At 41.8% G+C, this 72,089-nt stretch overlaps 4 protein-coding genes across 6 annotated transcripts in view; 1 reads left to right on the plus strand and 3 right to left on the minus strand.

The window, feature by feature from the left end:
• Positions 1–6,799: 6,799 nt before the first annotated feature.
• pde8b (phosphodiesterase 8B) lies at positions 6,800–41,343 on the plus strand (the record flags this gene model as incomplete). 2 transcript variants are annotated; one of them, XM_079235663.1, is made up of 22 exons in its annotated part: positions 6,800–7,087; positions 16,289–16,345; positions 22,711–22,901; positions 25,397–25,456; positions 26,597–26,654; positions 26,870–26,958; positions 27,057–27,135; positions 27,798–27,938; positions 28,026–28,114; positions 28,203–28,257; positions 31,270–31,321; positions 32,368–32,445; positions 33,215–33,291; positions 34,594–34,758; positions 35,295–35,340; positions 36,182–36,311; positions 36,642–36,840; positions 37,636–37,853; positions 38,125–38,263; positions 39,054–39,221; positions 39,459–39,588; positions 41,234–41,343. In XM_079235663.1, the coding sequence occupies 22 exons, from the start codon at positions 6,800–6,802 to the stop codon at positions 41,341–41,343; spliced, it is 2,619 nt and encodes an 872-aa protein (XP_079091789.1). The 2 variants fall into 2 exon arrangements, with proteins under 2 accessions (XP_079091789.1, XP_079091790.1); XM_079235664.1 differs by lacking the exon at positions 31,270–31,321 and having other exon boundaries at positions 28,203–28,281; positions 32,370–32,445.
• A 3,637-nt stretch (positions 41,344–44,980) lies between these two features.
• Positions 44,981–52,135, minus strand: wdr41 (WD repeat domain 41). The gene is made up of 13 exons (XM_079235704.1): positions 51,845–52,135; positions 50,766–50,881; positions 49,893–49,941; positions 49,663–49,791; positions 49,433–49,495; positions 48,896–49,007; positions 48,702–48,764; positions 47,924–48,028; positions 47,641–47,825; positions 47,415–47,536; positions 46,556–46,641; positions 45,320–45,453; positions 44,981–45,234 (listed from the first exon to the last, which is right to left on the minus strand). Exons 1-13 carry the CDS (start codon positions 51,890–51,892, stop codon positions 45,094–45,096), a joined length of 1,353 nt encoding a protein of 450 aa, XP_079091830.1. The 5' UTR covers positions 51,893–52,135; the 3' UTR covers positions 44,981–45,093.
• A 10,138-nt stretch (positions 52,136–62,273) lies between these two features.
• otpa (orthopedia homeobox a) lies at positions 62,274–66,204 on the minus strand (the record flags this gene model as incomplete). 2 transcript variants are annotated; one of them, XM_079235707.1, is made up of 3 exons in its annotated part: positions 62,274–62,792; positions 65,202–65,647; positions 66,168–66,204. In XM_079235707.1, the coding sequence occupies 3 exons, from the start codon at positions 66,202–66,204 to the stop codon at positions 62,274–62,276; spliced, it is 1,002 nt and encodes a 333-aa protein (XP_079091833.1). The 2 variants fall into 2 exon arrangements, with proteins under 2 accessions (XP_079091833.1, XP_079091832.1); XM_079235706.1 differs by having other exon boundaries at positions 66,129–66,204.
• A 4,604-nt stretch (positions 66,205–70,808) lies between these two features.
• The window catches only part of tbca (tubulin cofactor a), a 10,505-nt gene continuing 9,224 nt past the window's right edge, over positions 70,809–72,089 (minus strand). Inside the window, exon 4 of the mRNA XM_079234784.1 lies at positions 70,809–71,690. Coding sequence (XP_079090910.1) covers positions 71,610–71,690 — 81 coding nt within the window. The 3' untranslated portion in view covers positions 70,809–71,609. The remainder of the gene's footprint in view (positions 71,691–72,089) is intronic.

Here is a 72,089-nt window from a genome sequence, read left to right on the forward strand (position 1 = left end):
GTGTGTGTGTGTGTGTGTGTGTGTGTGTGTGTGTGTGTGTGTGTGTGTGTGTGTGTGTGTGTGTGTGTGTGTGTGTAGATGAATATATACGGACAAACACTTCAAGTGTGAAAGCCTCCTCTGTGCATCAAAATGGAACATAAGGAGTCTGTACTGTGTGTGTGTGTGTGTGTGTGTGTGTGTGTGTGTGTGTGTGTGTGTGTGTGTGTGTGTGTGTGTGTGTGTGTGTGTAAGAAGGATTCAGTTGAGCCATGCGTAATTCAGATTTGGGGAAACAAAGGCCTGCTTATGTCATAACAGGGTAATACACATTCTTGCAAGTTGAGCAGAAGAGACTGAAATCCGGCTTCCTGGTAAACCGGATGAGAGCTCATTCATCTTTAGCTTTCATGTGTCTTCCAAGAAATACCTATTTTACACATTTATACATCTGATCCGAACACACACAAAAGAATAAGAAGCATTCAATTTATCCGTTTTTAGGATGTCATATTGGCTATAACTCAGAAAATAATGTTTTCTTTCTTTTTATCAGTTTGTTTACTTTGCATCCAACTGTCTCCTTTTAAAGTTAACAGTGTTGTTATAGACCGATTCTTTTGTATATTTTATTTAGATTATCATGTTTCTCTTTACTTTTTCATCAAGCCGATCTTCATTTTCGTCCCTTTGATGTGTTTTTTCACTTCGCTATCCTCCTCTTCAACCTTTTCAGGGAAGATAATAATAATAAAGAACTGAATGGAGCTTATCAGCTCGTATTCACCACACCTCTACTGCCCTCTGCTGGTCAGCTGAGGAGTCTGAGAAATAATAATAATAATTTCTATTTTTTTCAAATGGAGCTCTGCATTTACATATCGTGTTGATCTATTTACTCACCGAAGACTTAAACCTTCAGATTTAACAAATCTGACAAATCAAATACAAACACAGAAACTATCTGACATTGACAAAATCACAATGCCTTGTTTTTTATTATGAATAAATACATAAATAATAAGACCTTTTTTTGCACCTTTCATGACATGTCACATTCAATTCAAGAATTGTTCATCGCATCAGAATCAGAATTGTTTATTTGCCCAGTACGCTGCACATAAAAGGAATTTTACGAGGTGAAAGGTGCATAAGAATAAACATATAAATATAGATAAACATATCTTGACGAGCACTGTCACCTCACAGCAAGAGGGGCCCGGGTTCGACATCAACAATCTACAACATGATTGTATACGTATTTGTTGGTGACGAAAACAGAATATTTTAATATTGTATAATAATATAACACTTTAAAGTGCATAAAGTAATCTTGTTGATATGACCGGCTCAGCCAGCATCCACATTTCTATGACTCCTCCTTCCAGGAAAAAGTGTACGAACCGGGTGATGCTGCACATCTCAGGACATGAAACATCTCAGTCATGCTGCAGAATCAAACGCTCCGAAAAGCTCTTTGTCGATAATGACAATGTTGAGAAAGTTTAGAGAGCTGCTGCTGAGGAGCAGATATATATATATATATATATATATATATATATATATATATATATATATATATATATATTCTCAGCAGCGGCTCTCTAAACATATATATAGAGAGCCGCTGCTGAGGATATATATATATATATATATATATATATATATATATATATATATATATATATATATATATATATATATATATCTGCTCCTCAGCAGCGGCTCTCTAAACATATATATAGCAACCCTCATTGTCATTCCCACCACCATGATAATGTGCACATTCCTCGAACAGGCTTCACTCTTGGTTAACCTCAAGTGGCCCTGCGACTGAACCCTGCACTCAGGTCATCACGTTCTCTGCTGGCACAGAGCAGGAATATATATCTGTAGTGTTTTATATATTTCCATTTCATTTACACACACGTCTGCACCCTGGACAGTAATGATGTCCGATAAAACAGTGGGAGCAAATTTAAGCTTAGTGGGTTTGTACATAAGGCCTCTGCTGTGAAGTGTAGCCTTTATGTGGACATGTTAAAGCACTTTTATCTAAGTGTTTTTGTGTCAAAGTGTCCTTATTGTACTTATAGCTGAATATATATATATATATATATATATATATATATATATATATATATATATATATATATATATATATATATATATATATATATATATATATGACCTTTTAAAGTAACAGTATGCTGTTGTAGTACTCTCTCCAACCATGGTGAAGTAATACCTTTGCTGATAAAGTTGGTCCACTTGGACTCAGGACTTATTTAAAGAAATAAAAAGCATATAAAAACGTTAAAGTCACCGTAGGCTTTTTCAATAATCTTCCCAACCCTGATTAAAATGTAAATATTAATAATTAGATAATAGCTAAGAAGGTTAGAAAAGTGCAGTTTGCTGATAAAGTAGGTCTACTTGGTCTGTAGTACTTTTTACTTTAATAAATACCACCCTGAATACTACTTCCCCCGCCGCCGTCCTCGTGTTGTGGCTGGGCCTGCGGACACTAGGACCGCACGGACACCGGCCGCGCGGGGCAGCCCGACACAGAGAGCTCGTGAAGTTGGAGGCCGACGTCCAACTCAAGTGTCCGCCGCTCGGTACCTGAGGGACAGCGCGTGTCTCCGCAGCGCAACCAGCACGCCATCCGACCCCGTTCACAGCAAACGCGTCACACTCCTCATCATTTAGATTTCACTTTGTTTTAGTTTTTCTTTATTGGAGGACAAAACTTTGTGGCTTTAAGACATGAGTGGACTGTCATCAGAGGAAAGTGCTTTATTCCCCAATGGACCACGGAAGGTAGGAGCTCTATAGTCAACACACACACACACACACACACACATACACACACACACACACACACACACACACACACACACACACACACACACACACACACACACACTGCTCCAGAAAAAAAAAACACATTTGGAGTTGTTTATTTAAGCAGGTCTGTGTGTTAGTGGTGGAGGTATTATGTGCAAATCTCTCATTATTAAGGTTGATTTAATATAGTTTGTTGCGTGGTTTTGGCTGTTTATTGTGTGTATAGTTGCTTGCTGTAAGTGTGTATCCTCTGTATGTTGGAGCTGGTGACTTGTATGAGGATATGCATCAAAACCAGTACAATATACTGGTTTTGATGAGGTGGTGGTCATGTGTGAGGCCCGCCACCAGGGGGCTGTCTGCAGTCTGAACAGGAGATCATTTAACAGTATAAGTACACTAAAGGAGATCTATTGTACACAGTGCTCACAAATACTAATTACCACACAGATGGTAGTTTATACTGATACTTTACTTTCGTAGAAGTAGCAGTACACTCCAGTATAAGTTTTAAAAAGCTGCATTGATCATGTTCCTCAAGTAGAAGTACAGAAGTATTAGCTGAATGTACTTGAAGTATCACAAATAAAAGTGCTCATAGAAAAATGGTCCATGTTAGTGTTGCACTATATATACCGTATTGTTGGAGTTTCCCTTATTGTAGAAGAGGTGGATCTATGTTTATTATTTAACACGCTTTTGCTGTTAATCAGTCATTTTATAGGCAAACCATATGTTCTGTATGTAAAATCCTTACTTGTAAGGTAACTGGTTGGTATAGCTGTTACTTTGTAGTGACGTAGAAGTATAAAGTAGCAGGAAATGGAAATACTAGTGAAGTACAGGTATCCCGGCGTTGTATTTAAGTACTTGGTTTCTGCTGCATGTGTCATTGTGTTGGGACAACTTTTCCGGCTCTAACTTCTAACATGTCTAAACTTTGGATTCTGAATCCCATGTTTCTCTTCAGGGCAGAACACATCGTATAATAAAACTGTGTATTTAAATACATAATGCCCTGACAGATGAACTGAAAAGAACCGCTTTATAATAAGGGATACTTTCTCAAGGGACTATACATTGTAACTATGTATTAATGGTTAATTTATCATTTATTAATGCTTTATTCCTCAGTAATAGCAAAATGCAGTCAACTTGGTTTGACGATGTGAAAAAGAAACGGATTCATATTTACAACTGCCGATGCGATGGCTTATTATAAGTGGAATAAGTATTCAGGTGTTTTACTTATAGTATAGTATAGCACATGTATCCTGCTATAGGCCTGCATTGAAAATATTATAAAAGTATAAGCATTGAAATATACTTAAAGCACCAAAAGTAAAAGTAGTCATTATGCATAATGGCACATTTCACAAAAAATATTTATGCTTTTGGATGATTATTATTGATGCATTCATGTTTTCATCACTTTAATGTTGCTGCTGGTAAATCTGAAGCAAATTTGAATCACTTCATATACTACTGGGTACTTTAACCTTTACTAATACAACATCATTTGTTTGTTGATTATATTTTGTATTAATAATCTGAGTCTGAAAAGTAACTAAATGTTGTGACGTAAAACGTACAATATTCCCCTCTAAAATTTAGCAAAATAGAAAGTATAGCGTAAAATGGAAATACTGAAGTAACATTCAAGTACCTAAACATTCTAATAATAGCATTCCACTAATGGAAACACACACAATATACTAACATGCATGCATATTTAATGGGGAATTAGAAAACTTAATTAAACCTGCAATATTATATTTTTCAGCCACAGCAAAATGAAGCTACTTTTATTGACACATTCAGTAACATGGCCTTCATTTGAAGTTGTGTTCTTGTAACTTGATGAATGTTAGTCCAATAGCATCTCTCCTTTAGCTCTGTTTTGGTCTCCTTGTTGGTCTCCTTTAGCTCTGTTTTGGTCTCCTTGTTGGTCTCCTTTAGCTCTGTTTTGGTCTCCTTGTTGGTCTCCTTGTTGGTCTCCTCTCTGTGTGTCTGCTGGTTGCTGCTGAGCAGGAAGTGAACTGAGTCTTCATGAGAGCGGTGCGAGCATATGAAGCTGTGAGAACCAAAACAACGAGCTGAAAGATGCTAAAACGCTCCGTAAAGCTGCACAGAACTGTAGAGTCATGATTAACTCTGGGTTCACATGTCATCATGTGACGCGTTGTTTGCAGTGACGAACCTTGATTTTTTTTAATGATGATGAATATCATTTTCACTTCCTCCTCATTCAACAGCAAGAGTTCGATGTCGGCATTGAATACTTCGTTTTTTACTGATTGTGTAACAAGCCGGTTTATCGGTTTGGAGGTTTTATTTATTTTTTAAAGATTATTGTAATAATTAATAACTTGTTACTTTTATGTTTGTCCACATTGACAATGAGAGAAACAAATCAGTTATTAGTTGCATTATCTGATGATCTGGGTGGAAGTTCCAAGAGACCAAAGTCACAGTTCATTAATTCAATGAAGTTACGTTTTGTTTGTATTATCTGTAACTATATGTCCATTTAGCTCAGTGAGGGCTCATCACTGAATACATAAACCTTTAAGTTACAACAAGGAACTTTCCTTCTATGTTGATGTATCAGTCCATGTGGACTAAAGTGGTAAAGTCTCTGAGCACCAGGGTCCCTTTAGAAAAAAGAGCTTCAAGAATAACTTTATTGAACCAGACCCTCTTCTCTCTGATGGTCTGTTTACAGATGGAGGTCTATAGAGGACCAGGACTACACTCAGACTGGTCCATGACCAGTTAGAAGCTCCTCACAGTAACTTTAAATGAATAAACCATTGTTAGTCAAAAAATGAAACATGTGTTCCACAATTTATAGTAAAAGTCATAGAACTGAAGCTATATATTAATCACCAACCTGATTATCAATGAATTGTTGAAGTATAGTTGTGTCATAAATGATGCTGTTTCCTGAATACATTTGGGGTTTTTGGACTGTTGGTCGGACAAAACAAGCAATTTGAAGAAGTCAACTTTGGGTTTGGGAAATGGTGAACTAACAATATTTACGAGGTGAAACAATTCTCTGACCTGATTATCTTTTTCTTTTCTTTTGTTTCGCTGAAATTGTGCAGCGGATGACAATCTGCCCGATATCCCTTGACATATATATTGTTTTTATAATTGATATTTGCTGATACTTTATAAATGAATGAACCGAGAAAAGAATCGACCTTCCTGTGTGGTCAAAGGTCAGATGTCGAAGGCATTTAGTCATCCTATGCACAATTTCGTCGAAACAAAAAAAAGAAAAGATAATCTCCAGAATCTTTGTCAAGGAATCTAAAATAAGCGAGAATAGAAGACGGGAAGTGGTTTTCCAGCAAGCCTCCACTACTTCTTTCATGGCATCATAATTCAGCATAGCGAGGATTTAAACGACCCCTCTGGTGAGGGAGAGAGAGAGAGAGAGAGAGAGAGAGAGAGAGAGAGAGAGAGAGAGAGAGAGAGAGAGAGAGAGAGAGAGGGATGGACCGTGGCCATTGATCTGCAGGCAGAATAACTAAAGTAAGAGACACAAGAGGAGATTTCATAAAGCCACTTGGAGTCTCCACAGGCCGAGGATGAGTGGAGATACAAAGCCGGATATGAAGCAAGAGGTGATGAAGAGGAGCCAGGTGGTTCAGTCCGTTTAGATTTATTTATTTATTTAGTGTTCATTTCATAGACGCGCTATAGCGCGCGCGGTCCAGGCCAAGGTTTTAGATTATAGACACCTTTTTTTTTGTGTTAGTCCTGAATATGATATCGACATCCGAGATCCTGCAATAGCCCCCCCGACCCCCGACCCCCCTTCCTTGATGCAATCACACGTGTGCGGAGGAGAGAACGACTCGAGCCCGCAGCCGATGCCCGGAGTGAAGCGGCGGCGGTACCCGAGCGTCGGGGCTTCATTGTCGGGGGGGATCTGACTCCGGAGGCGCGCCGCTGAGGCATGGGCTGCGCTCCAAGCATCCACGTCTCTCAGAGCGGCGTGATCTACTGCCGGGACTCGGACGAATCCAATTCCCCCCACCAGACCACCACCATCTCCCAGGGCACCGCGGCCACGCTGCACGGGCTCTTCATCAAGACCGACGCGGCCGAGACCATCCCCGCCTCCGTCATCACCTACCAGAGCCGCCACTCGCGCAACAACTCGTGCCGCGACCACCGGGAGAACAGCGGCGGAGGGCACGTCCGCATCGAGGCCGAGACGCAGACCAGCCACACCGGCGTCAAGGTATACCGGTTATGTCACAGCAGCATCACCTGGAGTCGTGAGTGGGGGGATCACACGTGAAGAGGCCCGGCGGTGTGTTTGTGTGTTTGTCACCGGAGGAGGAGGAGGAGGAGGAGGAGGAGGAGGAAAAGGAGAAGGAGGAGGCCTCCGCCTTTATTTACAATGCTGTGATGACTTTAGTGCATTCGGTCTCCTCTCCTCTGCCTGCAGCCAGACATCCGTGCATACGTAACAGCACGTAACGTGTGAGCTGATGCATGAGCTGTTTCTGTCAAAGATGCATGTAATACATGAAAGATGCAGCTTGCGGAATTCATATTTTATTGTTAAAAGATGCTCCGCCATTGGATCCTGACTTTACATTAGATGCATGTTCAGTTGGACTCTTTGCTATTTTTCCTCATTAGAGAGATGAACACCTCAACTTTAGTCCCTCATGTAGCTCCACAGCTGTTGCTCATGATGCACAACCTTAAACTAAGTACTGTCCTGGAGGTGTATACTGCAGCCACAACCTGGCAACCTGCAGGGAGATGAAGGTGGTCGTTACATTTGAGCTTGTCCTTGTTCACAATGAGAGAAACAGATCGGTTATTATTTTTCCTCCATATTATAATGGATTTATTAACATTTCATAAATGGTTTAAAACACACTTTTAATGTAGTTGTTATATTTGGCATTATTACAGCGACTATATTGTAATTGGTTGTCTGTTTATACACCAGCCTCTATGGGTGATGGTGGACATAAAACACTTGTATCTGCTCACCACTACTTTATAGGGTGTAATAAACCATTTATTACCTGTTTATATCCGGTTAATGAATACAAGGCATTACAGTAAAGTGTTAACGTGTTGCATTAAAAGCAACTTTACCACAAGTGTTGCCGGTGTGATGTTGGTGAAATGGCCCTGAAATCTATTTTTATTATTATGTATATTGATATTTGATGGCAAAAGGTTCCCTGAAAGCTCAGCTCCTTGTCGGACGAGCCAGGACGTGCATCCACAGCCACAGCGCGTGTGCCTCAAAAGGGCAACGGGTCAAAGGGCCATCTGTGGTCTGACCGCTTGTGTTCTTCCGTTAGCTTCAGTTCCTCCCACCGCTGACCGCTTCAACGCCGCCGGTTCACCAAACTGGGAGACGTTGGGAGAAATTATTAAGCCACAAAAGTGAAAAAATAAGTTGATGGTCAGAGGGAGAGGCTGCATTTATAGCTTTTCTCCCCAAAAACATTCATCTCTTCAAGGGACGAAGACAAGAAAATAGCTAATAAGTGAACCTTGAGTTTCCACACACAGAAATCCAGTTAACACACAAGACGCTCTTCACTTAATGAAGCCGCCAGTGTTAACAGTGAGAGTGACACATTAATGTGGGGAATTTTCCTCCAGTCAGAAGCTCAGGATGAAGATCACGAGCGGCTGGAGTTGTGTACTCGTCTTGTCATTTTGTTTGTGTGCCTCTTCACTCGTTGATGGATCCCTCTCATGAGGGAGCATGTGAACAGATACTTCTTCATATTCATAATCGAGCCCCAGAGGATGAAGCTGTGATGTGTTAAGAAGTAGTGAAGCAGATGATCATGTCACCAGACCCCTCAGAAGACATTAACCCACTCGGGCCGGGACCCACAAGGACATGTGACTATAACCTTTCCTGTCTTTAACCATTTAGATTTGGTAAACTATGCTGGTACAAGTAGTACCGTTTGACATTTGTGGATAGTATTAATGTCATGTTGTCAGTATAACTCTGGAGAGGCTCTACAAGTGGCAATGTTTAGTTAAAACAAAGGAATTGAGCTCAGTTTATCCGTCTGCGTCAGGAGTTCCACACTAAAATGTTATTCCTCAGAATTGTGTGCGTAGTGTTCGTATACTCACTGGAGAAAAAGTATAGCGATGTATAAATATAGCAATACTTTCATCAGTGGGTGATAAATAACATTACTTGTGGCCGCTGGTTTCACGTGCATATAGTTGGGCGGGTTTGTCAGCTGTTTCTTTTATTTCTGAGGACTGTGAGAGGATCAATGATACCATTTATTATTAAAAGCATCTGCCTTCCCCTGCAGGATCGTGTGTGTGTGTGTGTGTGTGTGTGTGTGTGTGTGTGTGTGTGTGTGTGTGTGTGTGTGTGTGTACCCCTCTGGTCAGTACTGCAGCGGTGTGCACATTCACACGTGAGGGACCTGATGCATGGTTAGCCTGCACAGGCTTCCCCTCGGGGCTTCTTTTACACAGTCACCAACTTATAAGAAGAGAGAGAGTGAATCAGCGCTTTTGTCAGGTGATCACAGCCACTTCTAGTGTAGACGTACAGAAGTTCAGTGTTTAGCGAACAGTAAAGTGTTTGTGCTTTGGAAAAGAAGGGAATCAAACTCATCAGAGGACACGCGGTTGTTCTAAACTGATGGTCTCTGTCGGCTTTTTGCCTATTTCTGCAATATTGAGAAAATAAATGGAGGGGTAAAAGTATGCAGGACAAGGGACATCAGTTAATCAAAACTCTGTTTGAGATGCAGTGTCGATGGATCAGATCGTAAACAGGTAGTCAAAGGACAGATGTCCTATAAACTATCATCAAAATCATGAGGAAAAACCTGGTGATTCTAACATATGAGTTTTGAAAACAATTTTTTGAAAATGTTGGTTTATACGATCACATTATCTTAAAGCTGAGTGGAGACAGGAGGCAACTTCCGGTTCTGAGAAGCGAAGCCAAAGCGGAAGTGTTTTAAACCTGCATTCTCTCTCCTGACCACCAGGGGTGACTCCTCTGGTTGTATAGAAGTCTATGAGAAAATGACTCTACTTCTCTCTTGATTTATTCCCTCAGTAAACATTGTAAACATGAGTTTATGTCTCAATCTCTAGTTCCAAGTCTTCTCCAATACAGCATGATGTTCATTTATTAAATTATGGTCATTTAGAGTCAAACAGACCGTAAAGCAGGGGATGCTTTAGGGCGGGGCTACAAGGTGATTGACAGGTTACTACCATAGACGTATACGGCGTCTCTACGTCAGTCCTCAAACCAACGAGTGACGTCCTGACAACTACGTCCACTTCTTATACAGTGCCGCCATTTTTCCCACTAAAGAAGGAATTAATAAAAAAAGAAGCCCTCCAGAGAGAATAAATGTGATGTTTTTGATGTTGGTCGACATGGTCGTGTATATGCGACGGTAGAAAGGGTGGAGATTTGTCAATGCTGACTTCACTGCGGTAGCTATTCTCTCGAATCTAGCGACCTAGCAAGGAAGCATGACACGTTTTGTACACTGTGTTTATTTTGACAGTGTTTTGTCAGCTGTTTGAAATGAAAGATGAGATAATCCTGCAGGAAAAGTCAAGTATTTTCTGTTGGTATACTCTATTGCATTGACTATAATCAGGCTGGAGTTAATTCCACCTTAAACTAACCTTAAAAACCTGTAACACTTGACATTATTGTTCTCGGCAACCTTAAAACGTCCATTTTGAATTGCAATTGCACAGTTTTGAGCTCAACTGTTGTCTCATGTGAGACATTGTTGTTTGTGTGGAAGTTTAAAAATAAAAGATGATGATAATAAAATATGATCAACCATTTCTTAAAGGGCCAGTGTGTAGCCTTTGGGGGGATCTATTAGCAGAAATAGAATAAATATAAATAAGTATGTTTTCTGTACTGTAGAATGAGCCGTTTAGATATCGACACACCACCATGTTTTCACGTTGACCACTGTAGACACACTCATGGCACACGGGTTTGTGTGTGTGTGTGTGTGTGTGTGTGTGTGTGTGTGTACAGTGTGTGTGTGTATATATATATATATATAAACCGTTACCGTAGAAGATGTTGGCCATGCAGCCTACCTCATACACGGTTGTGGAATGTTACGCTGTAATGCTTTTAACACTCTCTCACTCTCACTCTCTCAAATCCTGCCCAGTCGGAGGTGGGCGGGGCCTAACCTCGACCTGATTCGAGGCACACCTGACCTGCCGAGAGGCCGAGCTCAGGCCGCGCAGCTCTTTGTCTGCTGGAGCGTGCTTCTCTCAGTGTCTGTAAACGGATACATTTTGTTTTTGCCAGTTCCATTATTTGTCATCAGTTTTGACATTTATTGCCTCTAAGTGTTGCTGCTCGTCCTTTCAGATTTGATTTGAGCACTTTCTCTGCGTCAGTACAGAAGCTTTTAACCAGCAATTAAAAACGACTTTCCCACAGTCTAACAGGTTTAATCAACATGTAATGCAGCAGCGCAGGAATTACAGTCAAGTTGGTTCAACAACAAGTAATTATGATTAATATTTTGCCAGTTTTGCTATTGTTTCAGAGTTTGCTTTAGCCAGCGTGGTGTGGACACAGTCTGAGTCTTGGATGAACGAGGAGGGGGAAGCAGGAATGTTTCATCCAGTGAAGTGGAAAATAGTTTAAATGTTGGACCGGGACAACTGTTTACATGTGAAGAAGTTCCTGTAGGTGTGTGTTTACATGCGTGTTATCTCACTGGAGCATAGTCCGGATTTTTATCAAGCACAGTCATGTTTCCATGCTCTTTTTCTTCTTCTTTTTTGGGCTAGTTTTGAAATGAAGTAGCAGAGACGATGGCACTTTTATTACTGAAGTCAGATGCTGCAGGATTTTTTTGGGGGGGAATTCCAAACCAGATTCATGCAAAGCAGTTTGAGTGGAATAACACCCAATATCAAATTGCATTAATAGATTAGCCTGGATTCAAAAATGAGTCATAAGTGGAGGTATCTGTCGAGTTAACAGGATAAGAGCTCCACCAATACTGTGTTTTTACACGTATAGCATTATTTGAGAGATAACTAACTAAACAAGAGGTTAAAGGTTAAAGAATTGTGACATATTACAGTTGAATGTGATGTCAGACACAATTGGCAACTCTGTACATTTGACTTTATATGACTACACATGGTGGCAACGCATTATCAGTAAAAACGCGAAACTGAACCCTACTTCTCACTTGATGTATTTCCTGAGTAAACATCAGTTTATGACCTGTCAATCACCCTGTAGCCCCGCCCTAAAGCATTCCCTGCTTTATGGTTTATTTGACTCTAATTGGACCGTAATGTACCAAATGAACATCAGGCTCTATTGAAGAAGACTTGAAACTAGAGATTGAGACATAAACTCATGTTTACAATGTTTACTGAGGGAATAAATCAAGAGAGAAGTTGAGTCATTTTCTCATAGACTTCTATAGAATCAGAGGAGTCGTCCCCTGCTGGTCAGTAGAGAGAATGCAGGTTTGGCTTCACTCAGCAGAACTGGAAGTTGCCGCCTGAACTAAACACAGTCTGTGCACATCTTTTTTTGCACAAGAAGAAAAAACTAAAGTACCTACTGTTACTACAGACAATAATGTCCCCTACTGTGCACTATTAATGGCAGTAGGAACATCACGTTTAAAGGTGGCAGCCCAGACGCCTTGTTGCTCGGACTGTGGTTTTACGTGAACTACCCGGCCGTGTGATCAAATACGACGAAAGCTCGTCATTTATCTGGAAATACACAGAATGTATCATTTCACTGGGGCTCCTAACACACAGGATCAGAGGATTTAACCAGAAAAACATCATTTTATTTCCAGTCAGTTTCAAAGTATGAGACACACACACACACACACACACACACACACGATGGGAAATACAGCCCTCTTTGTCACTTGCTCAAAAATGATTGGCCATTGGCCTGCGAGTGTAAACAAGTCTCTCTGTTCTGCAGCCATAATGTAAACTCACTTGTCATCTTTATAATCTAACGGCCTTGTAAACAGTGAAAAAGCACCTTCAAAAGAGTCCATGAAACATGCCCTAACTTTGTTAAGCTTATTGCATCCTGGAGGATAAACTGCAGGGAAATGGTGGCGCAAAGAGAGCGATGTTTAGATCCGTATCCTAATGTGTGTGTGTGTGTGTGTGTGTGTACGCTGTATGCAATGACGTGGTGTACCTGGGGCCTGACGGGTAATTAAAGCTTTATTTATACTGCACCTTTCAAAGTGCTTCACGAGAACAATGGAATGAGCTGCAATGAGTTCAAGAGCACGGTCTTTTTCACAGCAAGTTTATCAAGTTAACCGGTAGTTTAAAATCTACACCCGAGGTCCGAGGGAGAAGGTGCGCTGAAAACAATGGGAAGTTTAGTTATTGTGGTTTGGCTCGTTTCACAAAACACACAGAGGTGGTGCGTAAGTTGATAGATGCAGTGTGACTTGCACTTCCTGAGGATATCAATAACTCTGACATAAGCCACCTCATATAAATTTAGAAACCATATAACTTCACAACTTGCCTGAGAATCTTCACGTTTTTAGTTTCTTTTTCAGCGTCGGATGAATCCACTGATAGTTGACGGCGACTTTTATGATTACAGTGTAAAGAGGAAGTGCCCACAGCTACTTCTGGATACTTTTATTGAAGCCAATTAGCCAAAATGTAAACAAATATAGAAACAGATATTTGTCTCTGACTCCATGGCAACATTAAACTTCCTGTTTGGATCCTCGAAGTGATGGGAAACCATCAGGTCCAACACACAGTTATAGATGCTGCCTCATCGGTTATTGATGTTCAAGAAATCAATGCACAACATACATTGGACGTGCATTATTTCTGTTCATTTCACAGCTGATCTACATGGAACTCTGAGTGTCTTTGCAGTATGTTGTCATTTCATGTCCATGTTCATAAACTACCTAATATTCTGTAGATCTGCACCTTTTGTATTTGTTTTATGTAAATCTTCAGCTTCCAAATCACTGATAAAAACATGAATACCATCTACATGTACTTCCGGTCTTTATTTAGTCTCTTTCCTCCGACCTTGTGTGACCTTTAATTTCTTTCCACTTTCCCCCCTCTCGGCTGTCTGAATCCTCATGAATGAAGCGTACCAGCAAACCTCTCGCGCTCCTCCACCTCCACCTCCACCCATCTCGTTTCCACCCCTCATCTCCGCTCCGAGGCTCTTGTCTTGTCCTGAATCTCCCCTCCACCTGTTTCCCCTTCCCCGTCTCCCCGTGAGGACTTCGTCTCCACGCTCTCAACGAGCGACGTGACCGATGATCTGATCGCCTCCTCCATTGCAGCCGTAACTCCGCTGACTGATCTCCCCTCCAAAGTCTCCTCCGAGCAGAGATTTCTGCATCGCCTGTCCCCGTTTGCACTTCCTTCCTGTTCTGTTTCACATCTGGCTGCGTCGTCCTCAAAGTAAAACACAATTACTCGAGTTCTCATGAAGCCAAGCCCCTCCCTGACATCTCTGGAGTCTTTGCTTCTCGTTGTCAACAGTGATCCGGTCCCCTTGGCTTCTTTTTCCCCACCAAGTCTCTTAGCCTCCGACGCTGAACCACAAGATGCTGCCGGTCTCTCTTCCTGACGTCTGTAGCTCAGCGCTCCCCCGGGTCGTGTCTTGTTAGATCGACCTCGTCTCTCAGACCTCACCGCGGCCCCTGACCACATGGAAGTGATTCCAGCTCGGGCTTCCAGGAATCTCTTTGCTCTGGGAGACAAACAACTGACTCACCTGATCAGGGATGTTCTCTCCACCCAGGCCGATTGGTCAAGGTCAATTATGGTTTATTATATACTGTGTGAGTGTGTGAGTGTGACACTTATTATTGGCCATCTCACCGCCTTCTGCTTTCTGCTCACTTAAATGGGGATAGCAAACATATTCAACCCTGCACCCTCCAGACTTCCGAAATGTGATTGAATTCTGATTGGGAAACACTTGCAATGCCCAGCAGTTTTAAATATTCAAAGTGCAAAACATGTATTCATGAATATGAACAGTTTGTCTAATTTCCTTTGTAATTTGAGGAATTGGCTCACTAATTAAAAAGCCATGGTGAGATGAATTAGTGCTATGTTGGAGGTCAAAGGTCAAACTCTAAAACAATACCTGGATGTGTGTTTCTATTTGTAATTGCTCACTTTGCTTCTGCTCTTTAAATCTGAAAAATGTGAACGTCAGACATAAAACCTGACGGAGCGACACGCCCGTCTGTGTTAAAGAGACAAAGGAAGTACAGAGGAATATTTATCTGTGCCTACTGGGCTTCTGTTTCCACTTCAATAGATATTCATTCCCTTTTTTTAAATGGTGTTTTTATGCCTCGCTACACACAAAATAACACGGACGCCACCTCCATAGAAAAGGCCTCGCATGGGAAGCATCATTGCCCAACATTTGGCTCGTTTTGGGTCACATGCCAGTATGTGAGCGGCTCGCTCAATGCTGCCTTGTTTTTTCTTCTTTCTCCTAATATCATAATCTTACTCAAACATCTTAAAGTGCAGCGCCCAAAAGCTCCGGATGACGTTTGGTTGGTTAGTGGCTGGTCCAGACTAGCGGAGTCACCGCTGACAAATATCGTGTGGTTGAGTCCCGACCTGGTTTCTACCGTGTGATGGAGCATGTCCCTCCTGGTAGAATCCACTCCACCCTCTTTCTTTATCTCCATCTCTACCTCACAGATACGCGTCTCCCGCTGCAGAGAGAGACCTTAATCTGCAGCGTTCCCCTGTGGGTTATGAGCGAATGTGTTTACCAACACGTTTGGAAAAGCACGTCTTCCCAAACACGACGAGGAGAAATGAGTCGGAGGTTAATCATCTTCTCACGACACGATGAACACAACCGCTGATTCATTGTGTGTCCAAAGTGTGGCGTAAGCATGTGTGTGACGCATGAGGCCGGCTGCGAAAACACACGCACACACACACACGCATATATACACACAGCTCAGGGTGTGATGCTCCTGCAGTGGGATTATCCAAGTAAACCTGTGAGTTCAGTCTGCGGCTGCTGCTAATTCCTGAAGAGGGTTGCAGTGGACGGCTTCACTCCGGCTGACTCTTCATGTAAATATCCCAAATCTGGAGTAAAGAAACTAGAAGTATATATTATTTTTTAAGAAGCTGTTGCACGTCTTATTGCTGCATGGCGTCTTAGTGAGAGAGGGCAAGAGGTAAGGGAGAAGATTAAAGAAGCTGGAGTGCAAGAGAGAGAAAACAGCCAGTATGCAACATGCTTCTGGACATGAATGATAAAATGGTAAGAAGTGTTTGCAGCTTTCTTTTATGTATGTTTGTGTTGTTTTTGTTGTTGTTTTTTAACATGCTTGGTTTGTGTCGGTGGCTCACGCGTGGTCTCGTCTGTTTCCTGCAGGTTTCAGCTACAGAAGAATGTGTCGGACCTATGAGACTGACCCAAGAGCCCATTCAGGTGAGAGGTGCACTCCTCCGGTCCGGTTTGGGCCGAATGAAAGACTTCAACTCTTTCTTTTCGTCTTTGTTTGACCAGGTTGGGTTTCCTCAACACCTTTTCACGAATATTCGGCTGCAACTGATTGTTTTCTTTAGTGATGCATCTGCAGATCATTTGTACGATTAACCGATTAATATACTAGTGTATGGAAAGCCCAAATATTGTCAAACACGATCTCAACTTTGTCTTCAGGTGTCTTGTTTTGTTCCACCAAACCCCGCCCCCCAAAAAAACATAACATTAACTTTACGACATTCGAGAAAGAAAAGCAGCAAATTATCTCATTGGATGCTGGAATCAAAGAATATTTGACATTTCTTTCACTATTTCTGCTTGAAAAATTACAAATTATTAATTTATTATCAAATTAGTTGATTCATTGTTTCAGCTCTACATTAACTTTAATGATGCTTTTAGATTCATCCCCTAGTTTCTGTCAAATTCTATACTTTTTCTTTAAAATAATGTTGCATGTTACTGTAAACTTTGTGTTCATCGGCTCAATAACAATATTTACCGCTCAACACACAGCTGAGGAAGAGGAAAATAGCAACTTAAACAACTAAAAACATTAGATAATAAGGGAGGGAGCGATCACCCACCACCGCTTGTACTCTTGTGTTATGTTCAGGTTGCATTGGGAAATATGAGCTTTGTACTGGGAAAGCATTAACATCTTGGTGGTAACTGTGCTTGAAGTATGCTGGAAATGGTTTTGCTAACCTCAACATGGCCCTGCTCCCTTCTTACACTGCAGGAGGATGTTTACATAAACCAATAACACAGTCTTAAAGGGCCGGTACACAGTTTGTCAAGTCAGGTGCTCGTATGAGCAGTGAAGCAGGTCGTGGAATCCAAAGTCCTTGCTTTGTGCCAGAAAGAATATATTCAAGAGTTTATCTGAAGCTAAATGAGTAAAACCTATCCTTTAAATAATATTTAATAATAGAACATAAATACCTCCCCTAGTGTGTTTTGTGTTGAATTAAAATGTATGAAAAAACAATAAATCAAGCATGGATTTGGATCTTTCGCTTCTTATTGTAAAATTCCATGAAACTGGAGTCAACCATGTCCCACTGTATGATCTATACACTGAGCAAATTATATAATAGGACATCAATAATCATTATAACAATAACTTTATTCTCATAGCACCTTTCAAAACAAAGTACTTCACAATATTAAAAAAAAAAAGATGCAGAACCCAAATAAAAACAAACAAGAGATTATTCTGATGTTGTACTCGTCGAGGAATATTGCAAGGTGAGGTCGGGGATTGTCTGTGCTCATCCTCCTGTGAGGGATTAAGCCATGTGCTTGTCAGATTTATGCTTATGCAACAAAGGAACCCTGAGAGGTCACCGGCGGGTTGAGATGCAGCGATGGTCCCCGCCCAGCCGGCTCCTCTCCCTCCAACCGGCTGCTTTCATGAGGCGCTTTCCTTTCCTTTGCTGGTGTGTGTGACCGAACTCCAGGGGGTTCTGGGTTCGAGCTCCGCTCCAGCGCGCTGATGTGAGAGGCCTGGCGCGCCGCTCGTGTTCCCGCTGTGCTACAGTATCCTGCTTCTCCTCGTCCGCCAAATACCATGGCACCAGGACTCTGTGTGGCGGCGTGCAGGCAGGTGGAGGGACCAGGGGGCTTTATTCAAAAGACTCCTAAGACCCTTAAACTGCTCCCCCTGAGTCGTTCCTCCACTCCCTCTGTCGGATCCGCGACCTCAGCCCGCCCCTCTACAGATGAAACAAGAGAGAGATAAAAATGCTCCACAGGAGAGAGAGTTATATATAGTGAGTTTTTCCTTGACATTTACTGTTACTGCCTCCCAGCCCTGGAGAGTTTCAAGCCCTCCAGATTCATTACACAGACAAGTAACACACACGTTGTGTGTTTAGGGTTTTTTCAGCCAAAGGCTTTGACGTTCTGCTGCTTTGAAACCTTTTGAACGTTATCAGGTCAATTAATCAATTAGCAGATCAGCAGAAAGTTAATTGGAAAAATAATAAACTCGTACTTTTCTACATTGTTCATGTAGCAGTTGTGTACTCTATCTCTTGCGTTGTGTAATTTCTTAGTAACGTAAAGCACACTTGGAATTGTATTGGCGTCACCAGCCGTTTATTCTCCAGTAGAGACGTGACACGGAGATGTGTCGACGGCCTGGCAAAACAACACAAATACATCAGCTTCTCATAGCCCACCTCGCGGTCATAGCTCTGGTACTAATAAAGGAAACAAACATCATCTTTAAACACAGCCTACAATAATAAATGATATGAACAAATATACACTTGTTTAGCTAGCACAACAGAGCTCAATACAGATCCACCTACCACAGGGAAGACGTGTTGCAGACTGGACAGAGCACACGGGGTGCACCGCTCAAGTACGCAGGGGCCCAGAAGGGGCGGGGCTCTAATGTCTCACTAATTTCTGTGGCTGACTGACAGCATATTGTAGTAAAGGACAGTGATGACAAGTGGAATCATTAACTCCGTTACATTCACATGCAAAGCTTCCTGTAGTATGAAACCCTAAAGGCCCTGATTCTCTCCCTCAAAGCCCAGTGACACCTCTCTGTGTTTGGGAACCTCCCGCCGTGAGATGGCATCTGGCCCGGGTGTACAAACACGGCGGATTGACCTCTGACCTCTGAAACTGTGAGTCAGCTCGCGGCGGCGGCAGCAGCCTGGAGCCTGTACGGCGGTTTCATACAAATAAGTCGTGTTGTTTGTGTAGCTGAACACATTTACACTGCAGTGTAAAGGTCTGTTACGTTGATGTCTTCATGAGAGATAGAAAAACTGTATATTTCAGTCACCGTGTGTTTTATTGACAGTTAAAATAGATTTGACCCCTAAAAGCTTTCTTATTGAACTGTTGCTCAGAGGGATCTTTGTCTCCACGTGTTAAACTAAACCATCATCGATCTCTAAGGAGGAGGATCCACAACCTGAAAGCATGAAAGAGCCTTCAAGATGACGGATGGTGGTGGACGTTAACGTTCTAATGACGTCTTCACGCTAAAGACGCCGTCACCGGTTGATTGTGCAAACACACGTTGACCTGTGTGAGCAGTGTGTTACGCCCGTGTGCGTCTGGGACCGGCTGTGTGTACGTCACCCGGGGGTTCGAGGCCCGCCGGTGCCTCCCAGTGGGCGCGTCGCTCTGGGCGGCGGGTCAGAGTTCTGTGGGCCGGCCGCGGCGCTGCGCGTGTGGAATTTCACACGTTGGCACCGTGGTTACACAAAGCGCTGCCACGGTTACGCAAGCCAGCACGGGATCAAAGACTGTGGACTTTCACAAGCGCTCACCAATACTAGCTCTTCTTCTTCTTCTTCTTCTTCTTCTTCTTCTTCTTCTTCTTCTTCTTCTTCTTCTTCTTAGTAGTCTTCTTCTTCATCTTCTTTTTCTTAGTAGTCTTCTTCGTCTTCTTCTTCTTCTCCTTCTCCTTCGTAGTCTTCTTCTTTTAGTAGTCTTCTTCTTCATCTTCTTTTTCTTATTAGGCTTCTTCTTCTTCTTCTTCTTCTTCTTCTTCTTCTTCTTCGTCTTCTTCTTAGTAGTCTTCTTCTTCATCTTCTTTTTCTTATTAGGCTTCTTCTTCTTCTTCTTCTTCTTCTTCTTCGTCTTCTTCTTAGTAGTCTTCTTCTTCATCTTCTTTTTCTTATTAGGCTTCTTCTTCTTCTTCTCCTTCGTCTTCTTCTTATTAGGCTTCTTCTTCTTCTCCTTCTTCTTCTTCTTCTTCTTCATCTTCTTCTTAGTAGTCTTCTTCTTCATCTTCTTTTTCTTAGAAGTCTTCTTCTTCTTTTTCTTAGTAGTCTTCTTCGTCTTCTTCTTCTTCTCCTTCTTCTTCATAGTCTTCTTCTTTTAGTAGTCTTCTTCGTCTTCTTCTTCTTCTCCTTCTTCTTCGTAGTCTTCTTCTTTTAGTAGTCTTCTTCTTCATCTTCTTTTTCTTATTAGGTTTCTTCTTCTTCGTCTTCTTCTTAGTAGTCTTCTTCTTCTTAGTAGTCTTCTTCTTCTTCTTCTTCGTCTTCTTCTTAGTAGTCTTCTTCTTCATCTTCTTTTTCTTCTTCTCCTTCTTCTTCTTCTTCTTCTTCTTCTTCTTAGTAGTCTTCTTCTTCATCTTCTTTTTCTTATTAGGCTTCTTCTTCTTCTTCTTCTTCTTCTTCTTCTTCTTCTTCTTCTTCTTCTTCTTCTGCTGTTCTCACCTGTTCTTTTCATTCTTCCAGCGCGTCCTATCATATACTGAAATACTGTCTTCCTGATTTTAAAGATATACAGCACGGTGCAATTAATCAAATTTCAATTATTTTAATTTGAATGCATTCTATGAACATAAGATAATTGACATAACGCTTTTGTTTTCCTCCTCGATGGCGAGCCGCCTCGGTTTGGAAAGGCCTGGATTCATTTTTGATTTGCGAGGTGACGCTTTAATAATAATAATACATTTTATTTGTATCGCACTTTACAAAATACTCGAGGCAATTGAAATGGTAAAAACAAACAATAGAAGCAGCAACAATATAAACAAGAGAGATGACGAAACAGTAAAAACATATCGAGCCCCGATCTGATGCCAGTGTTTAATTAAAAGGCTGTCTGCCTCACTGTGGGAAACAGATACATGTTTTATGTCCACTCGACTTGAACATTGCTTTCTTATGATGATGAAATGTCTACAGTTTAAAGTGCCAGAGCCCAACAGTGTTAACCAGAGCACACAGATCTCTTTGTGTTGCTCTCAAATGATGCATTTAACTTTCAAATCTACGCTGCAAAATGTTCTTTCTAAATGAATATGATACAGAAGTGTATATTGACAAAAAAATGTGAGGATTTTTGCACATAATCGAGCAGCCCAACGACAAAGAAAGTGGGAGGAGTCTAGCTGGGTGCTCTCTCTCTCTTTCTCTATGTCTTTCTCTATGTCTTTCTCCCTCTGTCTCTCTATCCTTTGTTGTCCTTAGAGGGAGTCAGGAGGTGATGCTGCAGCGAGGCAGAGCTCAGTAGTGTGTGTGTGTGTGTGTGTGTGTGTGTGTGTGTGTGTGTGTGTGTGTGTGTGTGTGTGTGTGTGCGTGTGTGTTACAGTGTTGTATTCCCTCCCCACCGCACCAAAGGTGTCCGGTGGTGTGTTCGTGGTCAAAACACAGTGTGGGATCAAAAACAAGCGTCTGCAGGCTCCGTGTCTGTCGGTGTGAATGAAAACAAAACAGCTCTCACTTGTGATATTTTATCCATGGAATGACTGGTAACCGGGAGAAGACGTTACATGACGTGGTCGGTTCAGACCAGGTGTTCTTCATTAATGTGCTCTACTGAGGGCTGGAGTCTGTCCCAGCATGCAAAGCTGCCAGCCTATCAGAGGGGAAACGAGCAGATGGAGGAACGCACTTACAATTATGGACAGTTCCCAGTCTTCAAATCCCCCGAGCATGTCATGTGACTGTGGGAGGAAGTCCTCTCGTTCTCAGAGAGAAGATGCAAACTGTAACACGGTTGTTATTTATTGTTTTTATCCATCTTGTGAGTCGCTGAGTTTATGTATATGACGATGAAAACATGTGTTGTTCTGTAAATATTGTTGCTCATATTCATAACCAGTGTTTTCTTGCTGTGAGACAACAAACATTAACCACTTAGTCACAATACCTTCTTTTGTTGGACATATATATATTCTCAGAAATATTCTATTATTGTGTTATTTTAAGAGATTTAATGCCACTGACTAAAATGTGAAATGTGCTGTCTTGTTTCTCACACAATAAGTCCATAAAGTACATAAGTTGAAAATGTAAAATATGATCAAGATGTTTTTTTTCAGCAATTTTTCAGTCAGGAAGTGAGTTTTATTCATAACCGTACATTTTGACCTTTTTGTATACATCTGAAAGGCTCCTTAACATATTCAGCATCAAGTTACACATCCATCCATCAAATCGACACTATAAATACGGTGTTTTCCATTATTGTTGTTACTTTCATATACATCCTGTCATAAATATATTTGAGATACAATGCCCCGCACTGTGTAACTCAAACCTTAACAAAATGGCTTCTCCTGAATGATCAGAAACAGCCCATGTCATTTAGGTTTTATTGGCCTTAAAGAGGTTTGGCAGTACTGTATTATCCGGGCCCATAAATGTCGTGCCGTAACCTCGGTGTCAGAGCTCTGCTTCTGGGATATGTGCGTCTCTGGAGAATGTCCTGTCTGAGTAGTAAATGTAGTGAGGACCTGCTAACACACATCTCCTATAATTATCACCGTAGCAGCCAGCGCCATCTCACCCGGGCGTCCATTCCTTCCTCTGCCTGCTCAGGTCCTGCTGGTGTTCGCCAAGGAGGACAGCCAGAGCGATGCCTTCTGGTGGGCCTGCGAGCGCGCCGGCTTCAGGTGCAACATCGCACGGACGCCCGAGTCGGCCGTGGAGTGTTTCCTGGACAAGCACCACGAGATAATCGTCGTTGACGGACGCCTCTCGCGCTACTTTGAGCCCGAAGCTGTGTGCCGGTGAGCCTCACCTGTGTGCTTGTTTCTCATTTTGTCTGTGACCCTGTAGGTCGTGCTTGGTGGTAAATATGACGCTAGAGCCGGTTAGCTTGGCTTAGCATGAAGGCTGGTAATGAAATCCACCTTCCAGCTCCTATTAAACTCACTAATTAAACACCAATAAATAATCGCAAAAGCACCCGAAAAGCTTGTCATCTATTAGATAGAGATGCTGTTCTGCGGATTCTTTTTTAGGATTAGACAGAGCCAGGCTAGCAGTTTCCCCCTCATGGTTAACCTCCAGTTCAGAAAATTAAAGCCAGAGCTGAAGCGCCTTAAACCTGCATTCTCTCTCCTGGCCACCAGGGGGCGACTCCTCTGGTTGTATAGAAGTATATCGAAAATTACTCTACTTCTCTCTTGATTTATTCCCTCAGTAAACATGAGTTTATGGTTTTAATATCTAGCTTCAAGTCTTCTTCAATGCAGCATGATGTTCATTTAGTAAATTATGGTCATTTAGAGTCAAACAGACCATAAAACTTTAGGGCGGGGCTACAAGGTGATTGACAGGTTGCTGCCACGTTGTTTTTTCGGTCTGGGAGTCTTCGCCCTTCCTCTTGTGTTACTTCTGCTCCCACCATTGTGAAGCCACAAGATAAAAGTACCTTTTATAGGAGTTTGTGATTATATGTTTGTTTTTTAAACACAATTTCACTTAATGATCTTTTTTTTTCTTAAAGCACTTCTTCACTTTTGTGACTTTTCCTTTAAAAAATAAACCAGCACAAAGTAATTTCTCGAACATTCTCTGATTATTACCGAAGCATTTATCAGTAATACAGTTAAGATGGAAATTAAAAACCGTGTATGAAAATGTCGCCTGCATTATGTTCTGTTGCTTCTCATTAAACAGCAGTGGAAAAGGTTAATCTGGAGCTTTGTTCAAGCGTCACATTGCAGTGTGATTCCTTGAATCAACACGCGTGTTTGACATTAAACAAAGGGGTTTAAAAAAAGGCCAAAAGGTTCTGATTATTTCTCATATCAAAGAGCATGACAAATCCTTCACTTCAATCAAAAACAATGAGTGCTTCGACTATGCGGCTTCTACTTAAAACTAGTAATAAACCAGAAAACCAGTCGGTCGTAATGCGGCTGAAGAGGAGGGCTCGTTGGCACCATCTGGTGTTCACCGGTGGCACTGCAGGCTTCTGTCGAGCTGAACCTCCTCCACTCTTTGAGCCGCTGTAGTCTGATAGTCTGCTCCAACTGTTGCTCAATTCGCTGCTCTGCTTCTGAAAAGGAGAAGCGGTGGATGCTGGATGTCACAATTCCCAAGTGGCCATTGAAGTAGAGTGGCACTCCAGTGAGCCTGAACTGGTGAGTTTGTTAGTTGACAGGAAAGCTGGACGGTGGCCCAGTGGAGCCCAGAGTCGAGCGCACATGCAGGAATCTCTCTTTCTTTCTTGTCCATTTTTTTTTTTCCACGGCAAAAAGCTCCTGGCCTCTTTTCAGCAAACCTCTTTTTGATTGCAGAATAACCTCATTCCTTCCTTGTTCTTGCCAGGTGTGAGTTGAGTTCATCCTGGCACTACTTAGTTTGTCCCCCGTTATGGGCATTTATTTAAAAAAAAGATTTAAGCAGGTGGAAGTGTACCAGATATGTTTCACTAATTTAAAAACGTAAAAATGTTTCCTCCTCTTCTCACTGACTCCCCGGCGAATATTAGGTGACATCAAATCTCTGATTATTGCAAATAACTTCTGAAAAAGCGTCTCCTTTTTTGACCTCTGGGAACAAAGGACGTGTGTTTCCAGCATTTGAATCAATCATGTGTTCCATGGTTGTGTTCGTTCTGTGTGAATACCCTCTGGGCATCATCGCAATGTCTGTAAGGATCTTTTATTCATGTTTGAACATCCTCGCGCTCGTTCTACATCCTCATTTCTCCATTTCTGTGTTTCTGTTTTGTTTCTCACTGCTGTAATGTCATCTCTCTGCCTTGCAATTGCTTTCATTGTTTGTGCTTCCACCATGTAAAGTGCCTTTTGAGTACATTTTAAAGCGCAGTACCAAATAAATGTCTTATTAATAGTGTTATTTAGCTCAGAAGGCCTGTAGTCATTGTTAGGAACAGTACAAAGTTCATCCATCCAAAGTTCTTCTTGGACATTAAAAACCACGACCAAGTATTTTATAGAGATTAAATAATCTCTCCTGATTACCAGTTTGGCAGCTGCTCCTTCACTTCCTTTCCTCATCTGCTCCCCCTGTTCCTCCTCCTCTCCTCCTCTCCTCCTCCTCTCCTCCTCTCCTCCTCCTGCCAGCATCGTGGCCTTTGTGGCCGAAAACCTCTGACGCTCGTGTTGTGTCTGAGTGAAGAGATGTTCCGTTCCCTCTTTTGTGGCGATGACATCATCACCCCCCCCCAAAAAAAATCTGCCAACATGTTTGTCCCGTACCTGAGCTCAAACCCGATTTGCCTTTTAATCCGCATTTGTTTTAATTCCAGGTTGATCCGTGCAACGAAGCCCTCGGAAAACACAGTCATCCTCGCTGTTGTGCCGCAAAAGTAAGTTTGATTTGTTTACCTTTTTGGAGCCTTTAACGTCCTCTGTGTTGGAGGTGTTTTGTGCAGTTATGCTCCAAAGCAACAAAGTAACAAAAAAAATAGAAAGAAGTCATTATTTATAAAAAAAATTGACACAACAAAGTCATTATTTACCGGAATGAGTTCATGCAAACTCAAGACCTCCTCCATATTTCCCGGTTGTCTTGATGCTTTCACACTTCCTTGATCAATGTAAATTCATCCATGAGCGAAACTCGACACCTTCTCCAATTTTCACAATAAAAGTTGCAGCCTTCCCTTTTTAGACGAGCTTTTAATGTGAAAAAACACATGTTAGTGTTGTTTTATTAAGGGCAGCTTAACATGGATGAGGAAATGCCTGCAGAACAGTGGAATGTTCATCGTAATGAATAACCATGTAGATCATGTTGTTTTAGGCTGCAGGTAATTTAACCCCCAGGTGTTGTTTATCATGATTATTGATAAGACCGTGACCAAATAACTCGGCAACTTCTCATTCTCACCATTGTCCAACTGGGCCCCGCCCACTTCAAACCAGTGGGAGGAGCAGAGAGAGAATTAAACGAGGGAATGTGTCGAATCTGTGTGTTCATGTTGATTCGCATCACGTATAGCAGGAAGCTGATTGAGAAAATACATTTTCAGAGCCTTTAATCTTCCTTTCCATTTACAACTTTAGTTAAAAGTCCCTTGTTTGCATGGAGACTTTGACTTTGAAGTGGACGCTCCCTGCCTTCAAAAGTCAGACTACGCGTCTATTTTTGCTTGTTTTCATCACCTTGCTGGCTACAAAATAAAAGCGCCCCCACTTTTCTCTGTTTAGTTTTCACCTTTTTCTTTTTTTTTCTCCTTTTCATATCGGTCTGCCGCATCGGCTCGTTGGCGAGCGGGCCGGAGGGATTTCAGAGGGAAAAAGAGAAGATCGTGTGTCGGTTCACTAGATCAAATGATTCGTAATTGATTTGTTATTTTACAGCCAAACATACGCCGGGTCGATGGAAGCAAATAAAAGCTCAGGCTTTTAATTGCAGTGTTACGCTAAGTGTTGTTTGTTTTCTGTATATAAAAAAAAGGACTCCGGTTGCAGCCGCTAATGATTCTTTTCCTGTCGTTGTGCAGACCGGCTGACCAGGACGAGCCATCGGTTCTTCCTCTCCTCTGTGCGGGATTTAACCGAGTACGTCCCTCCTGAATGTGTGTTTTCCAGCAGACTGAGTGTGACACCCTGGTGTCTGCTAGATGCTTTTCATTGAGCTTCATTTCTGAAGGAGGCCCTGTTTTGACGGTGTGAATGTGGCGTAGAGGAGGTTGCAAAAACAAGTCGCTGCTGAGTAAATGCTGACTCACTCCCCCGGTCTCTCTTTCTCCTCTTAACCCCTGTCCGGCCTCCAGAGGTTCGTGGAGAACAGCAGTGTGTCGTCCTGCTATAATGAGCTCATTCAGATCGAGCACGGGGAGGTGCGCTGCCAGTTCAAACTCAGGTACGGCCGAGGAAAGAAAAAAAACACCTTACTCATAGTCCTGCAGTCATGTTATTAGTGGTCGTATCCTGAGATGCTGCGGCTTCATTGATCCGCAGGGCTTGTAACTCCGTCTTCACGGCCTTGGAGCACTGTCAAGAGGCTGTGGAGATCACCAGTGAGGACCACATAATACAGGTAATGCACAGGCACGCATATACATGCTGGGCCAGAAGGATCTTTTAGATACGTCATGCTCTCCGTCCTGCCCAGCCTGTTGGAGGATTTAAAAACAAAAAATCTAATCTTAGCAATAAGGTTATGAAGGATTTGAACGCTACGACTAGCTGGGTCTGTGCAGAGATGGATAAAAGTGGATTTTTTTTTTTTTAAGTGAGGTTGTTTGTCTACTCCCAACTTCTGTGAGGTGAAATTACTGTTTTTGTCAATGGAGACCGGTGGCTTTGAAGAGGGGGATATATAGCGGCTTCTGTTCCACGTCGGAAAGAGTACAAAATGTATATATTTTCACCGCTTTACTTTACCTTCAGACTCCTCTTTTCGACGGGGAACTGAAGCCATTATGAGAAGAAACGTTATTTGCCCATAGTACATACTTTTACATACATACATGAAATGTATTCTCTGCATTTGACCCATCCTTAGTATTTTAAGTGAAGCGCCCGGGGAGCAATTTAGGGTTAAGTGTCTTGCTCAGGGACACTTCGACATGTGAACTATGGGGAGACTGGGGTTAGATACCTTCAGTGTCAGTTTGTTCTTTTTATAGATTTTGTCATGAATAAGAAAACTGTAATATTACGAGACTTTAACGCTACGTTTTCCTGCTTTTGTCCCAGTACGTGAACCCGGCGTTTGAGCGGATGATGGGCTACCACAAGGGGGAGCTGATCGGGAAGGAACTCACCGAACTCCCCAAGAGCGACAAGAACAGAGCCGACCTGCTGGACACCATCAACACCTGTATTAAAAAAGGAAAGGTGAGTCTCACACACCTCCATCCGTCCTTCTTGTCTGTGAACGTGACGCTGCTGTATCTCTGCCTGACTGCTCTGCTGTCTCTGAAGGAGTGGCAGGGCATTTACTACGCCAGGAAGAAGTCCGGCGACAGCGTTCAGCAGCATGTGAAGATAACACCTGTCATCGGCCAAGGAGGGTAAGCTAAGATTAATCAGCCCAAAGTGCTCACGGGGCTTTTCCAAGAAGTCGGCATTACTGACGGACTCTCATCTCGCTTCCAACAGGAAGATTCGTCATTTCGTGGCCATCAAGAGACCTCACATTGACAACAATAATCAGGTGAGGCGTGTGATGACATCACCTGTGACACAGAGGACTTTTTTTTATTTCATTTCAAGAAATGCGTGGGTGCATGAAATGATGATATTCTGACTTTTATGCTGTTTTGATTCTCCAAAACACTTTTAAAAATGAATATTCTAGCAGCAGATAACTATAACAATCACTCACACACGAGCTTTAGTCACAAGAGTGGAAATAAAAATCTTCAGTACCAGCAGAGGCAGACATTTTTATCCATCTTTGCACGTATTCATCCCGCCTTTTACTGCCACAGTTTTCACATCTTAAACCAAAATTGCTGATTTGTGGACTCAAATGATAACTCCTTAGTTTAGAAGCCTACAAGCGGCTGCTGCTACAAAATTACATTCACAAAAGCATTATACGTCTAAACCCACTTTTGGAGAATAATGTGCCACATCTTTTGAGCGTTTGAACAAAGCGTGGCCCCTCAAACGAACGATTGAGTCAAAGCCGTGTTGCGAAACTCCGCTGGCAAGTTAGTGTTGCATGAATACTTCAAATGAACTGTCGGGCTGCGAGTGTCAGATTTAAATACTTCAGCGGGGGATATGCAGCCTCGCAGGCATCCACATTCGGTCGAGCGGCGGCACACACCTCTGTAGCCGGTGTGTGCCGCCGCTCTCCGCTGGGTTCCAGGCCAATAGCGTCATGCTACGCTAAGCTACGGCTAAGCACCAGGATCCCCCGCTAAGGCCCGCGAGGGCCAGCAGCCAGGCGCCGGGGCTATTTATACCCCGCGGGCTAAAGCTGCACAGAGACGGGCTTTGGCTCGCTGCTCCCTTTCCCCGTGTGGACACAAGGGGAGTCAGCCGCTTGGCGTCTGCCTGCCAAAAGCACAAGTGGCCTTCGTGCCTGCTTTGGGATTGGGAATCCTTGGACATGGCAGCGGCTGATCTCCCTCCATCACACGACCTGAATCCTGCAGCGTCAAACTGAACGGGTTTATCTCAGGGGTGTCCCCCTTTTTTTTTCTCCAATGCATCCCACATTATGTGATGCAAAGTGGGAACAAAAGTGTAGTATTTGATGACCTTTTTAAGCGGAATCGTCCGTGAGTCATGTACCGTGTCTTCACTGAGGCGCCATTATCCATCCGACGCCCCGAGGCCGCAGAGGTCCTTTCAGGATAGCCTAGATCTGATACCGTATCCTCGCTGAGGACATTTTCCTCCGAGCACTTAAAACCACACATTATTCCTCGTCTGTTCCCACCCAGGCGTTTGGCTGCGGACCACGGTTTCCATTTCATAATGTTGTTTGGTTAGCAGTGTTTGTCTAAGCACTCCAGACTTACAGCAGGTTTACAGTCACTTTTGTTTGTCTTTCCCTCTCAATTAAAGGGCCATCATAATCTCAACTATTTCCCAGCAAGTTAATTCAAAATATATATATATATTTTCTTTTTTTTATGTCTGTTTGTGCTTCGCAGCCCAAGAAGACCATTAAGATGTAGCCAGCAAAAAAATATGGCAACCTTGTATGTCATTACAAATGTTTATACTGTCTTAATCCTATTTATTCAGCATGGGACGCACTGGAGAGCTGCGAGACTTACATTTAAACAGGAGGGGGGGGGGGGCTGTCAAAAGAGAAAATAAGCAACTGTATTAAAGTGACGTGGAGTGAATACATTAAATGCAATTGACAAACATCCCAGGGACGTCCTTCTCTGTGTCAAAATTATAATTCTTTGATTTTTCTGCATATATAAAAACAAACAAACTGTGTGTGCGCCTTCACCCTTACATAAATGTGCACGGTCAGCGAGATGTAGCGGTGCAGGTGAGTCACCGGGTGAGGGAAATCTTCTCTAACCGGATTAAACCGGCTCTACTTATCCATACATGACCTCAGCGCGACTAACAGGATGTACTGTACGAAGTGGTCACCTGCATGGAAATATATTATTACAAACATGGAGAAATGTGCTGAAACGTTCAGTTCTGGTAAATGTTTTTATCGTTCTTTTTTATAATATTTATTCAGCATCATTCGTGTGAATCTTAAGCTGCCTAACTTTAATATTGTTTAACCTGCACCATGTTTTCCCATGTTTTTGTCCCATGTTGTAGAACGCTGTTGCCTTAAACGAGCTGCAATGTTTCCACTCGGGGCAACTCCTCATTGTCAATGTCCGTCCACTCAAAGTGCAAAAGATCGTCTTTCTTGACCTTTCACTGGACCCGGTCTGTTTGTTATGGAGTCATGTGACTTGTGGCCGGAAGACGATGGATGAGGGCCGCTGTTGTGTGTTGAAGTGCAGAAAGCGTAGCTCGGTGTTACCTAAAACATTTTATATCATTGCCATTGCTGAATATTTAGCTGATTTTCGACAATGTGGACGCGACGCAAGATTTCAGATCGAGACTTCCCGTTCAGCTGCTGCAGTGTTCTCCCAAAAAATACTGGAACAATACAACATGTGTTGTCCCCATTGATACAGAAATTACCCTTTTTAATATAATTATCAGAATTGGACAAAATCTGTTTTGGGCTCAGTTCTCTTTTTTAGCTACAAACGCTGCACAGTTGAGGCTTTAAAGTTTAAAATAAATTATATATATAAATATATATGTATTTTGGCAGTGGTTACACAACCTGTAGTATATTTGTACTTCTATAAACATATTACAGAACTGACAATCACACAATGACTCATATGAGAATGTGAAGCTGAAAAATAAATTAGTGGGTAAATAAGTAGAATCCAATTTAAAGTGCTTGACGGCATAAAGTCAGTTGCAGTGATGCGACTCGGTGCCTTTTTACTCCTGATTGTACTTTTTGTTTTAAAATACAATCGGGTTTATTGAGCTGAGACGAAGGAGATATCGCCTCAGTAGAGGAACATGGACGCTGACTCACATTAAAGGCTTTCGTCGACAGAAGCCAGCGCGTTGCTTTCGAGGAGCAGGAAATCAGGCCGCTCTTGGTCGTCGGCCAAATCCTGGATTTTAACCGGCTCCTCCTCTCTCTGTCTGTCAGGTTCACAAGTTCAACAAGGAGGAGCGATGCAGCGGGGAACACTCCCAGTCAGGTAACTTCCCACGAGACGGAGGAGATTACCATGTCAATGCTTTTGGATTATTATAGGACAGCGTGATTTTAGATCTCAGAAGAGATCACATCGGAATCACGGAGCTGAGCTATTGATGAGGAAAAGTTCAAATATAATGCATGCATAGCTGACAATATTGTTAATTGATATTTTAGTGTAAATGTAAAGAGACTTTGTCTTATTAATTTGCCTTTTTCATTTTTGTTTTGTTTTTGTTGGCACACATTTAATTTATTTATCTATTCCCTGTTTTCAACGGAACATTTTTTTTTCCTCACCACATTTTTAATTGTTTAAATGGACCTTATACATGTATAATGAGACATATTTCATATTTCTCTAACTACCTGGATGAGGAGACAAGAGTTGCATTATTTGGAAAACTGATTCAAAGTCTATTTTATCAAGTAGCAGACAGAATATGTTATCGTCCAGATAATAAGATGTCTTGATTCTCGAAACACCTTTTTAGAACCCTACAATCTTTATTAATTTTTTTAACATTAACGTTAGAAATATAATTTTTTTTAACACTAACGTTAGAAATAGTAACACCATCACTAACGTTGGGTATGTTTCACCTGATAAAATATACTTCTCATCAGAATATATTAAAATTGAAGTACTCTTCTTTTATTTTACCCTATAGAACTTCTCATGAAACCAAAAACGGAAATCATGTGGAGACCCTGAAAAATCAATAAAACATGATTAAAAATATAAATAATGGAACAATGAACTTGTTCTTTGATCGATATAATATCTGGGACATGTGAGCCTTGTTCTGCGATGTAATTGTGATCAATTACGCAACTCAGACAAAAGCAACACAATGAAAATAACGTAACCACAACCAACGTTAGTGTTCTTTTTTTTACTTTTTCTGTAAAATGTGGATGCCGACAGTTGGCCTGAGGCACAAACTAAGGCAAGAGGAAGTGAAACAGATCCCTGAGAATCCACTACGTCAATGCAAACCCGTCTAAACATGCTGTGCATTGATCGTCCGTCACTTCCCTCTGCAGAGTGCCATTCTCTCCGTCACCGCGACCGGAGGAAAGACTCCATCGACGCCAGGTCGCTCAGCTCTCGCGGTAGTGACGGTAAGACCAGTCAGAGGGCATCATCTTTTATTTCAGCCTCCAGAAAGCTGTCCTCCCTGCGATGCCGTCAGCGCTGCATGTGTACTGGTGTGTGTGTGTGTGTGTGTGTGTGTGTGTGTGTGTCCGTTAGCTGTTAGCCCAAACACACACACACACACACACACACACCGTCCAAAGCAATAAAAGTGAGCGAACTGTTTTCTCTGGCGGCGGAGCAGCAGCAGCTCAGAGGCGGCGATGCACTCCGCTGTGTGTGTGTGTGTGTGTGTGTGTGTGTGTGTAGTTCTGACACCTGGTGGCCGCTCGCCAAGCACCCTCACTTGTGGCCCCTGAGAGGCAGTGAGTGATGAGTCAGCAGCAGTCAATCAATCAGGCGATGAAAGGTGTTACGGAAAAAAAAATGTGTGAGTCACTGCAACTATGAGAGGAGCTCGAACACGCAGGCGTGACGGAGAACCCCAAATATGAGCCGGTGTGTGAGATCGGCCGTGGACGGACACGGAGATGCACACGGAGATGCACACGGCCGATCTCCTTATCTCTTGGCTGAGATCATTCTTTTGTCTTGTCGTCCTTCGTTGCCTTGAATATGAACATTTGCTCCACTTTCTTCATTGTCTCCCCTCTTCCGGACATTTTTTTCGTCCATCTTTCGACGAGGGGAAACAATCGCGGGCCCTGTGATCTATTTCTGTCTTAATGACGTTGATCATGATCAATGAGTCGCCCCGTCATGATTCTTTTTATTTGTTTTTGTTTTTTATTGCAGCTTCCGGTTTACAGAATCGAAGATATTCCTCCGTGGCCAGGATTCACTCCATGACGATCGAGGCTCCCATCACAAAGGTACTAATGGTCCCACCTAGGGGAAAAAACATTGGAAAACTTATTTGAATGAAATATATATATATATATATATATATATATATATATAATAATGCAATAAACTAACATTCTGCATGTTTTTTTCTCTATTAAAGTCAAATTAAAGACTTTTTATTTAATTAAACATTCTTTCTGGCGGTGTGTTTTTGGGGATGGATCCTCTTTTTGTGGAAAAATATTTCGTTTACACTTCAATCTTCAAAAAGTTGCATCATCCCAAGGATCTCAAGTCGACAGCTGTTGTTGAGCTTAAATCTGGTTTTGTTTCATCATTATTCGCCTTGTAAGCAGCCTAGATTTACTGAATTCAATGAAAACATCTTGAAAAACTTCACAATGTCTGGAAAAAGCACATTGATATGATAATTTATCAAATATACAATGGAATCACAGCATTTTCATCATATTAACATAAAGAAAAATGGTGCATTCTGCGGCAATTTTCAGTTTTGGGAAACCGCTCATGCCAGTCGAGCTCATTCCTCCAACGGGCCGTCGTCATGTTGGATTTTCACCAAGAATAAAGTTATTGTATGGCCCTTAACCAGCTCGGTGCTCACAGGTTCATGGCAGCGCTGAAGCTGGAACCGTGATACCTGTCTGTTCAAATTCTAGCGTTTTGGCACGTTATCCCAACGCCCCACAGCCAATCAGTGGCCATTAGAGCCGACTCTTTGACTGAGCCGGGAATGGAGGGTTTCGCTGCTTCCATCTGGTATTTAAACTCACTTTCTTGCAGAGTAGCCAGACTTTATGGAACTCTATCGCTTATAAGAAGACACAGTAGATGTCTACTTCCAGGGGTTTCACATCTGTTCTGTGGAGATGGTCAGATGGTTATTTGTTTCTCCGCACGAGTGTCACATAAAAAGTGTAAAGTGTCCAAGTGTTCGTGGATTAAAAATTCAATATTTGCAGTGAAACAAACATCCCATTGTTTCTGCAGGAAGCGACATTTCTCAGGATTGTTGTGAAGGACCATTCTCCACCATTTCTCTGGTTTTCTAATCCACTAATACTGCAACATCAGAGCATTTCATAATACTATTGCCCTGCAGGTCCTGTGATGCTCTTTGTGCAGCTTTTTTTAGCCGTTTTTTCCTCACACAGCATTTTCTCCAGCGTCACATGGACGTCTCCGTGACACACGGCCAAAGAAAGGAGCGCTCTGTTTCACGGCGCGTCTCGCAGAGGGCTCTTTGTGCACGTTTTGCAGAAATACAGATGGTTTTTTTTTCTGCTTCTTTTTCCCCTTCGTCCCAGGTAATAAACATCATCAACGCGGCCCAGGAGAACAGTCCGGTAACGGTGGCCGAGGCTCTGGATCGCGTGTTGGAGATCCTGAGGACCACCGAGCTCTACTCCCCTCAGCTCGCCGCCAAAGATGACGACCCCCACGCCAACGACCTGGTCGGGGGGCTCATGAGTGTAAGCTCATCGGCTTTTGAGTTCATTCATAAGTACACATGCCCTGAAACTCTTTATAAGGAGAAGTTCAGAGTAGTCTCTTTTTTTTTTGATCGCATTGTAAAAATGTTCTGACCTCATGCGTCTGAAATTGAACATGCATTCTTGTTGAACCGAGGATTTTTTTTTGCCGTCCAAAATCAAAATCTGTGTTTTCGGCAGTGCCAACGGAGTCTTTGTTTATTTATTTATTTCTGAATTTTGTTGAATAAGACCAACTATGAGGTGAGTAACTGCAGGCAGATGTTGGTCGTTCTGCAAAACGGGGTTTATTGCAGTTGACTGCAGAGACAAATACCAAACTAGACTTAATCTAGGGGTTTATTTAGTGGGTTTTTTTACAAACAAATACACAATTCCTATTTTTTCCCATTACTTAAGATTTGTGTTTTGCAGACAAAGATTTCTAGAGTAAATGGAGTTAAATCTTTCGATAAAAGATCAATGTTTTCCTACAATTAATTAACCCATTTCTTATTTCTGTTCTTTTTCTCCAGGACGGGCTGCGGAGACTCTCTGGGAATGAATATGTCTTCTGCAAAAGTATGTTTTAAAGAACCAATGAATTATCAGTGATATTGATGTAATATAATAGTATTAATACAATATAGTAACATCTTAAAGGCCCTGCACACCCACAGTACTTTCCACTGATATACTCTTACAATACACTTCATCTGTTAATGCTAATAGAGGCTAAATAGTGGCCAGGCTAGCTTCCAGTCTTTATGCTAAGCTAAGCTAATCAACTCCCAACTCCAGTCATATTTAACGCACACATACGAGAGCGGCATCGATCTTCTCGTCTGACTCTCGGCTACAAGTCTAGATAGGTTGTTAACGCTCTGATAGTTACCTTTTGTCTTCACTCTCTAAAAGATAACTACGAGTTTGAATGTTTCGGCATGTGGCCGTTGTTATCGCGGAGATTATGTAACATACTCTGCTGCCTTGAGTGAATCTAATGGATGAATATTATTCCTTTAGTGGTTTTTGTCGTGATGAATGTTCTTGAAGAGTGTGAATCCTTTCATCTGACTTCATTGCGTAACCCCATTATCGTGATTTAAGCCACAAGAGCACTTAACTGAGAGACGATCTCAATCAAGTCTGTTTTTCAAGAGACCATCTTCTCTTTCGTAGAAACCGTGTGCGCTGCAGCAAAGTGTGCTCTCAGACAATCCTCTAAACAATCTTATCACTCGCCATCTTTCCATAGAGTCAGACCCTCAGCCAGCACATGTATATAGATAACAGAGAGCCAAGATTGGCACAGACATGTATTATTCACCCGTCAAATCCCACACAGCTCCCTCTCGGTTTGCCCCTTTTATGGTCAAATCCCCCTAAACTGTGTGTGTGTGTGTGTGTGTGTGTGTGCTAGATATGAGCCAGAGCCAGCTGGCCATCCCGATCACTCTGAACGACGTCCCCCAGCCCATCGCCGAGATGCTGAACGATGAGGAGTGCTGGGAGTTCAACATCCTGGAGCTGGAGACGGCGACACACAAGAGGTAGGACGACGGGGGACCCGGAGAAAGTGGAGGAAGACGAAGTGATTCGTCTCAGAGAGGGCAGTATAGTGCGTGTTGGGTGGTAATTAGTTGAGTTCATCACTCCAGCGGCTCCTTGATTTATTGTGACGTTACACTTCTTTTACATCATCTGAAGGCAGGTGATAATCCCTTCCTTCAAATTAGGTCTCCTGTGAATGATGAAGGAAATCGCATGTTACTTTAGCATTAAATACAAGAAAAAGTATGAGAATGCAGAAAGAAGGGATACCACCGATAACACAATGAGGCTAAAAACGAGCCGGACTAAAGTCTCCTGTGCCTCTGCAGGCCGCTGACTTACCTCGGGCTGAAGGTCTTCACCAGTTTCGGCGTGTGCGACTTCCTGAAGTGCTCGGAGGCCACGCTGCGCTCCTGGCTGCAGCTCATGGAGGCCAGCTACCACTCCTCCAACTCCTACCACAACTCCACGCACGCCGCAGACGTGCTGCACGCCACGGCACACTTCCTCCGCAAAGACAGTGTAAAGGTACCACCCGCCATTTTGTTTCTAATATGTACCGGCTGGAGAGGAGCTGAGATATTGCTCTGCTACTAGGGTCATATATCTTCACCCTTTGAACACTGTGGAGCCCATATGGCAGATATGGATATAAAAACTGTATAATTCTCTTCTTCATTTACTCATAACCAGTAACATATAGACTGATACTTACACATCTGAACACACAACTCACATTATACTCTTTTATTATAACACCAACATTATTCAAATAGCTCTAGTGGTTGCAAAAATATACCTTTTTTTAGTTTGGGTATGCAATTTTTGAGTGTTTTAATATATATTTATGTATACATTTTATATATATATATATATATATATATATATATATATATATATATATGTGTATTTGTATATATATATATATATACTTATATATATATGTGTGTATATATATGTATGTATGTATATATATATATATATATATATATATATATATATATATATATATATATATATATATACATACATACATATATATATGTATAAGATTAGGTGTATAAATGTATGTCTCCATGTCTCATAAATACAGTATGTTTGAATGTCAGTAAGGATGGTAAAGTTTTAGCTGGCTGTTGTTGATTTTAACACAAAAATAAATAAATAAATAATATCCCAGACAGGAGTTATGTGCCAGTTCTAAATAAAACAGCCCAGAAACCGGTCACCGTTTCTCGATGTCCGATGAGTATAACCGCCGTCTCCATCTCCTCGCGCTCTGACATGCCTCCGTGTGTGTGTGTGTGTGTGTGTGTCCTCCAGAGCAGCCTGGACCAGCTGGATGAGGTGGCGGCGCTGATAGCGGCCACGGTGCACGACGTGGACCACCCGGGCCGGACCAACTCCTTCCTGTGTAACGCCGGCAGCGAGCTGGCGATCCTCTACAACGACACCGCCGTGCTGGAGAGCCACCACGCCGCCCTCGCCTTCCAGCTCACGGTCCGGGACAGCAAGAGCAACATCTTCAAGAACACGGACAGGTCGGTAGCGCTGCGGTGACGTTGTGGTCCTCCCATCGGATCCAGGTGTTCACTTTGTGATCCTCCTATCGGATCCAGGTGTTCACTTTGTGATCCTCCCATCGGATCCAGATGTTCACTTTGTGATCCTCCTATCGGATCCAGGTGTTCACTTTGTGATCCTCCTATCGGATCCAGGTGTTCACTTTGTGATCCTCCCATCAGATCCAGGTGTTCACTTTGTGATCCTCCTATCGGATCCAGATGTTCATTTTGTCCTCCCCGCTGACAGGAATCAGTTCCGAACCCTGCGGCAGGCAATCATAGACATGGTGCTGGCCACGGAGATGACGAGACACTTTGAGCACGTCAGCAAATTTGTCAACAGCATCAACAAGCCGATGGCGGCCATAGAGGAGACCAGCACGAGTGTAAGTGTGCTTAGTGTGTTACGGCTTCACGATTAAACATGTCAGGTCTGCACTGCTCATCATCTTCAAGATGTCCTGTAGTGAACTCTATTTGTTATTGAATGTAAAACTGTGGGACTGTGGCTTCAGCTCGGTTACAGTAGTTAGTTGAATAACGTTTGTATGACTTGTCATTAAAAGATAGGAAAGACACACTATAGTATGTAGTATAAAGAAAAAGTCAAAGCATACTACTGCAGAAAAAAGTCATTATTAAACATGCATATATATATATATATATATATATATATATATATATATATATATATATATATATATATATATATATATATATATAATAGAAGCTATTAATTGCATATAATTTATTTTGGGCTATTTCTATATATATATATATATATATATATATATATATTTCTATATAAATTATATATAAATATATTTATATATTTTTGTATTTATTTATATATATATATATTTTATATATCAATATATTTATTTATTTATTTATATATATTTAATATATAAATATATTTATATTTTTTGGATTTATTTATTTATATATATATATATTATATATTTTTGTATTTATTTATACATAAAAATAAAACAAATATATGTATTTATTTATTTATATATGTGTATATATATATATATTATATATAAATATAATTTTTGTATTTATTTATATATGTGTATATATATATATATATGAGTCTCTAAATGTGTGTCTAAGCTAACCGTATATTTGACTGTAGTGCCGGTGCATCATGTCCTCTTGTCTCTCCTGCAGAGCGTGAACAGCGACTGTGAGGGTCAGGCCAACATCAGGAACTCTCCGGAGAACCGTCTGCTGATAAAGAGGATGCTGATCAAGTGTGCGGATGTGGCAAACCCCTGCAGGCCGCTGGAGCTCTGCATTGAGTGGGCTGGACGCATCTCCGAGGAATACTTTGCACAGGTGGGGGACCGGCACTACCGCAGCTCACTCTAATAGAAGAGTGCATTGAAAATGTCATAATATAAATATAGCATGTAGAAAAAAAAGGTAAAGCATTCAGGTTTTTATTTTTTCGGGTGATCATTTTCTGACTTTGCATAAACTCACTTGGTGGCCTCTCACATTCCTAGCTACAGATTTTGCTCGAGTGTCTGAGTGTCTGAGCGCTTCCTTGTGCTGTCTGTGTTCTCCCTGCAGACGGATGAGGAGAAGAGACAGGGGCTGCCGGTGGTGATGCCGGTGTTTGACAGGAACACCTGCAGCGTGCCCAAATCTCAGATCTCCTTCATAGACTATTTCATCACCGACATGTTTGACGCCTGGGATGGTAAGAACTGCTCTTCCTCTATTTAGTTTTTCACTTTACCACTTCAATTCAAAGTAGTTCAGATAGTTCCTAAATGGAGCCCTGTGCATATTTACTGTGGAGTCTGATTGTCATTGCAAACTTCAATGGATTCACGTAGTTTTTTGCGAGCTTTCAGCCTCATCTCAGTCTGACTGAGTTAGTTCAGCTCCAGTAAAAGCTCTTAAACGGACCTTGTGCTTCCTCTCATTCCATCAATCGGCCTTCTATAGTTGTGACTTAGGTAGAAACAGATCTCGGCCGGTACGCTTCTGATATGTTCAGCTACTCAAAAGAAATCCATGAAACAAATGGACTCCCAGTGACATAACAGAACCTCATGCATCGAGTTCCTCGCTCCTCGCTAGTTTCTCTCGGATAGCAAATCACAAGAAAAGGGATCACGTGGCTATCGCTCCCCATTCCCACTGAATTTCCCTTTTAGTTTAGTCTCCCCCAAGAGGGAGCTTGTTTACTGTCAACGCGGCTCTGATGTCACGGAAAGATTCCAAATGCCAGTGGGACGGAGAGGAACTGCGAGGACGTCGAGGGGCTGGAGGGGGGGGGGGGGGGGGGGAGTTGGGAAATAAATAGCAGAGGGGATGGAGGGGAGAGGGAGAGCAGTCAAGCTGAATTTCAGTTACACACACACACACATGCAGCAGCCGCTTCTAATTCACCAGGGTCAGTGTGGGGTCACCGCGGGTCATCACTGAGCCGGAAACGAGGACGTAAACAACACGGGGAGAAACACAAAGAGACCTTTTCACCCGGCGAGTCCTTTAATGTGGGAGAAACTTTGCAGAGTGTACATAACATTTACCACTGTACATGAACGAGCTAACCACACACACACACACACACACACACATCTTCCTAGCATGTGGAATGAAAACAGGAAGTGTCTGATAGCAGGTGTGAAATGCCAGTTTGTGTTTGTTCCTGATAGTTGCACAAGTCTGTGTTAAAATATGAATTATGTGCACTGAGAATGTTAATTGTTCGCTTTAATTGTTCCCGCGGTTCATACACCGGATCCTGAAAAGACCCCCCTTTCATGATGTGGCCCAAAAGATGCCAGCCAAAAAAATTAATGAGGCTTCAGAAGTCTGTTTCTCGAGCTGCAACGGGAACCATAAATAATACTTTTAGTTATGTTTTTCTTTTTTTTTGCAAACATGGTTGCAGCTTCTCCAACGAGAGGATTTGCTGATTTTCTCCGTTTGATCATCAAAATAACCGTTTTGACCAAAGACCTTTCAGAAACATGTATTTTATATGTATTTTAAAATGTAAAATGTAATAAAGGATAGACGAATCTATAAGCAGTGACACAAAGTATAAGATAAGATGAGATAATCCTATATTAGTCCCGCAGTGGGGAAATTACAGGAAGTAAATAAAAAGATAAAAAATCAAGTAATATAAATAGTACAAAATAAATAAAAGTATATAAGAAAAAGTATGAGGACATTAATTCTAAAACTAATTAACTTCAAGGACCTCATGAAGAGGAGGAACGATTGCAGCAGCAGAAACAGTTTTAAAACAAAATGTCCGTTCAGATCTGTGCCCATGTTTGTGTTTTCTTCAACCTGAACTTTTCTCTGCACCCCTCGCCCTCCAGCCTTCGCCAGCCTGCCTGGTCTCATGGAGCACCTGTCGGAGAACTACAAGTACTGGAAGGGCCTGGACGAGATGAAGTGCAAGAGCCTGCGTCCTCCTCCTCCTTCTTGACCGACCTCCATCACCCTGAGCCGGGCGGGAAAGCCGACGCCGTGCGGTGGAACCACGAGTCTCTTCAGCGGTGATTCATCACTGACTGACCACACACTGAGACGCCGCTTTCAATCTCAAATCGGCGGCGGGACAGGGTGTCATTTGAGGGATCCCCCCGTTTGACTTAAGTATTCCTGATGGCCCCTCTAAGAAGCTGTGAGGACCTCGCGGATCACCTGACAATCTGGACCACACAGAACACCAGAACCACACCAGAAACCTGCACTTTAGCTGATCAAGACTTTTTCATTTCCAGCGTCCTCTTGCTGTTTTTTTTGTTTGTGTTGCTTTTCACAGTTTTTAATCTTCTACAAAAAGAAATATGTTTTCACTCCACACCTGTAAAAAAAAATAATAACAAAAAAACTGGTGAATGAGATGGCGGCCAAAGCGAGAGGCGCTCGTGCTTGTGGCTCAGCTGGAATAACGAGCTGTGATAGGAGGGACTCCTGGACTTTAGGATTTAGGAATCTGCGGAGCTCTGGAGACGGTTCTCCATTGTCCAATCAGAGGGGAGAACCGGCCGTGCACAGGGTTCCTCCGCTCAGAGATCAGAGATCACGTAGCTTCGTAAACCGCATCGTCGTCCTGTCGTCGAGAGCAAAGTGGAGGAACAGACTTGCACTGTGTCACCGGTTCATCAAGTAATATCAGATGTTACACACACACACACACACACACACACACACACACATAGCTTTGTGACACTAACTGTAGACGTTTGCACCCAAAGTGAGAGGAAGCTTGGTGTGTGTGAACACACTGACTGTTGTTCGGCGCACAGATCCTGTAGAGGCCGCGCAGCGCTCATGTCGAAGTAGCGAGTCGCTGCGGCGGACCTCCAAGCCACCTGAGTGTAAAAAATAAATAATAATAAAGAAATATATCAATAAAAACAGCAGCTTCTAACACTAATCAGCTATCAGGGTACATGGTTTTTGTTCGACCGATTTACTGTATCTCAAGATGTAATTCACTTGGCTCTGTTCTCGGGAGAAAATCTAGTCCCCTGCACATTAGTTTCAGATTATTTGGTTTCAAGAGAAATAAGACGAGGCCCGTGTGTCGGGTCATGAGATCTGCATGAGGCGTCTGCCCTCTGGTGGCGACGTGGGGGCGCTGCAGCAGCGGTACATAACGGTGAATCATTTGTCGTGTCGTTTATTACCCCGCTGTGACTGGGAATAGAGATTATAATGATTCGGCTTTCATATTTGAGATTTGAACCAGTATTACCTCTTAGTTATTGCATCTTTCAGAGCACTTTTATTCCATTTTAACACGTGGAGGAGAGGCGGTATTGCGGCACATTGAAACCGTTGATATTATTTTATGAAGAAAATTCGTTTAGAAATCAAAATAGAGATTAGTGGTTAAATTTACATGAATAAATGAATCTGGGCTGATTTTGTAAAATTGTGAAAAGTCATTATTATGTATTAGCAGCTCTAGTCCTGAGCGCGTTACAGAATATTAAAGGCACAGAGAGCTCTTTACCGGTGCCTTATTCTTTGCTCATCTTTACACAAGCAGAAGTATTTCAGTTCCTCCTCCTCTCCTCTAAAGAAAAGCCATACATGTTTTCGATATTTAAAATAAATATAAATGACCTGGCTATGTTGCCATAAGTTTTGAGTCCACTTGGGGAGTCGGTGGTAATAATTCTGTCACGATTGTCCCACTTTTCTGTTTTGTACATCTGCTTCTACTGGTTTTAATTATGAGTTGTTTTTTTTAAAGACAGAAACAGAATCAGGGGAAGTTTGATCAGATGTGAATTCCACTATTGGCTCGTCTGTTATTGTTTTAGTTCCACTTTTAAGAGCCAGAACTGGTCACTTCCACGCTCAACGTATTCATGAAATGAATTTATTGATCTAATTGATGACCAAGGTCTTAATCAACGCCTTAATCGTGCAACGTCTCAGTGTTTTAGGTCTGCTATTGCTCCAATACACTGTAAAAAACTACCTAATGTACCTGCTGTTCTTGTAAATACTCACCAAATGTATCATTTTTGCTTTGCATTTGACATAATTTGCTTATTTGTTTGGGCTGTGGATGTGTTGCAGGGGTGATTTTCCAAAAATCTCTAAAAACAAGATTACAATGTTTTTACTTTCTATTTTTAACAGTGACTTGTGAACTTGTGGCTCCGCCCCTGAATGTTTCCATCTCTGCTCATGAGAAGATATTTTTGCTAGCATTCTCTTCACAGAGACAGTTTGATAAATTTCAGATCTGCGCGCCCTTTCCTGCGAGCAGCAGCGTCGGGAGCGTGATGACATCACCGCCCCGCTCCGAGTCCCCTGAGGCAGAACCGTTGCGTAACGATCGGCCTTCATCACTTCCAGTGATTTGTATTTCCTCTCCACTGATTGGCTGCGAGCCAATCCTGTGTTGTTTTCTATCATTTATGAAACACAAATCATTTTTCCAAGAGCAGAAGACCATCGGCCATGAGAACTGTAATGTGTGTTTTTGGAGGATTTTACTGCCACATGAATAGTCGTGTAACAAGATGATCACGATGTCTTACTCTGATGTTCTTTGTCAAATACACAAAGTGTTTTGTGAAAGACGATTAAAGCATTCTTTAAATTTGAAGTTGTATTTTAGCTCGCCAATTAAAACTTTATATATTCTTTGTTGCACCGGAAAGCGTAAAGACTATAAATGAGGGTCGGGCTGAACCAAATGTATTTTGTGTTTTCATTTTTTTTAAGAAGTCATCGCCCTAAAAAAGCAAATCCTAGTTTGAATAAAGTGATTCATTGGATTAAATTAGTTTGTCTTTTTTTTTTTATCAAATCATCTTTCTTTAATTAAAATAACTCAATGCTGCCTCCCTTTGTGTGCAGAAAGCAGCAACAGTTTTTGACCGTGATTGTTTTTTAACAGCTAAACGCAGACAAATATGGATTGAAGCAGAATATTCCATGAGATAAAAACAACACAAATGATTACATTGATCTTTTTTTTTTTTTTCAATAAATTTGCCTTTACAACGCTCTGGAGTTATTGGGCATGTTTGAATCACACGAGGCGTAAACAACCTTTCCCAACACTGGGATCTGAGTCTACAAGAAGTATAGTTCTAATAATATTATTATCTTTATCTGCAACTGAGGCAGAAATACCGGGTTTAAACCAAATTAATAGAAATGCACAAAAAACAGAAGCTGCTCAGCATTTGAATGTCAGAGTTATTAATGAAGCTTTGAACTATCTGGTTGCCTGCAGCCCTAAATTGAGGATTTACTGGAGATATTAATTAGTGAGTTTGAGATGTGACGGTAGCTCGTTGTTTCCCCATGTTTCCAGTCGCTATGCTAAGCTAAGCTAAGCTAACCGGCTGCAGCCGCATCATCTGAGTATCGATCTTCTCATCCAACGCTCGCCAAGAAAGCGAATAAGCATATTTCCCAAAATGAGGACAGCAGCAGCCAATAATAATAATAATAATAATAATAATAAAATGCCTGCTGAGCATTTGACCCATAACAGGGAATGTCCTGTGCCTAAAACACTTCAGGCTAGAAATCAAAATATGAAAGAACTAGTTTCGATGCGAGGTATTTGCAGATTTTTTTTTATTTAACTTAAACACTTCCACTCATCAGGCAAAACACAACCATTACATTTTCATTACAGCACATTCAAATGATTCGGGAGCACCCGACAGCGTCACACCAAAGGGTCAAAAGGTCAAAGTCCTCCGTTCTCCTCCAGCTTCTGGAAGAGCGCCAGGCTGCGCAGGTGGGACTCCCTCTCTCCGTTCTTCCACAGAATCAGCAGGTGGTCCGTCGAGCAGGTCACCAACCCGTTCTCCCTGAAGCTCACGAACATCTGACACAAAAAAAACACACACAAAAACGCTGCTGTGACGCCGTTCTGAAGCAGAAGGTCGAGCTTCAGACGCCAAGAGTCCTACCTGGACCGCCCCCGAGTGGCCAATCAGATCGCCCGTCAGCTCCAGCGTCCTGATGTGCGGGACGTCCGGGACTTTCTTTATGGGAAGGCCGGTCTGCTTGTTCGACCGGCCGAAGCTCCACATTCCAAAGAACCCTGAGAGGAAGGATATGTACTTGTTACCTTTATGACTTCTGCATAAACAAAACGCTGAATGTTTCTAAAGGTGGAGGCCAGGGAGGGTTGACTTAAAACAACAGTTACACATCATTAGAGGAGAAAATCAACCAGATTTAACTTAAAGCCGCTCCAATCAACATTTTATACTAACAACGGGTCAAATGGCGACACGTAACTGAGAAGCAAATGGGTTTTTAACTTGTTTATAAATCGTGTTTATCTGAATATGTAGAACTTTTGTTGCTTATTCACAAATCCAGCAGTTACAGAGGAGCGTGATCATTCATTTGGAGCCGTGTTTGAGTCACCTGATGAATTTAAGTCCAATATTCTCTCTCTTCTAGCTCTGTTTTTGGTCTCCACCACCTCCTGAGGGGAATATCTGCCTCTTTCGCTGCTAAATGCTCCACTATGTTCTAACTGTGTCTGTCTGTGAACTGTGTTTTTGTTGTGCAGCCAAACACTACACAATGCGCTGACACCCAATCAGGAGGGAACTAGGATAAAATGACAATGACACCATTGTGGGAAATACACAAAGCTTCCAAACCACAGGAGATGCAAGTCATTGATTGGCGTTTTCCTAGAGACACAACAAGCAAACAATAGATAAATGATTAAGAAGTGATGTTGCCTCTCCAGTCGAGATCTATTCAGAATCACTAGCGGTCCACACCGACTGCAGAGCGAGACCATCAAAGACAGCATGACCTCTCACACACATACACACACACACACACACACAGACCACTGAAGTAGGAAACAGCCTCTCTGAGTGCTGGTACAGTTCGCTCTCCTTTGATTCACACAATACACATCTGGACTGCATTACTGCAGCTCCACACATCAAGACACTCACGCACACACAGTGGAGTGCAGGATTCCCCCCCAGTCTTTGAACTCTCAGGTTCAGGTCAGGTCAGGTTTTCTTAAGGTGGCAAATCCAAGATGGCCGACGTGAACCACTTGCCATCCTGTGAGCAGTGTGTGAAACTCAAGCATGTTGCACATTAGTGTGTGTGCTGTTGTGTGTGCTGTTGTGTGTGCTGTTGTGTGTGCTGTTGTGTGTGCGCGTGACCTGGGGAGGCGGGTTCACCCGGTAAAGGCAGGTCCTGGATCTCCCACATCCTCACGCTGCCGTCCTCAGAGCAGGACATCAGCTCGCTGGAACGCAGACAACGTTCACATTGTTTGAGCGAGAACACGAGAATTTATCCTGAGCCGCCAACTCAACCAGTACGTAACGTTATGGCTTTGTCAAAGACATCCGAACATTTAGATATTTGATACAGATAATTAGATTGGATTGTCATATGCACAGTTAACAGAGTTAGTCCGTCCAATATAAAAGCTTATTTTGCGAGGTCATCCTTACACACAGGACTACAATAACTTAAAACTTAAGGTAAAAATTAGAATTAAAATTAGGAATTAAGAATACAAAAGAAAAGTGCTATAAATGCTAATAGTATAATAAAATATATGAAAAAAAGATACATTATGAGTCTCGTGGACCATGCCAAGACCAAGTCTGTGTTGTTTTGATTTCTTCAGTTGCATTACTTCTCCACTAGGTGGAGCTACAGCTCTATATTTTGCCTTTTTTTGTATTTTTAAACACTAATATATTGAAAGGATTTCTCCCCATTTTACTAATACATATTAATCCTTTACTAACTGCTTATGTAAGTTGTTTCCTTTTGTAAATATGAACTTATTGATGATGATTGTAAAGACGATTTCATATCCTTTCATGCATTTTTACCTCAGTGATTATATTGCTCAGACACCTATGCCTTAGTTTATATAATTACATATCATTTTTAAAAGCCCCGCCGTCTGTGTGTTTATATTGTCAATATTTCACAAGTTGGATCCCTGATATGTTGATTTGAATTTTATCGATATCACAACTTCCATCAGATCTGATATGTTACCTGTCAGATAGCAGCATGGTGTGTAAGACGTTAGAGTCGTGGGCAACCTTCCTGTAGGCCACCACCGCCTTGGTCTGGATGCTGTACACGTACAGGCCGCTGCCCACAGCTGCAAGGATGTGCTACACAACACACACACAACACACACACACACACATTACGTTTTGTTATGGATCACAAGGACAAAAACAAACAATTTTGCATCCGCTCATGCCGTCTTCATCACCCTTCCATTGGTGGTCAGATGCTGAATTGACATCTCACTGGGTTTGGGAGCAGCCAATCGTATCTCGGCCTGAGAGCAGGCTTGTGACTCCTCCCACAGGATGTGCTCATAGCCCAGGATGTTCCAATCAATCGCATCCCATAAGATCAGCTCGCCCGCGTGGGAGCCGCTGGCGAAGAGCCCGTCTGAGGAAGACGAGGAACGTAAGTCAATGTGAACCTCAAAAACTGAATGCGGCCACGTTGATTTTCATGGAGGAGTCAGAGTTTCCCGACATACTGACCGCTGACGTTGATTAGAGCTCGAATCCGGTCCTGGTGGTCGGACAGACGGCGGACCTCAGCCAATGACATGGAGGAGTCAGTGGAGACCGTCAGCCTGTAGATCACTGAAGAGAAGAAAACAGTACGGTCAGCGTTCTTTAAAGGTACCGTGTGGAATGTTCAGAAAACCAGTTATTATTGACACCGGTGGCCGTTAAGTGAACTGCATCCTGCTGTAGGCGCTAGCCATACAATCACATTTCATATTGTAAAAAATGCTCCCATCTTTAATGTTCCTAGATTATATTTGGACCTTTGGCTCCAGGATACGAGCTAGCCTGCCTTTTGCTAATTGCTTCATATGCTAACGCTATGAAGCAACCAACGCCAGATCTATGCCACTTAAACTGAGGTTAGCGTTAGCTAATAAAGTTCATTACAAACGGCAAGCTTGTCATTTTACCAGCCAGATCCCCTAAAGCCAGTATTTTGCTACGTAAGCTACATAGAACTTGTTATTTTATACTTTAAGGAACATCTTGCATGCAGACACTTTGTTCTTCATGCAATGAGCTTATTGATTGATTGTAATAACTGTAGTGTACTTGTGCACTGTGCAGCTGTAGTATTCAGGAAACTATAAGACTCAGACCAGGACCCGATGTTAAATGATTCGGATCGGGTGTTCAGGACATCCTTAACACAAAGCGATTAATGCGATATTGTTACATATGATGCCGTTATAACCACATCGTTTTCATCTATCTGCACATGTTGAACATCAACGCTGTCTCTTACCTATCTCTTTATCCACAGCAGCTGCGATGCAGTTCTTGGGCAGCTCTATCAACGCAGTGATTCCTGCAAAATGCCAAAACAGAGTGACGACATTAATCACTTTGTGTGCAAACTGGGGCTGAGAGCAGTTGGTGCAACAATCCGCACGCGAGAGGCTTATTGTGACAGTTATTCTTCCTGTTGTTGCTCCTCACCGGTGTCGCTCTGGTTCTGTCTCTGACACTGCAGCTGGAAGTCTTTGTTCCACACACACAGCTCCTCCCCGCCGGAGACCCACACACACAGCCGCTCCAGCACCAGCAGACACTGAGGGCATGAGACACACGTGCTAGTTTTAATTTGGACACACACACAAATACAATTAACCCTAGGATGCTGTAATTAACCTTAATGTGTGATCAAGAGGAGGCAATTACCATTTTTATCTTCGATCATAACTGGCAGAACAACCTTTGTGTCAAACATTTTAATAACTATATTATATATAATGCCAATACAAACTCAAGTGCACAGAGTTGGATGATTGGAATATCCAAGAAAATCTAATATTCCACATATGTATGGTGCATTTGGGCAGATATAATCTTCAAAAATGCATCTTTTTCCATTTTTAAAAGACAAAAATTGTCAGGAAATATTAGTTAATACAGAAACGCTGCACAAGTGTCTGCAAAAGTATTAATAAAAAGGGGAAATTGTTTCTCAAGTTGTCAAATTATCACAACCATTACCTTCACAGAAGACTGAAGGTCTGAAATGGTCTGAACCCGGTTGCCTGTGTCCGGGTCCCACAGCTGACAGGTCAGGTTGAGGAGAAACCAGTTTGTTCAAACACGACAATAACATGTGAGTGATTTTAGTGTGTGTGTGTGTGTGTGTGTGTGTGTGTGTGTGTGTGTGTGTGTGTGTGTGTGTGTGTGTGTGTGTGTGTAAACGAAGGGGTCTCTGGCTGTGAGGATACACTGAGACTCCGGTCTGATGAGGCTGTGATGAGCGAGGTGTGCAACGTGGGCCCGTTTTTACAGGTGAAGGTGGTTATAGCTGTTATCTGCTGGGAATGGCCCCTCAGCTCCTGCAGCCTCTCCCCGGTCTAACAGACAGAAAGAGAAGGACAACAACAACAAAAAAGCAATTAGATGTGTTGTGCGCAACTTCACAATGCACTGAAATTAGCAACTTGCAGCATTTTACCTCAACATTCCACACCAGAACCAGGCCGTCATCGCCTGCTGAGGCACATCTGGAAAACACAAGAGGAGTCGTTTCTCGCAAGTGAGACCCATACATGACAAAAAGACGCTCCAGTGCACTTGGCAGGCCTCAGCTTACACGCAGTCAAACACACCGCGTTGTTCTCCGTCTGTGTGAGGAACCATTTCCCGTGTGTCCGTCTCCTCCAGAGGACATCTTAACAAAACATCTGTCCTGGGGCTTCCCAGCCTCACTTGCCCTCTGACCCTCAACCGTCCACACTACCTGTTTCCCAAAATCAACAGACAGGATGACCGGATAAAAAAATAAATAAAAGAGAGATGAAATGAGAAGAGGGGAACTGTCGAGGATACATTTTCGGACTTCGAAAGCAATCTGGAGAGAATTTTCTGCCCTTTGCCCCCGACTGTGGACCTGCGTGCGGAGTGGACGAGACCCAGAGGACGGGGTTATTACTGGAGGAGACCAGGCGTGAAGCAACCCGCACCTCCTGACACACACACACACACACTTAGTTCTGTTATAAAACCCAATCTGACCACTTATGCAGACCCACTCTACCATGCCAGTGTGCAGCGTGCTTCCATAAAGCAGAGAGCAGGTGCACAACCCTTATAGGTGTGCGTGCATGTGTGTACGGACAGCGTGAAAGGGCTTTGCTTGTACTGTACTGTGCACACACAATCACATAGTGGTGATGATTGAGCTCTTGTCATGCTCTGTAGGTTTTCTGTAGGTGAGGATCTCCTGTCAATCACAGAGGGATAGAGGCCAGCCAAGGGTAGAGAGGAGAGGAGCTAGGAGGAGGAGGAGGAGGAGGAGGAGGAGGAGGAGGGGTGGAGGTCTGCTCACCTGAAGTCATCAATCTGCACCAGAAATCGAACAATGTCAAAATGTCCTTTCAGCACCTGCAGCTCAGTGAACCAGTTTTTGGGCTGTTCCTCTCCGATGCACAACACAGGGCTTTTCTGCAGACATAAGAGGGAAAGTAGTGAGACAAACAAGCTGAGGTGCAGAGGTTGACAGAGGACTGTGAGAGGAGGCTGGAGAGAATAAGAGCAGACGGTGGCGGAAAGTACTTCTACTCTGGCTACTAGGATATGACATTTTTAGCTGTTTTATACTCATACTCCACGACATTTCAGAGGGAAATAATGTCCTTGTTACTGCACTTCACTGATATGAAAGCGTAAAACAATATACATTGGTTTGTGTTCCTTGTCTATGAGTCACTTCCACGATAAACTTCTGAAATTATTTGATTTTGCAGGCCCACAGAGTTTAAATGATCCAATATTTAATGCACACTAAAAAGCAGGGATTAAAGGAAAGGTCTGCAGAATTAAAAGCAAATATTTGTGGCAGAACTTTCTTTTGTCCCACGATATTAATCATCTCACGACCCCTCGGATTAATGGTGTGACCTTTGAGAGGTTGAGAACTGGAACTGTATATAAAGATGTTAAAATGATCTCCACCTCCCAAAAACATGACAACAAACTATGAACAAGATGACCTAAGTTCACTAAATCAGCAGACAATAATCATAAAAAAATAAAAGACAGCATGAATTAATATGTTGAAATTTCTATTTATTTATTTTTTTAATAAAGTGAGCTCTTGATAACATGTACTTCGGCATCCCAGACCAGAGTAAATATAGTTTTGTACATTAAAAAAAGGACCATTAGGAGAATTTAGAACAGAATTACATTCAAAGAAGTTGTGGAAAGACAAAAATATTAAATATATTTAAGCATAAACCTTCAAATCCGAGTATAATGTATATGAAAGAAAGTTTTCTGAAAAGGCGACAGAGGCCTGGTTTGAGTTTGACAAATTGTATGAAGACATTTCACAAAATAAACATAAATCATGTAATAATAACGTTATTACATTAATATAGCATACATGGTGTTATCTTATCTTACCTCCACTGAACCCTGCGCCTCTCGACCACCAAGAATCCACCGAAGCATCGTGTTTGTGTCGGCTCACGTTATCTGAAGGAAACAGTGTAATACTAATTATTAACGTAATTAATCTGAATATAAGGAACAACCAGGAAAAGGTGCCGTGCGCGTGCACGTTTGTCCACTCATTCGCGTAAATAGAGGAACTGGAGCCACTTCCGCGTGACGCAGAGAGACGTGCTGTTGTGTGTTTGTCGCTGAAGAGACGTGAAGACACTTCGTTGTGTTGAATTTACACAAAACGCGCCATTAATGGAGGAGCGCGTGAAGCTAGCTTCATGTTTTTGCTGTCACGACCATAACAAATCGTTCATGTGACTCAAACTACGGAAGCCTTGCTTGGACAAAACTCATTCAGGCCGATAAAAATAAAAAAATACATTTTACTTATACTTATTTATTTATCCTGTTTAGATAACACTTCAGACTTGCTTTAACATATATATATATATATATATATATATATATATATATATATATATATATATAGATATATTTTATATTTAAAAAATACTGTTTCGAATGATTCTTTTTCCACAACAAAAGGCAAATGACCTCATCAAAAATTATTAAAATGGCATCTACTTCTCTCCCATTAAATAATAAAAAATATATGAATATGCAAACCGTGTTGCCAGTTTTTACTTCCTTATGGGTCATCAAAATGTCTGTCCCAGTATTGCTATTATTTTTACCATGTGCCACAGGGACTGTTCTATTTTGTAAAAAAAAAAGTATGTAAAAAACAATAACAACAACAACTCTGGTCTTTGGCTTTATCATTATGTCTATAATTAAGCAAACTCCAAACTGCAAAAAAAAGTACATATAATCATTTTTAGAGGAAACCATCAAAATGGTACAAAAAGTAGCTAAATTATTCCAACACACCCAAAAGTCCATTCTCTGTCTTGTGCACGGAGAGATTCAAGTTTCTACATCATACGTGTGTAACTTGCATATCGATTAAACCAACAATTGGCTTTCCAAGCTAGTTATAAAACAGTCTTCTACTGTAAAACATTCATCATTCTGCACAATAAAAGGGAAGTAACACGAATAATAAAACATGTTTGTGGTGTCATTCTCCTTTAAACAGCTAGATGGCAGTGTGTAGCAATCCCACGAGAGCAGAGGAAGGTTCAAACCTCCATTAGACAGAAAAAACAAGTATTCTTGCTCAATGGCTCCCTCTTCATTTATCAAAATCATATGTCTAAATCCTGAAAGACAAAATCAAATAATTTGATTGATTCTCTTGTATGATTTCAAAACACTCTGCCTGCAGTTGTTCTTACTTCCCCTTTTTTCTCTCCTCCATCCCCAGACTTCCGCATTAATGTTGACCTGCTCTCCCTCCATATCCTCCTCCTCCTCGTCGTCCTCCTCCTCCCCCTCCTCCTCCTCCTCCTCCTCCTCCTCCTCCTCCTCATGGTGTCTCCCCTGTTAACACACAGATACACACACACACAGTCACACATCACCCCTGGCTGTGTCTACTCCTGCTCCCACGATTGAGACGACGCGCAGTGTAGGGCCTGTGACCTTCATGGTGGCTCAGATCTGCGGCTGGCACTGATTTCTGATTTAGTGTCGATCCGCCGCGCTTGTCAGGGGCTGCGAGGTGCTTTCCATGCGGTAATAGAAAAGCTCAAGGGCAGCTCGAGAAAGGAGGAGGGGATTGGTTGAGGTGGAGTGAATGGGTTTTAGATTTGGGGATGGTGTGATGCTCTGTTTGTTTAACTGGCTGTCAGGTTTCTGAATGAAGAGGTCAAATATGGAAACTCAAGCGATGTGAATCAGGATGTAATTAATGAATGCAAAAGATGAGAAAGAATGTGATCCAAGTACAAAAACAGCAAGACGCCGTGAGGCTACTTGCAGGCACAATTATGCTTTCTTTGACAATATGATGGCTGACATGCTGATTTAAAGCTCGTTTAAACATCTTAGTTTAGTGTATTATCATCCTAACATTCACTACTTAGCACTAAACGCAAAGTACAGATGAATATGAATAGTTTTGCAGGTATTTTTGTCGTGAACAAAAGTATTGGGCAAATTAAATGTTTTGACCTGATGGTGGCGCTAGATATGAAGTCAGAGAATTACTAAAGCTACTCAATTTCATCCTGAATAGGACATAAATGTCTGCACCAAGTTTCATTACAATCCATCCAAGATTCATCAAAATATTTCAATAAAATACAAAAATGTTAACTGGTAGCGCTTCAGAGGAAAGCACAAAACTTCATGCCAATTCCTCCAACACTTATCGAGACCAAAAGTCTAAATCTAAGTCATTAAGGCCCAAAATCTGGTAACCATGAACCAAAAGGATGCTTCAAATGTATATGCAGCAGTCCATCCAATAGACGTTGAGATATTTCACAGAATAAGTGAAGAAAATGACCTGTTGGTGGCGCTAGAGGAAATGTCAAAAACATTAGGATTCATCCTCCAGTCACAGTGAATGTTTGCACTCACTTTCATTGTAATCCATCCAACAGTTGTTGAAGTATTCAGGACCAAAGTGGTGGAACAACCGACCCTCTAAAAGACCAACATTGCCCTGAACATGCCTTAAAAAAAAAATTAAATGAAGCAATGAGGCTTGGATGGTGTCAGGAAATGAGGTGAGGAAAAACTCAAATTTAAACACATTATCGGGTGAAGATGAGAGAAAGGATAAACACCAGGCGAGCTCACACACAGGGAGGCATTCAGGAGTTCACTGGGAGCAAATGGGGAGGAAAAAACAAGTAAGTGGTCCTTGAGTGCAGCGGCTCGGCCCGGTGCGGACGAGGTGTCAGATATGACCAATGGCAGGAATCAGCTCAGAGGTGAAGTCGTGATGCGATGGCCACCAAAACACTCCAGGCACTAAAGACCATCGTCAGAGCAGCAAACAAACAAAAAGCTCTGCCGGCTCCCTCGTCCCTCCTGATATCCCCTTCTGCGCACTGTAAGGAAAACAAATGGTTATTATGATGGAAAAGGAATTAAGCTGTAACTTAACAACGGGGCCAACGACAGTGTTGGATAACGGCTCCCTCCCGCCCTCGTACTTGACCAACACACTTCACTGTCCCTCTTCATCAGCCTTCCACTGTGTCCTGCTTTACCTAGCGAGGCTCACATGAGATCTGCACTCAGACCACAACAACATCAGAAGTCCGCCGCTGATGGTTTAAGGAATTATTTCTAGAATTCATGTTTCTTTTTTTTTTTACCAATATACCAAATATTTCCCTACTTTCCTATCCTTATTAGCTTAGCTTGTTAATTCCCCCCCAAAAATCTTTGAAATCTGGTCTAAAAGGAAATCCTAAAGCATCTGGACACTGTAGTTTTTAGCAAAAGTCACTCAAACTGGAGTAAATAGAGCCTTGGTTGGGGACTATTTTCTGCCGCGGATTAATACACATTTGTTGTATTAGTGAGTATTTACAGCAGCAGGACATTATATGTAGGAATGTATGTTCTACACAGATAATCCAGAGGTATGCCAGAGAAAGATGCAGTATGTTCAATACATAGTACGTCAAATGCAGTGTGCTAAAAAAGTACCAGGATGTACTGAATCTGGTGGCATCCTGCAGTTTGCAAGCCAGCATCTGGCTATTCTGACATGCAATTGTTTGTGCAGCAGATATGTCAGCTAAAAGGTCAAAGGTCAAGATGCCATGTTATGAGGAAGTAGTATGTATTGTATGCATACTGCATGTAACAGTGCATATTCAGCACCTCAAGAAAAAGATTTGTAACGCAGCGATAACTTGTAAGCAGAATCATTTAATGAAGAGACATCTTCACGAGCTGAAGGACAAAATCTGTGAACAAATATATTGCAGAATGAAGATGAAACTACAACACGTAGCACAACAATGTCCTCTTTGCAGAAAGGAAGCATTCTGGGGGAAAAGTGGACGTGCTTTGTTGAGCTTGTCGGGTTCTCCTTCCTGGTCCAGATGTTGGAAGGACACTGTTCTGACAAGCCTTTTGCTTCAGACATGAAAACACAAATAGAACCAGTGTCTGGTTTGTCCATTCTGGGCTACTGTAGAAACATGGCGGCCATATGTAGATATAAACGTCTCATCTTGAGCTCACAAAAACAATATATAGGATTCTTCATGTCAGGTGATTTAACACTAAAGAGAACATAATATTCCATTTCTGCCAATCTGCAAAGATATTTATGTAATTGGATTGTATTCACTTCATTTGCAAGTTTTGAAACATCTGCCTCTAATACATTTGTTGGTGGATTCATTCTGTGCGTGTGTGTTGCAATAAATTACATTTAAAAAAAATCAACTTGCAAAATCTTTTCCCAGAATCATTGTCCGAGTTTTTGATAATCCACAGAGCAGTTTTCATAATGAATATGTGCTTCATAGAAAGTAGTTCCAGTAGGTGACCCTTTGAACCTGCACGGTGACACTCGTGCCACGAGACCTAATTAAAAGCGAGTGCGTGTGGATCTGATTGGAATAGATATGACACGTAATCCAGAGGGTGATGGTCTGAAGATGACCAGAGGAGATGCCTGAGTGTATTCAAGCTTGTCACTTTGATTTGTCACATGCGTATGACTGTAATTGCTGTGTTTCAGTCATCATAGGTTAATTATCAGCCCTGACCTATTACGTACACACATGCAGACACACGCTTTGGACATGCGGGTGGAGGGGCAACCCTAAAGAAAAAAGTTGGAAGGCTACACAGCTCATGTAAAGCTGCCACTTCTCTTTGACTCAGTATCCTCCTCCTCCTCCTCCTCCTCCTCCTCCTCCTCCTCCTCGCTGTCTCACTGATCAGCCTGTCTCACCTCCCTCCCCCTCCCTCCCTCATCTGGTGACCCGCTAATGTTCTGTTCATTTTCTCTTATGAATAGATAATGGGCAAAAATCAAATCTCTTCATTTGCATGTAATACAATTAAGACCTTTTCAAACGATGACAAATGGAGGGAGCAGCGAGATGTCAGTCAGCCTCGTCAGCGCGAGAGCCGAGGCAGCGGCGGCGGACCTACTCCGTTTTAACGAAAATTAATAAAACCTTCAAATGGAATTTTCTCGCCGCCATCTGGCATAACAATCACCAAGACACTCCTGGAGTCTGCCTGTCAAATAAAATTAAAGATCTCATGAATTTGGATTCACGGCGTGGATGTGAAGCCACCAACACCGAATCCCGCCCAAATAATTACACTTTTTTCTACACATCAATTTTACAAAGCATTGAATTTGTGGCCCAATCTGATCTCAGAGGTCAATTTCTGTTTTTCCTCAGTAAATTATTTAAGGACAGACATAAGAAAACAGGTAATGTTAGTGTTATTTAAAGGAGAAGTTCACTTTTTTTTGCATTAAAACAGTTTTTTGTACTCATCCTATATCTCCAAACTGCCCTGAAGAGATCTATTTATGCTCTAAGCTTCATATTTAATATGTGTGTGAGAGCAAATGCAGTATTTCACAAATGTCTCCAAATGCTCAAGTTTGGAGTTATTTATTATCATATGCAGAGAAGCAGTTATTAGCAATGGATCTCAAGCTCGCTCAATAAATAAATATAAAAAGAAAATCATGCTTGTAGAAAAGAAAAGAGATAATTTAAATACAGAAGTGGAACATATTAGAAATTGCAATTTGAATGAACTGAATGTAACACAAATGTAGTAAATGTATATCCGTAATGAGAAGTTATGAAATATATTATCCATAAAAGTAAATGGTGAATTTAAAAATGATATCAGCTATTCCTCTAAAGGAATCTTCTGTTTTGAGATTTACTTTAAACCAGAACCAACATTTTGGGGATATGTGAATATTTGCTTTCTTTCTTGAGTTAGTTGAGAAGACTGATACCACATCAGTTTGTATGCTAATTATGAAGCTAAAGCTAGCAGCCGGTTAGCGTAGCTTAGCATGAGGACTGGTAAAGCCTGGCTCCGTCTCAAAGTGACTAATCAGCACATATAAGCTCATATTTAACATAATACATCTATTTTTACTCTGTGTATTGTTCTGTCAAGACGTTAAATAAGCATATTTTGTGAAGACAAATTAATGGGAAAAAAACGTGGCCCCTTTAATTATTTAGATTTTGAATACAGTATGTTGATGCTTATTTATAAATATAAATTCACATCATTTCATTCAGACTTCCCCTTATTATACGCAAATACAAACAATAACCATATGTACACACATAAACAAACACACACACACACACACACTCGTCTCTCTCTCTCTCTCACACACACACAGGAAAATTAATGAGCTCTCATTCATAATCCCGGACAGAGAGAGCCATATTCACCCTTGGATGGTTTATTGACTGATTTCATTTATTTGTGTGGAATAAATAGGAGGTAAACATTGGCTCGCTCTCACATTTTTTTCCGCGACACACTCGCTGCACAGCATTCTGGGAGAAATGATCCCACCAGCAGCAGGGTCACTGATTGGCTACCTCGTCAGTGTGTGACAAATTACCCAATGAGAGAGAGGTTACCCATTTCCACAAACTAATTAACCTGTGTGATAGTGAAACAAATTATTACATTTATGTAATATTATTTCACATCTGTCGCTAGACTGCAAAAATCTTCATCCGTGTGCTTCAGTCGCCCCGATCTCTCTTTCTGTGTGATTATAATCCAGACATCATGGACGCTCTGCTCTTTACAGGCTATACATGAAGAGTGACTTTCAGTATTTTAAAGGACTTTACATTGTTTCAGCGCTTTAAATAAAAATCTGAAATGAGTCAAAAGCTGATTGTTTTGTTGTCAATGACAGAAGGTTAACAAGCAGTCGTTTCGAACATGGGGATCAAAGAGGCACAATATTGATTAATTCAGGTTTTGCTTACAATCTAATTCCAAGAAAAATATCCAACACCGTCATGTTTAAGTTAAAATACAATATTATATCTTAGAATGGCATAAAACATTAATACGTTCATAAGCACATAATAAGACACGAGACACATTCATATCACTTTCACAGAATAACTCAGAGCGGTAACAGGACGATTGGCAAGACATGTATATATATTTATCGATATGAATTGTGTTTATAATTTACAGCTTTCTGATCTTTGCTTTTTATTGTGAACTACAGTTTTACCTCTAAAACCTCTTTGGTGAATCTGCTCAAAGTGCACAGATCCACATGAAACCAGTGGCGAAACGGTTAGGAACAATTTAATTATGAAAGTTGTGCAACTGAACCACTTCTTTAAAACGTTGTTCATGGGTTGAAGGTTCAGTCTGTCACATTTAAGGGGATCTAGTAGCAAACAATCGGAATATATTATTAAGAACTATGTTTTCAGAAATGTATAATCGCGTGAGAATGAGCCGTTTCTACCGTAGCCCAGAACGGACAAACCACGCACCGCGAACTTTCAGTTGGTTGCAATCTGTAACCTCGCCACTAGATGTCGCCAAATCCTACGCGCTGCACCTTTAAACGAGAAAGATAACAGAGTGAAGCGACACAGAGAAGCTGCTACACGTATCTTTAGTTTAGGAAAATGCACACACATGAGGCCACTGTTCACGCAAAGAGTAAGGGCTTAGAAATAACAGGTAGCAGGATAACATGGATAACATGTCACACAACTACAGCTGAAGCTAAGTTTGTCTTAAAGGTGACATATTAAACGTCATGGTACTTTTAAAGCGTCCTTGTAATCATGGGCAGTATAGTTGAAGTATTCAAATCAATGCAGCTGAAACCAGAGATATCTATTTTATTTCACGCTTTGTCAAAACCCGGCGCCTACATTACCCACGATGCAACTCAACAGCCTAAAGTTCTGTCTGATATTCTGGTGCGTGAGCCTGGAGCCTCTGGCCTGCAGCAGAGATGAGTTACAGAGGTCTCACTTCTCTCAACACCAGATTATTATCTTATTTTTTTATCAATTTCTAACTTATGGTTTTTGTGACAGTCATCGTGACACAAAGTCTGTGCTGCACCTCAGTGACGGATGCATGTCACGGTGACTGAAATAAAAAAAAATCTAACTGAAACATTAAAACCGAATAAAGAAGCAAAAACAAATAAGAATATATGGTTTGAAAGACTAATAGATGACGAAACAATAACTCTGCAACCGTCAGAGGACCTGACCCTCTGACTTCATTTGCATCATGAATCATGATGGAAAATCCAAAATTAGAAATAAAATGACCAAAGATTAGTTGCACTCTGGATCCAACACTCAATGTGAAAATATCTGCTTTTTCATGCACGAGTTCTGCAACAAGAGAGCTCAGTGGCCATGAGGCCGTCCTCAGTTATTAAATGGACGACGCCATGTTGTTTGCCTGATTGCTCATATGCAAAGTGCAGAAATGAGTTCATTATGTAAAGCTCCTGAAGTTCTCTCATTGTTTCAGGCTTTTCTTTGAGCAGGTTTGGGATTCATATTTTGTGTTTTCAGCTAAAAGATAATAACATGAAGAACAGCACCTTTGGGTCCTCTGCTAATTTATCAGGTTGGTCCTCACTGCGATTGAGTTTGACACCTCTGATTCCTGCCTCAATAATGAATGGGGAATTGAGCCTTTTGTGTGGAGTTGCTCCTTGATGACCTATATATATATATATATATATAATTTTGTTATTATACATCATGGAAGAGGCTTTTGTCCACTCAGAAAAGAGAAATGCATGATGATGCTGATCAGTTTCTTGCTGTCTGGATCAGAAATGGTTCTTAAGGTGGTTTGAGTTTTTCAGGGTCCAGCCCTGCAGAACCGTGTAAAAGTACCAATAATTCCATGTGAAAGTACACACATTACAAATGAAACGTGCAAAGTGCAGAAGCATTATCAGCTAAATGGAAGTGCTATGTCATATATTATAATATTGGGTTATCATTATATACATTAACATTTACAGTAAGCGGCATTTAAAGTTGTATCTGATTGATATGGGGCTAATTAAGTGGTTTAATCTTGAACAAATGCATATTAACATGCGTACTTTACAAACTGCTCATTTTAAATGTAAATTAGAAATCTGCAAATGAGAAGTTTTCAGATAAATGTATCATGGGAAAAAAAGAAAAAGTACAGTATTTCCTTTAGAAATGTCACAGAAGATACTTTTACTGCTCAAATGTCACATCTTCTTTTTTGTTTATTTAGTTTATTTAGCACCATCTCCTCATCTTCATGTCTTCTCTGATTGATGACGGCATCACTCATCACGTGAGTTGTTGCTTCAGAAATTCTGTGTACATTAAAAAAGTTAAATTTAAAAAAAACGTTTGGATTTCCTTATCGCCTAAAACAGGTAATTTGTTTTCTTTTTGGAGACACTTTTTTTTTGACAGACCTTTTTAAACTGCTTCCAAAAAAAGGAGGGTTGATTCGTGATGTGACGTAATTGAAAATGATTTTTATTTGATCATTTACATTTAATTGATATAAACATGTCCATGAAACAAAATGGTTCAAACATTTAAGAAAGTCATAATGTCATAATAAGCACAGACATACTTTTTTTTTGAAACAGAAGTTATCACAAACTGACCAAAATGGGAACAAGAGTGCTTCCGCTACACAAAACATCCTATATAACAGATTATACTTAAGTCAGTTTCATGTCTTAATTTATAGTATTTCCCGTGTTGTGTTTTTTTTTGCCTCGGACAGCACATGCAGTCAAGTCCTCTTCCGTGACGTCATGATTCCAGGTGAATCCTTCTTGCTCCTTTAAACCTCCAGGTATGTCCAACTCCCCTTTTAGAGGCGCGTGCTGTGCCGCAGTTGGAAACAAAGGCATCACAACCGAGTTGTTGTATTTCAAAGTATCCCCAGAATTTGTCTTCAAAAAATAAATAAGTCAGTCACCAAGCAAATGTCTTACAGAAAAGGCGAGGGCCGCATGTGCCGAATAATAAGTTATTAAATAAATAATTTAAATAGATGAATAAATAAATAGTTGCCGCATGCGAAATAATAAGTTATATCTTAAAACAGAACCAGTGGATGCTTCAGTGTCCTCTCTTTGTGATTTGTGGAGAGAGAAAAAACAAAAACCAGATGTGTTCTGCGATTTGTTATTTGATGAAGTATCCTGGTTGTATTTCTCCCGGCGCGGATGGATCGGATGAAGAAGAAGAAGAAGAAGAAGAAGAAGAAGAAGAAGAAGAAGAAGAAGAAGAAGAAGAAGAAGAAGAAGAAGAAGAAGAAGAAGAAGAAGAAGAAGAAGAAGAAGAAGAAGAAGAAGAAGAAGAAGAAGAAGAAGAAGAAGAAGAAGAAGAAGAAGAAGAAGAAGAAGAAGAAGAAGAAGAAGAAGAAGAAGAAGAAGAAGAAGTGAATGCAGAAGAAAGAAAAAGCCCTCCTCGTGAGCCCACTAGGTGAAGCTCATGGATACTGTGTGCTCCAGCGCCTTGCGGCGCAGCGACGCGATGCTTGTCCCTCTCCACACCTCACTCTCCGGGGAGCTGCACAGCTGCGGCGAGTGCGTCATGTTGCTCTGGCCCAGGGACGCCTGCACCATCCCGGGGAAAGTGGGCTGGTAGAGGTGCGACTGCAGCCCGGAGCCGTTCGACATGTTGGCCAGACTCATGGAGTTGTGCGGCTGCCCGGCGCCCAGGCTGCACTGCGACAGCGACTGCGCCATGGCCTGCTGGCGGCCCAGAGACGGCGGCAGCTGCAGCTGCGACACACCGGGCATCCCCGCCGTGGCCCAGCGGGTGTCGTTGGCGTGGAAGGAGCAGAGGCTGTCGCCCATGGCCGCGGCCGCCGCCGCCGCGGACGGGAACTGGGACAGGCCGTGGTGGTGCGTCGGCAGCAGGCTCCCCGGGGAGCGGAAGACGTTGGTGGTCTTCTTGCGCTTCTTCCACTTGGCGCGTCGGTTCTGGAACCAGACCTGCACGCGGGACAGAGGCGGCAATGAGTTATTGGAGCAGCGGGTGTGATGGTGCGTCTGCAGGGGTCATGTTGTCAGAGATGAGGGCACATAAAGGGAAAGAGAAGGTTGTGACATCGGGCTGGGGTCATGATGATGATGATGATGATGATGATGTGAACCACCAGCCATAAATCTGCTGCAGAAAAACACAGATTTATGTTTGTTTGTTCTGGATCTTTCAGCTTTAACAACGTGCAATTTACATTGGTATCATTTATATATTAAAGGCTCCAATTAACACAAATAAATGGGTACAAATTAATTTAAAAAACACGTTCAATAAGCTTCCAGCCTCTTATAGCACATTTATATTTAAAATGGCAAACAGTGGCAACCATTTGAAACTGTTTTTTCCCCCCATTTTGCCTCAATAAATCCGCATTTTCATGTGTAGTTTTATGTGTAATTATTTCGATTTTGCATACATGTGTACATTAAGTTTGTGGCTTTATTTTGGTGCAAAATACATATTTAAAAACAACCTATTTTGAATCCAAATGATGGTTTGGAGCCATTGAACGCCACGCAGTCCAGTAATGAAGAGCCCGGTGTGACACACACACACACACACACACACACACACACACACACACACACACACACACACTGTGGTGCTTGAGCTCTATATGGAGGGCTGGCTGTACGCGCGCGCGTCTCTATGATTAATGTGAAGATTTGCTTGAGGAAGTGGAGGCGCAGTAATAAGAACGGGACAATCTCACTCCCCCGTGTTTTCTCTCCACGTAGCCAGCCGTGAAATCCGGCCTGAAATGCATTACACTTCAGGAGAAAGAAAACGCAATTTCTCAAAAAAATATAAAGACAGAGTGCTTCCTCCGCGCGTGCACGCGGCATTAAGACGTCGAAGGACCGGCTTCTTCCTCTCAGGCCAGCAGAGGAGCGTCATTTCACCAATTCTTATTATATGGACAAATACACCCATGCAATAATAATAATAATACTATTAATATTAATGACTATTGGGGGTTTTATTTCACGTGTGAGCGCTTCACATTTGCTGTAGTTAATAAGGCGAAGGTCCCTAATGTGGTGGATATTTTATCTGCAGACTATAGAAGTCATTGAGGACACACACACACACACACACACACGCACACACACACAGTGTGTTTTATCTGAAGGGGAGTAATTAAGATGGAATCATCATTTGGATAATTTTACACCAGATGGACGCAGTCGGGGCAATTCTGAATAAAATAACCAGAAATAAAAACATATTTCTGTAAAAAGTTTCTGCAGTTAAATTTCTTCAGTTAAATATAATATTATATAATAAGCTTTTTCTTCTTCTTTTTTAAAAGATGAAATCTCGTGAAGTGAGAGGACGACAACAGGATGTGTTGTAACTAAAGTAACGAGGCGGTAATAACTGCTGTCATGTTGACTGTGTGTGTGTGTGTGTGTGTGTGTGTGTGTGTGTGTGTGTGTGTGTGTGTGTGTGTGTGTGTGTGTGTGTGTGTGTGTGTGTGTGTGTGTGTGTTAATCCGCAGGTTTGAATCTCAAATCCACTGGCACTGCCCTTGGGAAAGACTCTCACTTTCAAAACAAACACACACACACACACACACACACACACACACACACACACACACACACACACACACACACACACACACACACTCTTTGCTGGTTGTTGGCTCACGTTTAAAGATATTTCTTAAAAATAACCTGACTTCATGTAATAACCAAAATGTTTTAAAAATGCAGATGTTGTAGTTTTTTTTTTGTGTGAGTACAATTGTTGGATATAATGAACATGTGTGTGTTTTGTATATTAATAGTTGTGTGTTTTATGTTGTAGGCTGGATTATTATCTCAGTGTAACCGGAAGTTAATTGGAGTTGAAATAACTTCTATTGAAATAAATTGAAATAACTTATATTAAGACAACATTAGATATTATTTTAGGCTACTTAAATTAAAATAAAATACTTGTAGTTCATAAAATCCCAACACCGACGGCTGAAATCAGAATATTTCATTTTACAGCCATTCAAAAAAAAGAATGGCAAGTTGTTTAATTTTTTAAAGCAAATTGGCTTTGATTATTTATGAGAAATTCATAATTTTCGAGGGTGCGTTTCGAATGTAAACAGTAATTTGAAAAAATGTAGACATGTTCAAGAAGTGAACACGATAAGACATAAAATAAAGAATAAAAAAAAGTCCGGTGGGATTTAATCTCTATATTTATGACAATAACGCAGGTCTTCTATTGATACGCGGATGTATTCGGAGCTCCTGTCTCGTGCATTTGACACTGTTTAGATGATCACATGTTTTTTATCCCCGTGACCTCCTCTCCGCGTCCCCGCTGTGCAGCCCGCTGCAGCCGGCCGTGTGTACCTGCACTCGGGACTCCGTGAGGCCGATCCTCAGCGCCAGCTCCTCGCGCATGAAGATGTCCGGGTAGTGCGTCTTGGCGAAGCTGCGCTCCAGCTCGTTGAGCTGCGCCGGGGTGAAGCGCGTCCGGTGCCGCTTCTGCTTCTGGCTCTGGCTCTGCTGGCCTCCTCCGGACTGGCTGCTGCTGCTGCTGCTGTTGCTGTTGCTGTTGTTGTTGTTGTTGTTGTTGTTGTTCTGCTTCTCCTGCTCTTTGCTGTTCACCTGCACCGCGTTGGATCCTCCACCTCCTCCTCCTCCGCCGCTGATGTCGTCGCCCGGCAGCATCGTGGATCCTTCCACGCCGTCCGGGCCGAGCTCTCCTCCGGAGTGTCCCGGGTCGGGCCCGCCGCCGAGCCGGCACTTCAGAGCCTCCCGATGGCCCAGCAGCTCCGCCGCGGCGTCCTTCATCCCTGCACACAAACCACAGCGGGTGAGACCTTTTTTTTTAAATTGTATTTTTTTGAACAGTAAACACGTTTCTCTGAGAGGAAAAAGAAACACATGGTTAGGGAAATATACTTATCATGCAAAGCATTCATATTTGCTGCAATAGAAGAAAAAAAAGATGCGTATGCATTAAAACCAGATTTAAAACACAGATGCTGAAATATAAAATAAAAAAAAACAGCAATCAGCGCGTGCAGTTCTTGAAAAGAGAGACAACCACAGCATGCACATTACAATCTGCTCCTTAAATACTCTTAATTCAATTCCATCGCACCGATATTTTAGGAAATTGTTAAATCAAATTACGCGGTAATGTAATAATAATAATTACTTTCCCAATGAATTAAGCCAGTTTGGCTCACTTCGGTCACATTAAGAGGAAATAAGAAGCAAATTGACAACATTCAGAGCTTGATTTAAGGATTAGAAGTGCCTCCAGCTTACAGTAGAGTTGAAGACCGGAGTTTGGTGATGATAACTCACCGAGGCGAGCATCCAGGAGGTCGGCATGAGAAAGCATTGCGCACCGCTCCAGGGCGAAAGTGCTATTCCCAACTAAAAAAAAATATCTCTATGCCTTTAACCTATTTAAGAAATATATATAGACTAAATGAAAGCAAATTCGGTTTGTGGTTAAAAGGGAGGTTCGTTGCATTATAATGTAGTTTAGAGAAATGGGGAGGCGCTTAACAGCGGAATGAACCCATGAGCTTCTCCAAACGAGAACCAATCACAGCTGAAGCCTGAGGTATGTCAGCTTTAGCCCGAGAGCCCTTCCTCCTCCTCCTCCTCTTCCTCCTCCTCCATCCTCTCACATCCACAAGTTCATTCCTCCTCATTCCTGTAATTGGCTTTGATTTCTCCTCCAAATTACATCCAATAAAATAACCTGATTTAATATCTGTGTGAGAGCTTTCGACCCGTTCAAGAAATGTTGGATCACCACAATGTTTGTTTAATTGTGCATGCTGCTCTCTTTTCTTTTTTTTAAATTCTTCTTTATTTATTTTGTACATAATAGGACACGAATATATGGGAGTTAATGCATACATGAGGAGGAAGGCTGCATTAACACCTTCAATATGAACTTGAGTCCATAATGTGAAGCTTATATTCTTTTTTTTGTCTCCATGATGATATTGTCGACCTCTTTAAAGACACTAAATGCCTCTTGGAGACCAAGTGAACCTCCTCTAATATGATTTCCCAGTCAGCCAGACAACAAACTTTATATAATTCTAACTAGGCTCTCATGTTCAAGGCCATTAGGCTTTTATGTAATTAGTGCCGAATCTATTCGCCTTTATTCCACACATCGGATCAGTGTTATTAGAGGTGATTTACTAGTATTTAGGCCCAACTGTCAAGAAGGGAGGGACTTGGTACAAATGATGTGTGAGCGAATTAATTCGGCGGAAAGTGGAGGGAGTTCAACATGAGCTGTGAATGCTTTGATACACACACACAAAAGGAGACCGAATTTGCAACAGGAGGAGGAGGCCTTTAAATCTAAATTATTTATTCTCCATGAGACCAGGAAAAGAAGTAAGGAGCTCCTTTTATCACTGAACAAACCACCATTAGACTCAATTAGCACACAAATACACATACACACACACACACGCGCGCGACAGCCTGCCTAAATATTTAAGGACAAACCTTAATCAGACACGCTTCAGACAGATGTCGGGACGTTTTGTGAGCGAGCAGGTTTTTTTTGGTAATTTATTATGTGCCAAAAAGAAGAAAAAAATACACAAAAAAAAAGAATTGGCACAAAGGAAGCGTCCGAGCGTGAACGAGCTTCTTCTTCTTCTTTTTCTTCTTCATCCATGCAGCTTCACTCGCCTCTCCGCTCGTCTTTTATTTGTCTGCAATCTGGTGGCACGAGGGGGCAGGCCGGGAGGGGACGGACGGACGGAGCGCGAGGCACGAGGCGCGAGGCGGGGGGAGCCTATTCTCGGACGCACCGCGGACGAGGAGGAGATGTGGATTGTCGGCGTATTTCTGGCAAAAAAGGAGAAGAAGAAGATATGTCTCTCCATGTTTTTTACTTTGTATTTTTGTTTTGAAGCTGGACTGGATTTCAGGCTTGAAATAAGCGTCGTTATTTCTAAATATTCCATTTCTTTTCGTACATATTAACGTATTTATTCAACATAATTACAAAGGCGTTGCCTTGTGTTATTCGCAGTAATAATCAGCGACACAATGTGGTGTTTATTCCCGCGGCAGCAGCTGAGAGCCCATAAAGGATCATTTAATGTCGTCACATAGCGGGATGATGGACTGCGCGCTTCACTTTACGAGCCTCCGACAGCTCCGCGCGTTTATGGCTGTGCAAACACAAGTGCGCGAGTCCTCTCGTGGCAGCGGGTCATATTTAACCCCAAAACAGAGACAGAGAGGGAAAGGGTGGGAAAAAATAAAATAATAATAATATGTAGTTTAATATTTACAAGCCCAGAAAAAAGCTGCACTATAATAATTGTGTCATGGTGAATAAGCTTTTCTTTCCTAAAAAAAATAAACACTTTGTTTTGCTTGCTGCTGCCTGTTAAACAATTTATTTAGTTGGATTGAATCTTGCAATATATTTCATGCTTTATTCAAACGTGGAATATGAATAAATGTCTTCAATGCATTGGAGACTTAAACACAAGTTATTATTTGTGTAATGTGACCCAATTTGGAAGTTGTTATAGATGCAACGTATTATAGTTCAACTAATTAAAGTGCATCATTTCACTTAATAATGCCAATAGATTGTTTTTGTGTGTGTGTGTGTGTGTGTGTGTGTGTGTGTGTGTGTGTGTGTGTGTGTGTGTGTGTGTGTGTGTGTGTGTGTGTGTGTGTGTTGAAGGTCCTGGTTCTGCTGACTTGCTGCGGCTGTAATTAGGGTAAACAAGGAGCCGCGCGCAGTTCGCTACATCTCTCCACTAACGCGCTGACATCCATCTCATCCATGACATAAATAAAAATAGACAAACAAATTCGCCCCCTGCAAGTTAATGCGGTGCATCTGTGCGGAAAGTAGACGCTTTCACGCGCCGTGGAGATGAGTGACTTTTAATAAAGAAAAAAAACAACAACATATGAGTGTGTGGTGCTGTAATGTGAACGGCGTATCAAGGTTGAAGCCTCCGAGGCTTTCTTTTACCTCCAGATATCCACGTGTTTGACTGCACAGTTTGGTATCAGGCGGGACTCGAACCTCTAACCTCTTGGTTTTACAGTGCAACATCTCCAAAAGCACCACAAGGCCCGGCTGGTTTTGTGTTGTTCTCTTTCTCCTTTCCTCCCCTCTGATCCGCCTCTCTATTCACTCAATTACAGATTTCTGAGGAGAAAAAAAACAATCGATCTTCCATCTGCACGCGCCCCACTTTAACAAATGAGATTCTTGTTTCTGCAGCTGATTTGGTGACAGTCATGGAGGGATCATGCAGGAGCAGCAGCTCATGATAACTCATGTGTTGAGCAGGAGATCAACTTTAACGTGCACAAACTATAGTGGCAGAAAAGGACGACGACGTGCTCACGCGGGTGCGCGCGCAATAACGCATCCCGGCCTCTACTTCCGCCTTGGTTCCATTCGGACGACTGGAGGTGCCCACGTCATAAATAAGAACTCGTGCCGTCAATATTCCCCGTAGTTAAAGCCTATATTTAATATCAATAAACTCTTAATATATTGTATATAATCTAGTGCCTATATTTGGATTATCATACTGATGCATCATCATTTTAGCATTTAAAGTGAATGTCATATGATTATAAGGTATTTACATATTCATCTGCAAAGTAGCCTTGTAAAAAGTACATTATTTGAATATTGTCCACTGGATTGTGCAGTAAAAGTGCCATAAGATGACTTAAGTAAAGCCCACTATAAACCTCAGTTATATATGCAGCAGTTGAGCCAATGCAGGTCCATCCTCTCATTATTCTCTCATTGTTAGATTGGAAGTGTCAGGTCAGCCTCTCAGAGGTTACACACAGGCCACTTCCTCCATTTAGAGCTCATTCCAGAAAGCCCACATTGGTTTCTCTGATCATTCACAGCAGACGAGTTCACAGTCTTAAAGCAGAGAGGTGGCAGCAGCTAGTTTTAGTCATGTATGTACTTTAAATGAGCTAATGAGTAATAGTTACTTAATGCAAGTAGAATTATGAAGTACTTACACTTGAGTGTTTTTGTCCAAAACATTTCAGATTGAGACAATTGTGCTTTTAACTATTAATTTATCCGACACATTCATATTATAGAGACTCAGATTAAGACCTTATATAGAAACATCAGTTTATGAAACAAGATGCACTTCCGCATCCTCCAATTAAACATTAAAATGCTTTAAACTTCACGCATTAGCCGCCTAATAAAAATCTAATTGCATAATAAATATAACTGCCTGAAAAAGGGCCTCGTGAGAGCTTTTATTTTGGTAGCTCAGGTTAAATTGCGCTGATAATACTTCCCTATCCTTCTCCTTGGACACAGGAGAGTGTGTGTGTGTGTGTGTGTGTGTGTGTGTGTGTGTGTGTGTGTGTGTGTGTACACTTGTTACCCAGCAGCCACCGCGCGCTCGGGGGTCCTCAGGTCAGATGTAGCGGCCCCGCCGCCGCATCTCATGCCGCAATTAGCGCCGCTGCCCCCGCCTGCACGGACTCGATTAGGCCCGTGATTTATCCGAAATAAATATAATTATACCTCCAAATAAAATAATCAGCATTGAAGAGCGATTTCCTTAACGAGACGGAGCGGGCTGGATGTCACGCAGTAGCAGCGCCTCATTAGGGCGCTAATGAGACTTTGGGGTGATCCCGATAATAATCGAAATCTGTAAAATAAGGATCAAGTCAAATGTAACCTTAATTTGTCTGGCAATTGAGTTCATTTATTAGTATGACTATTTAGGAAGGACTCACTCGGCCTTATTAATGCGAGGTGTCGTTATTTTTAAGGCCATTTGGATAATAGATGTATAACTGCCTGTTTTATTGTTCCCATAACTGACATTTGTCTTTTATTCTGACAGGTTTTTACCCCAAAAGTCATCCCTCTTTATTGCCTGCTTCCATTCCACTGCTCTTAACAAGACACTGTGCAATTAAATCCATCAGTTAAGCGCAGAAACCATCAGTTTATTCATCGAATAGAAAGAAAATTACATTCAAACAATTTTGATAACGACCCCAAAAGAAAAAAGAAAAAAAAAAGTCTCTCAAATATGATTATTTGTTGTTTTACATGCTGTAAATTGAATAGACACAAGTTAAGGACACTTTTTTACCTTTTTCCTTTCTGACATTTCACAAAAAAGTATGAATATATTTGTTACTTGCAGCTTTGGTTAATTATTCTCGGATGCATCGTCATCATCAAGAGCCAATAAACGTCCTGCAGGCTCAAGCCTTTAATATGAATATAAAAAGGAATGCAAAAATCATTCGGATAAGTATTAAAGGTAAACTGTCACTTTATGGATTGGATTAGTGTTTTTTTGGTTTTTTTTTACGGTTTACAACAGGCTTGCTACTTCAAATCAATCCAGAAGTGGACCCACAGCATTAAAAGTGATGTCATGAAGACAAATGTGTGTGTGTTTAATTGTGTGTTTGAGTCCAGATTGAGTATAAGTATGACGAATACAAAATAAATAAAGAAAAAAACCTTGAATCCTCCGCTGTGATAACCTGAATGTTTTATCGGGCGCTTGTGGGATTGTTTATATATTTTCCACACAGGAGGAGCATGATCAAACGTGGTGGCACGTTAACGGTAAACAGTAGAAAATAATCACATCAAGAACAGAGAATGGATTCAGTTCGCCCTCGGCGGTTTCCAAACAGGGCCTGACGAAAGGAATGGACATTTAAAGAAGCAAGTGAATCTCACAGTGAGAACAGAAAACAGATCAGAAATCATCCTTCAAGCTTCACTGAGTCCAACATGTTTTTAGCCTCTATGTACTCCTCTGATTCGGCCAAATCCGCTTCTGCTTCCTGGAAAGACACAAACAGACACACACTTTTATTGCCATTTTAGAACAACGTCGCCATCTCCTACACACACACGAGAGAGGAATTACGGCAACTTAAGAATGACTCCACAACCCTCCTCAACTTTATTTTGGCGCCGTAAAAAAAAAACAAAAAAAAAAACTTAAATCCTGAGGTCACGTAAAAATCTAAATGTAGCAGTTGCACCTTCCCTTTCCGCGTGTCTGAGGATGAGCGATCGGGGGAAGGTTGCTAATTCCAGGTTAGCTCCCTCTGCCTGCCGTGCAGCGCTCACGCCTCCAGCTGCCCGACTGTTGCTCCGCATTAATTGAGATGACCCCGAGACGCGCACGCTTAGGTTTGCTTCCTCGGCATATCAACTTGAGCCCTGAAGGGACGAGA

Source organism: Taurulus bubalis (assembly GCF_910589615.1).
Source record: "Taurulus bubalis genome assembly, chromosome: 19".
NCBI lineage: Eukaryota > Metazoa > Chordata > Actinopteri > Perciformes > Cottidae > Taurulus > Taurulus bubalis.

Coding starts and splice junctions, on each gene's coding strand:
- wdr41 (XM_079235704.1), bottom strand. CDS start 51,892: ATGCTTCGGTGGATTCTTGGTGGTCGAGAGGCGCAGGGTTCAGTGGAG. Junction 49,942..50,765: donor GTGCAGATTGATGACTTCAG/GTGAGCAGACCT, acceptor TGTGTTTTCCAG/ATGTGCCTCAGCAGGCGATG. Junction 47,537..47,640: donor ATCTGACCACCAATGGAAGG/GTGATGAAGACG, acceptor TGTGTTGTGTAG/CACATCCTTGCAGCTGTGGG.